General features: G+C 40.2%; 1 protein-coding gene, 1 non-coding gene and 1 pseudogene across 2 annotated transcripts; all 3 read right to left on the reverse strand.

Annotated features, from left to right (window-relative positions):
* Positions 1-7,943: 7,943 nt before the first annotated feature.
* LOC136221181 (small nucleolar RNA R71) lies at positions 7,944-8,050 on the reverse strand. Its single transcript, XR_010684964.1, has one exon. It is a non-coding gene; the product is annotated as a small nucleolar RNA R71 (small nucleolar RNA).
* Positions 8,051-37,876: 29,826 nt separating this feature from the next.
* LOC136216690 (probable aspartic proteinase GIP2) lies at positions 37,877-39,520 on the reverse strand. Its single transcript, XM_066003243.1, has one exon. The coding sequence runs from the start codon at positions 39,403-39,405 to the stop codon at positions 37,996-37,998; it is 1,410 nt and encodes a 469-aa protein (XP_065859315.1). The 5' UTR covers positions 39,406-39,520; the 3' UTR covers positions 37,877-37,995.
* A 5,346-nt stretch (positions 39,521-44,866) lies between these two features.
* LOC136216691 (probable aspartic proteinase GIP2) lies at positions 44,867-46,413 on the reverse strand (annotated as a pseudogene).
* Positions 46,414-72,089: the final 25,676 nt, after the last annotated feature.

The raw sequence follows: 72,089 nt of genomic DNA on the forward strand, positions 1-72,089 counted from the left end.
TCCATCTCCTCCATCTTCCCCAACCTCCATTGAAGCTCCTTCAAAGCTTTCTCTCGAGGAATTATCAAGGTCCGTCCTTAAGATCAAGTCGCCGGCTGCAGAGTAAACAGGTTCCCTGAAAGGGATTTTTGTATCTCCTTTTATCTTTCCTTGTTTGTACTCTTTGATACAGTTGCCGAACTTGACTTATTGTATCTTGTGACAATTATCTTCGCCTTTAATAATAATTTAGCTCTTGTTTTGTTCTATGATTATTTGTTTAATCTCTGTCTTACGCTTTATTCAATTGGTTTAACTCATTCAAAAGCCCCAAAATCTAGTAGGCACATATTGCGAGCTGAATCTGACCTAGTCAGAGCCTAGGAGATTGACAACCTCTTAGTTGATTAAGCACTAATTTACTGAGCCTTAGACCTAGTTTCGGCCTTAGGGAATCACGCGCTAGGAACCTCAGAAGGGTAAGTAGGGTTAATCGCCTTGAATACAAGTGACTCAGATTAGGTTTTTATTCAATAGACTTGATAATCTATCTTCATTATTATCGTTCATACCATGTTCCTTCGGATAATTGCATTAATGAAAGATCATTAGGGGTAGAGTAACTTAGTTAGGCATAGAATAACTTAGCTAGAATTAGATAACTTAGGTAGAATTAGATAACTTAGCTAGGATTAGTATAATTCAACCTAGGAGTAGATTAATTCAAACAAACCAACTCAAAACCCCCTAAGCCTAGATAACATCCGAGATCGAGTAGCTCAGTACTTGCAGAAATAAATCCTGTGGACGATAACCTAGACTTAAACCAGAAATTTATTACTTGATAACGACGGGGTACACTTATCCCAAAGATCGGCCTCGCTCCACAACCGCGCGAGGCCGCGTCAAGTTTTTGGCGCCGTTGCCGGGGAGAGTAGATTAATTCTATAAATCCCGACAACCGCCAATAATCAAGTTTTTGGCGCCGTTGCCGGGGATTTATTTCTTCTGCAATATCGAACCAAAGGTCGACTTGTTAGTTTAGGCATTCTTTGTGAATATATCCTTTGTTAATATCATATACACTTGTTTATAATAACCATACTTGTTTATAATCATGATTCTTTTTCATACGTATCTATGCCGTTTATACTTGTTTATATACACATGTTTATATATACTCATTTTTGATAACCATTCTTGTTTATACTTACGCTTGTTTATATTCGTTTGTACGAACATATAGTTATCAAATTCATCTATACGTATATGTGTTTGTTCATACCTTTCTTATACTTGTACAAAACTATATGATGTGTGTGATTTCCCTTCAGCCTTCATTTATTTCTGTATTTATCTTTTCTCAGCGTATGCCTACGAGATCAGCGAAAATACTGTGTGTCCCTCTTAACCCTGAACTTGAACGTACTCTTCGCAGGAGCAAACAGATCGGAAAGCTGAAGCAAGACGAGATCATCGAGCCTATCAAGCCTATCAAGATGACTGATAATGAACGGAACAATGAGCGGGATGCTGAGAACACCGGACCAGAAAATGACACTCGTCTGATGAGTGAGATCCTGGCACCGCACCGACACCAGCATCTGTCTAGCATTGCTGCTCCAAACATTCCGGCGAATACATACGAAATCAAGTCTGGCATAATTCACTTGATCCAACAGACCGGACTGTTTGGAGGAGAAGCACATGAGAGCCCGAATGATCATCTGGATCGCTTCCTAATGTGCGCAGACACCGCAAGGACCAATGGGGTCCCCCAAGATGCTGCTAGACTGAAACTGTTCCCATTCTCTCTGACTGGGCAAGCTTTGGAATGGCTAAGAACACTGGAGCCCGATTCAATCACGACATGGGCAGGGTTGGAGAAGGAATTCTTGTCCTACTACTTCCCTCCCTCGAAGACAGCAATGCTCAGGGGTGAGATCACATCCTTCCACCAACCTGAGCATGAGGCGCTCCACACATCTTGGACTCGATTCAGAAAAATGCTGCGCATGTGCCCTCATCATGACATACCCAAACATCAGTTAGTAAGCGTCTTCTATCATGGACTAACACCCACCAACAGAGCCATTGTAGACTCCACAGCGGGTGGTGATTTGTTTAGAAAGACAGCAACAGAGGCATATGACATGATTAACGAGCTGGCCAGAAAGAGTGTGCAATGGCAGGAACAGAAGCTCGCCGGCCCCACAAGGCAGCGAGTATTTGCTGTGGAAGAACAGGAGCAAAATCCAGTTGTTGCGGATTTAAGTAGGAAGATGGACGTACTGTTGGCTACACTTAGCCGACCTCCCACCTGTGTGCACTGTGGCGGCGACCACAATGGAAAGGATTGTCAAGCAGGTAGCCCTTTCACTGGAGATGGGGTGGAGATGGTCAACTATGTTGGGGGGCAGCCGAGATACAATCAGAACTATAACAACTCCAACCCCAACAACTACAACTCATACAACAACAACAACAATGGCAACTACAGGAGGCCTCAGCACCCGAACCTCTCTTACGGGAATTCAAATCAGAATGTGCTTCGACCTCCTAGCGGTTTTGTTCAAGAGCATAGAGAGCAGGGGCTTGGCATGCCCCCATACCAACAGCAGAACCAAGGGCCAATGCAACCTCCTAAAGAATCCGACGAGGTGATCACTCTTTTGAAGGAGATCTCGGCTAGGCTTGCCAACAACGAGGCCTTCTGCAAGGATTTGAGCAATCAGGTAGCTCAGATCAATAGGGACAGGCAGGAAAGGCCACAGGGTTCTCTCCCGAGCACAACGGAGAAGAATCCAAAGATCCTGAGAAAGGATTGAGTAAGGGGGGAGAAATCGGGTTCTCCTCGGTTTTTAATTCAAAGTTTGAACAATTTGATTATGCATTCCCTTTTCTTTTTGTTTTTAGTGTCTTTTATTGTTTTAGTTAATTGAATTTTAATCTCGTTTGTTTATTTACGCTGTCAAACTTTGTTCCCCCGCACTCTACTAAAAAAAAAAAAACGAATTTCGCCCAACCCGGGCGAGTTAGGTAATGCCCAGCTCGCCGGGCTGGTCGGCCGAGTCAACCGGCTCGGCCGACACGGGCTGTTCGGGATTTTAAAAATCCCAAACCAAAAAAAAAGAAAGAAAGAAGAAAGAATAAATAAAAGAAAAAGAAAAAAAAGAAAAGAATAAGAAAAAGAGGGGGGTGACTCACCACCACCTTCCCCACCTTCTTCTTCCCTTCTCTCTTCTTTCTTTTATTCCATTCTTTCTTTCTTCCCTTCTCCTTCTCCTTTTGCTTCTTCAAAAACCTAACCCCCCCAAATCCACCATTCTAACCCGAATTCAAGATATAAGGTATGAATCTTTACCTATTTTTGATTTCTAACATGTTTCTAGGCTTAGATTTTAGTTTAGGGTGATAATTTTTGAGATTTAAGAAAAAACTAAGTTTTAGGTTTCTCTCTCTTTTCTCAAATTAATCTCTTGTTTGCTCTTAAATTCTTGATTTCCTTGCAATTTATGTTGACATAATGATTAATTTATAGTTTGGGTGTAATTTCTATTATCAATTTATGGATATTTGGAGAAATTGCTTAATTTAGGCAAAATCCCCATTTTAGCTCAAAGTTTAACTATTCGAATTATAGTTTGAAACTTGTCAATAGAGTTGTGAATTGCATTCTTGCCATGTTTGAGTCATTGGGTATCTCCAATTTTGCATAAATTTGTGAATTACGGGTTAAACACTTAGGGACCAAATACTTATGGTTTTAGTCCCTAAGTTCCTAAAGCTATGGTTTATGCCTATGAATGGTTTGTTTGGGGGTTTATGTTGAAACTTGTAAATATGTCCTGACTTTTCCATTTTTGGTCTATTCCTCAGGAACTATGGGTCGGAAAGGCAAAGCTAAGGTCGTCGTCGAGAATGAAGCCGAATCTGAGGTCGAGTTTGACGAAAGCCTCCAAGCTAAGTATGATCCACCCTTTGGTCTTATTGATGAACGTGAGGGAATTTTGTACGATAGATTTTCCAAGCAAGATCTTGCTACACACGTAGTTGTTGTTCCAACTTATTTATCGAGTCTAGGCTTAAGGAAGGATTTCAATGAAATCCTCAAATTCCACGGCTGGTATAGACTAGCCACAAAACAGACTCCAGTTTATCACAACTTTACTATGGAATTCTTGACCACTTGGAGAAAAGAGCTACCCTTGGGCGGTGGGAAGCATTCTTTTAGGCTAAACGGTAAACCTTACCGTCTTGATGCTACCACACTAGCAGCCCTAATGGGAGTCCATAACCACCCAGAGGCGATCTCAGATTTTGAGAAACCTATAACAAAAGATATGGCGTGGGAACGATTGACAGGCATATCAGACTTTGACTCCCAGACTGCTAGCCCAGTCGCTCTCCGAGACCCACTTCTCAATCTTGTTCACAAATTTGTGGCCCATAACTTGTTGGGCAAAAACGAGAGCAATAAAGTCTCATAGACAGAATTGCTCATACTATGGTGTGTGGCCAACCATAAACACGTGAATAATGTTCATACCATATTTGAAGGCTTCTCAAGCCAAACGAGTAGGAAACGTGGTTCCCTAGGTCTTGGGCACTTAGTTACCAACCTGCTTGAGAGCCAATTCAAAAATTTGGACAATCCCGAAATTGCTATTTACCCCACTTTGCTTAACTCTAAGTTTTTGGGGAAATCTACTTTTCATGAAGTCTTAAACAGGAACCCAACCGGAGGAGCAAGCTCTAGCAGAGGGGGAAGGAAAAGAGCACGAGTTCCACAACAGCATAGGGACGAGGGACCTGAGGAAGAAGAACCTGCGACAGCAGGGGACCAAAGGGAACACCAAGCGCCGGGGACGGAGGCCCAGTTCCAAGCCATCAACACCATGATGGCAGAAATGCGAGATCTTAACCTATGGACCTTTAACACTGTTCAACAGATGGACCAACGGTTCACCAACTTTGAGCAGAATATGGACCGAAGGCTTTCGGGTCTTGAATACGTAGCGACAGATTACTGCGAGCGCTACAACATGCCTTGGCCATACCCCCCGGCCGATCAGTAAGTTGTCTTCTCCACCCTAACTCTTTACACTCGTACTTCATGATTTGTGATGCAATGTTGGAACTTATTGCATATTTTTAGTGTGAGGAGGAGGGGTAGACAAACTTACAAAAATTGTATAAATTTTTTATTTTTGTTGCGTCGTGTCTAGTTTAGTTTAGCGTTTTTGGGTTCTGTTTATGTTTTTTTTTGTGTTTAGGACCTAAAATCGTGAACCTCCTTCGAATCTAAACTTCGTTATTTGTCTTTGAGGGCTGAGAACCGAATCTAAAATTGCATGACAACTAGTTTAGGCGTAGGACACAACTCTTGTATCTGTAAAAGCATGAGCTAAGGTTTGCATTTAGACTCTACTTTTGAAGAAATGCTAAAATCATTACTTAGGTAGATAACTTAAGAATTGAAGGCATGTGACATTAAACTTGAGTTTGGGGAAAACTTGTGAACACAAAATTGAAACCCAAAGAATTGTGAGTTGAATTTGAGCCTAAGAGCGAACATCAAAAAGCTCTTTTTCTTGACATTTTTGTGTGAATGCTTTGACTTGTGGAAGATTACAGATTTTGCACCTAATACTGTGTTGAACCTACATGCAATGGTTTGAGGTGATTGTTAAGCCCAAAATATACCTAAAATATCATTAATATTTACATCATTTTTATTACAAATCTGTGTTGTTTATATCTGTTTAGATTACTTTTACTCTCGAATATCTTTCTTTCTTGCAAGGTACCTAAATATTTGGTAAAATCCAAATAGGAATGAAAAAGGATCAAAAACAGAAGAAAAACCCTACAAAAGGAGTCAAAAACGACGTAAATCAAAAGCGCCAAGTCAAGGACGCGAACGAGAGCAAAGAAGTGAAAAACGCACCGTGCCGCGACAGCGAATCCACCACCCGCGGCCGCGACACGCGTGGTTCAGCTTCTTCCTCCTTTCGTCCAAAGCTCAACTTAATGCTCCCCCATTCACGGCCGAGGATTCCCATTCTCGGTAAGTGCAGAAATTCTGCCAAAGTGCATTAAACACATGTTGAAATCCAAGAAACGCGTTCGTTCAAGTGGATAAAGACGTCCTTTCACAACGGACACGACTCTTAACCAACGGATACAATTTTTCACAAAAGACACATCACTTCAATCTCAACCCTTCAATCTCTATAAATAAAGAGTTGGTGTTGAAAGTAATGTAATGTTATGTAATATAGATATAGAATCAGAGCGTAGAACTAATGTCTAAGTTCTAAGTAAAAATAGTTCGAGAGTTAGAAATTAGATTCTGTACAAAAACAAGATGAGGTACACATATTGTTTATAGTTTAATTACAACACAGTAGCGTTTAGACATTGTTCCAGTTTTAGTTTGCATTTTGGTAGTGGCCGACCGAATCCCTATTACGAAGTTACAGCGAGAAGATTGAGTAGAGTGTTCGCCCCTGAGCCTGACAACCTCTAAGGAAACCCAAGGAAAGGACTGATCAGCCGTTCACTTGCACGCCCTCGAAGAACTCGATGCTCCATGTTCTCTGTAAACTTGTATCAATTTATATTTCATCTAATAAAGTCCGTTCTATTCGATAAATCGTTATGCAGCACTTATGGTAACCAATCCACTAAAGTGATTGCTGGTGTTTTCATTAAAACGTAGTTAAATTCAAAATCATTACAAGGAAACTTTGTTGAACACTTAGGCAAATTATTATCTCGGTAGAGTTTTAATTTGGTTAAGGGCATTATGCCGGCTAAAGGGTTTTGCCACGTTCGAAGCCAATTAATTAGAGGTTCCGTCATTTATTTCATCATCATAATTGATACAAAGTTTAAGTTGTTTTCTTTGCTTAATGCAAATGAATACATTCATTTGTTTTTCTAAAAGTTCTAAATGTTCCTGTTTTGTAAAATTCATCCCTAAATCAGAAGATCTTTCTAACAATCGATATATTCTAATATAAAATCTTATTCCAGCATTTTCAAATACGCAAAAGTCCACAAATTCAATTAAACAATTTCCTAAATTCAATTAGCAAATTTCACTTTTCATTTACATTCAATAGTAAATCTAACAAGTTCGAAATTAACAGATTCAAAAATAAGTTTTTCGTTAAAAAACGTATCCCTGTGGGATCGGTATTTTTATTACTACAAGCGAAACCGTGCACTTGCGGAAATCGCTCAACAAGTTTTTGGCGCCGTTGCCGGGGATACGCCAAAATTTTTGACAAAATTTTTATTTTTCGTATTTTATTTTCGAATCTAGGTTTACACATTATTTTTATACAACTTTTATATTTTATTTATTTTCAGTTTATATAACATATTTGTTTTCAATTTTGTTTTGAAGGTAGTTTGGCTCGTGTAACAATTTCAAGTTCATGCGCAGTTCGCGAAGTTCGGGCACGCCACTAGACCCTTTTGATCCAGAAATTGAAAGAACACTTAAGAAAAACAAGAAAAACAACAAAAACAAAGACAAAACACCCTTAAAAACCAAAGTAGTCCAGCCAGAAAATATGGCCGATCCACCGACACTTATGGATTATGCTAGGCCAAGAATGGCCGGTGTAACTAATAGTGTAGTTAAACCCCGTATAAATGCAAATCAATTTGAAATTAAGCCTGCTTTGCTTAATATGTTGCAAAACAACGTAACGTTTTACGGACTACCTAACGAAAACCCTAATGCCCATTTGACAAATTTCTTGGAAATTTGTGACACTTTTAAAATTACCGATGTAACAGCCGAAGCAATCAAACTTCGCCTCTTTCCTTTCACTTTGAAGGACAATGCAAAAATTTGGTTAACTTCTATGCCTGCTGCAACATTTGAAACTTGGGACCAATTAGCCCAAGCATTTTTATCAAAATATTTTCCCTTAGCAAAAACCGCAAGAGTCATCAAAGAATTGACATCTTTTACACAAAATGATAATGAAACTCTTTATGAAGCTTGTGAACGTTTTAAAGAACTTCAACGTTTATGCCCACACCACCAATTGCCAGATGCACTTTTAATGCAAACATTCTATAATGGATTAAATCCTACGACTAGAGGTTCATTAGATGCTATGTCTGGAGGGTTATTTATGAAGAAGACGTCCGTCCAAGCAAGAGAACTTTTGGAGGAAATGGCAATCAACAGCAGTATGTGGCCCGCAGAGCGTGGACATATACCAATGGCGAAACCATCATCTTCAGGTACATCATCGGTTAAAGGTATAATGAATCTTGATCCAGTTGCGATGTTACAAGCCCAATTTTCTGCCTTATCGCACAAAGTTGATAGGTTTATGGCACCGTGCGATCCTAATGATCCGATCCAGACAGACATTGATTACGAAGGTATGAATGAGATAGAACAGGTAAATTTTGTCCAAGGACAAAACCAAACTACTAATCCTTATTCTAATACTTATAATCCTGGATGGAGAAATCATCCTAACTTTAATTGGAAAGATGGTAATAATAATAATGCAAATGCTAATCAATATCGTGTAAATAATTATCAAAATCAAACAAGAGATACTATTAGCACTTTATCTTCAAAAATCGACAAATTTATAGATGCTATGAATGGAAAGGTAAGTAATCAAGACGATGGTTTTAAACGGATCGAAAGTAAATTCGATCATCTTATCAAAAACCAATCATCTAGCATCCATAATTTGGAGGTTCAAATTGGACAACTTGCTAAATCAATTCCATCCCGCAAAGAGGGAAGTCTTCCCAGCCAAACGGAAGAAAATCCGAAAGAGCATGTTAAGGCTATCACTCTTCGCTCAGGGAAAAACTACTTAGGTCCGGAAATGCCCGGAAATTCAACTTTACTTGGAAATGATTTACTAAAATCCAAAAAAGATACATTAAAACAAAAAGATACACCAATTGACTCTAGTACGAAACCTTTTGTACCAAAGCCACCTTTTCCACACAGGGTCCGAAATAAGGACCATGATAAACAACTTTTATCATTTTTAGATAAACTTAAGAATTTGCATATAAATTTAACATTCATGGATGCAATTACGCAAATTCCTAACTATGGAAAATTCTTGAAAGATTTAATTTCAAAAAAGATTAGTTGGGAAGGAATTTCATCCATTTCACTTTCTGAAGATTGTAGTTCGATAGTATCAAGCAAATTACCTACTAAACTCAAAGATCCCGGATGCTTTACCATTCCGTGTAAATTGGGAAATATGGAATTCCCAAGTTGTCTTTGTGATTTAGGAGCTAGTATAAACTTGATGCCATTGTCTATTTTTGAAAAATTAGGTTTAGAAGAAGACATCAAACGTACCAATATGGTTTTGCAATTAGCGGATCAATTCACTAAAAGACCATATGGTATAATTGAAGACGTTTTAGTAAAAGTTGACAAGTTTATTTTTCCTACAAATTTTGTTATCTTAGATTTTGCTTATGACGTTAACTGTCCGCTAATCTTTGGTAGACCGTTCATGAACACGGGACGTGCTCTAGTTGATGTGTCGGAAGGAAAAGTAGTTTTAAGAATAGGTGACGATAAGATCGAGTTCGATATGAATCAAGCAATGAAATATCCTATGGAGGATTTCGCCTGTATGAAACTTGATTTAGTTGAAGAATGTGTTAATGACATTGTTCAACGAGAAGAAATAATAGAACCTATAATGGGTGAAGAATTAGAAGATAAGGACCCAGAGCCTTTGATTCGAGAAGATGGACCAGTCCCGCCTTCAGTAGTAGTTCCACCTAAATTAGAACTTAAAGAATTACCAAACCATCTGAGATACACTTTCCTAGGCGGAAGTGATACTCTACCTATAATCATCTCTAACAAATTAACAAAAAATCAAGAAGAAAAATTGAAAGAAGTTGTTAGAAATAGAATAGGAAGTATGGGATGGCAGATTTCAGATTTAAAAGGAATTAATCCTAGTATTGTAATGCATAGGATTCACTTAGAAGAAGATAAGCCACCTAAAGCGGATAGACAAAGACGTTTAAATCCGAATATGAAAGAAGTAGTCAAAAATGAGATTACTAAACTTTTAGACAATGGAATCATTTATCCTATTTCGGATAGTGAATGGGTTAGTCCAATCCATTGTGTACCCAAAAAGGGAGGCATAACTGTAGTAAGGAATGATGAAGGTGAATTAATACCTATGCGAACCACCACTGGTTGGAGGGTTTGTATAGATTATAGGAACCTAAATAAGGCAACTAGGAAAGATCATTTTCCTTTACCTTTCATTGATCAAATGATCGAAAGGATTGCCGGTCATGCATTTTATTGTTTTCTTGATGGCTATTCCGGATTCTTTCAAATATATATTTACCCAGATGACCAAGATAAAACAACCTTCACATGTCCTTATGGAACATTTGCATATAGGAGAATGCCTTTTGGTCTATGTAATGCACCAACAACTTTTCAACGTTGTATGACTGCAATTTTTAATGATTTCATCGAAGATATCATGGAAGTATTTATGGATGATTTTTCAGTTTATGGAGATTCTTTTGATGCATGTTTAAAAAACTTAGATAAAGTTCTTTCTAGATGCGAAGAAACGAATTTAGTATTAAATTGGGAAAAATGTCATTTCATGGTTGACGAAGGAATTGTTTTAGGTCATAAAATATCTGAAAAAGGATTAGAAGTGGATAGAGAAAAAACTTCAGTAATAGAAAAATTACCCCCACCAACAACTGTCAAGGGAGTAAGATCATTTCTAGGACATGCAGGTTTTTACAGACGATTTATAAAAAACTTTTCTGTGATTTCCAAACCACTTACTAATTTGCTTATGAAGGATTCAACCTTCGATTTTAATGAAGATTGTATTAAAGCTTTCGAGACATTGAAAACAGCTTTAGTCAGTGCACCCATAATTGCTAAACCCGATTGGGATTTGCCTTTTGAAATCATGTGTGATGCAAGTGACCTAGCTGTAGGATGTGTTTTAGGTCAAAGAAAGGATAAAAAATTACATGTTATTTATTATGCGAGTCACACATTGTCCGGTGCACAGTTAAATTACACAACAACAGAAAAAGAGATGTTAGCCGTAGTATTTGCATGTGATAAGTTTAGGTCATACTTGTTAGGATCTAAAGTTATTATTTATACAGATCACGCAGCTTTACGTTATCTGTTTGCTAAGAAAGATGCAAAACCGCGTCTGATTAGATGGGTTTTGTTGTTACAAGAATTTGATATAGAAATTAAAGACAAAAAAGGAGTAGAAAACCTTGTCGCCGATCATCTATCAAGACTAGAAGATGAAAACGGTCCTATAGGTGAAACTATCGGTATACGAGATGATTTCCCCGATGAACATCTCTATCAAGTAGAAAGTATCATGTCACCATGGTATGCAGATATTGCTAATTATCTTGCAACCGATATTGTTCCGGAAGGATTATCTTTCCAACAAAGGAGGAAATTTTTCTTCGATATTAAACAGTATTTTTGGGAAGATCCCTTTCTATTCAAATCATGTGGTGACGGGATAATTAGGAGATGTGTTGGAGAAAATGAATATGAATCTATAATAACGGAATGTCATTCCAGCTCATATGGAGGACATAATGGAGTTAATAAAACGGTAGCTAAAATATTGGAATGTGGTTTCTTTTGGCCTACGATGTTTAAAGACGTTGGTTCATTTATTACTCGTTGTGATAAATGCCAAAGAACGGGAAATTTAGGAAGGAAAGATGAGATGCCCCTCACAAACATATTAGAAGTTGAAATCTTCGACATGTGGGGAATTGATTTCATGGGACCTTTTCCGCCTTCCAATGGTAAAACTTACATATTAGTAGCCGTTGATTATGTTTCGAAGTGGGTTGAAGCAATTGCAACCCCTACGAATGATTCCAAAGTAGTTGTTAATTTTCTTGACGATATATTTTGTAGATTTGGTTGTCCTAGATTCGTTGTTAGTGATGGCGGTACCCATTTCATAAATCGAAATTTTGATATGCTTAAGAAAAGGTATGGAGTACGCCACCGCGTGTCAACGCCATACCATCCTCAGTCAAATGGTCAGGCAGAGATCTCAAATAGAGAACTCAAATGGATTCTAGAGAAAACTGTTTCATCATCAAGAAAAGATTGGTCACAAAAACTCAATAATGCGCTATGGGCATACCGTACTGCATTTAAATCACCAATAGGAATGACTCCATACCGTTTGGTATATGGGAAGGCATGTCATTTGCCAGTAGAATTAGAACATAAAGCCTATTGGGCTATTAGAAAACTTAATTTTGATTTACAACAAGCAGGAAAGAAACGTTTGCTCAATTTAAATGCGTTAGATGAGTTACGTCATCTATCGTATGAAAATGCGAGGATTTATAAAGAAAGAGTGAAAAAATGGCACGATACCAAGATCAAAGTCAAACACTTTAATGTTGGAGATAAGGTGCTGTTATTTAATTCACGGCTTCGTATATTTCCAGGAAAACTTAAGTCCAGATGGACATGACCGTATTTAGTCGTCAAAACATTCGACTATGGTTCTTTAGAACTTGAGGAAACTAACGGCAATCGTTTCAAAGTTAATGGTAATCGATGTAAAATTTATTACGAAAATATTTCCGAAATAGGAATTGAATTCGTAACAAGATTACTTGACCTATAAATCATTTCGTTTTTCTACACATAGTTTTTATTATTATTATTTTTATTTAATTTTGTTTTAGATTATATCACTTTATGTTAGAATTTTAGGATTTAATGTGAGTTAGAAGAAATTTAGTGATTCTCAGTTGAGAATTTGGAATTCTCAGTTGAGAATTCACATATTTAGAATTCTTAAGAAGATAAGGAATTTTCTGAACTTATAGAGAATTTAAAATTCTCAGTTGAGAATTTGGGCATTTCTAGTTAGCTAGGGAATTTCTGCACTTACAGAGGATTTGGGATTCTCAGTTGAGAATTCTGACTTCAATTGACTTTCAAATAGACAGGAAAATTCTGAACTTACCGAGGATAGGGATTCTCGGTAGAGGATCAGAAAATAGAGGTTTTGACGCCTGATTTCCGCAAGGAAATCAGCGTGTCGCGACCGCGGGTCAGAATCCTCGGTCGCGACACGGTGAATTTCTGCAGAAATCCGACCCTTGTTCTTCATTTTCCAGCAGACACAACTTTTCAGAAACGAAAAATTGAGTTTCTTCATTTTTAAGAGGTCTGATTTCATGCCTTTTCACTTCAAAACAACACATCTTTTCATCCTAGGATTTTATAAATAGGTTCTAGAGGTTCAGTTTTCTGTCACATTCTTTTCATCTCTGTCAGAACAATTCTTTGATTTTCTTACAATTCATCTACCCAGAAATTAAGTTCAGAACCCTTTTGCTTCCTTACTCATTCCAAACACCATGACTTCTACAAACACACCATCTAAGCAAGTTGTTGCTTCACGCAATAAACATACTGATATATCAGAGCGCTATGGATGTAACTTTCCTATCTTCAATCATGATGAGGGAAGGCACTTCTTGAGGCTTCGATATACATTCTTTTTCAGAACAGCGTGTCGCGACCGCGGGTCAGAATCCTCGGTCGCGACACGGTGAATTTCTGCAGAAATCCGACCCTTGTTCTTCATTTTCCAGCAGACACAACTTTTCAGAAACGAAAAATTGAGTTTCTTCAGTTTTAAGAGGTCTGATTTCATGCCTTTTCACTTCAAAACAACACATCTTTTCATCCTAGGATTTTATAAATAGGTTCTAGAGGTTCAGTTTTCTGTCACATTCTTTTCATCTCTGTCAGAACAATTCTTTGATTTTCTTACAATTCATCTACCTAGAAATTAAGTTCAGAACCCTTTTGCTTCCTTACTCATTCCAAACACCATGACTTCTACAAACACACCATCTAAGCAAGTTGTTGCTTCACGCAATAAACATACTGATATATCAGAGCGCTATGGATGTAACTTTCCTATCTTCAATCATGATGAGGGAAGGCGCTTCTTGAGGCTTCGATATACATTCTTTGTCAGAATGCTATACATGGATGACTTTCTTAACGATCAACTAGGAATTAAAGACAATATGAGTCGCTACATGGAACGTTTAGGATGGACCACATAGACCGCTATAGGGCTAAGAACGAATGATATAGGGCTATAGGGCTAAGAAAATAGACCGCTATAGGGCTAAGAATATCCCGATTGAAAGGGACGAATTTCTAGCATAACTTTGTTTATTTCGATTGTATATATGTTGTACATATTTCCAATTAATAAAACTTTCTCTTTTGCTTTATATCCTGTTTTTGATTATATGGTTACACTAACATTAAATTTCATTATTCTACACTAATGAATCTATTAAATGCAAACTTAGTAAATTCATGACTAATTAACTGTTAATACCTAAGTTTTATTTCCTAAAATAATGATTCATTTAACATACATTAATTAAAGCATTTTCATTTATTTTTCCATTAATAAGGATAAACCTTTGGTTTTCCTTATCATTTAATGTTTTACATTTATGTTTTTAAGTACAGATTACTTTTTCAAGGAGTTCAGGATAGAATTTATCAAAGAACTTACACAAAATGGAGTTAATATGCAGAATTTGGGTGACCAGGGGGTGATCCGCGGCCGAGAATGGCAAGATTCTCGGTAACTTCAGCAAAAAGCACACAGCAAATCAGAGAAAAATTCTCTGAAAAACGCGTACCGCGGCCGCGGATGTGCGTCCTCGGTCGCGACACGCGTAGTTCAGGCACTTCTTAGTCCAGATTTTTGCCTCTTTTTCAACCTCTTCCTATTCCTACTCTACCTATTACTCTTCCTATTCAACCCTATATATCCCTATTACTTACACACACCTTACATCACCTCCAATTTTCACCAATCACCTACTCTACCCTCTTCCCAATACCTTACTTTTACTCTTCCCAATTTATTCATTACCCTTTTCAATCACCTACACCTTTCAAATTCAAGTCTCCATACAACTTCTACTTCAACTTCACCCTCAAGCTTTTCTCTTTTTCATCTTTTATTTTTCCAAACCCTAACCACCATAACCATGCCTAGAGCAAAGCGTGTTGGACACAAGCCGGCTGTCACCGAGGCTAATCGCCTTCGTATTAGTTGCGGGGCTTATTTCGATATTCATTCAGAAGAAGAAGTTGGACGTTTCAAGCATTTTTCACACGCCAATCGTAAGTTCGTGGACATGCAGTTTCTTGACTTTGATTCGGTAAGGAAGTTGAACTTCACTACTCAAATTGATGCTTTTATTGAAACTTTGGGGTGGGAAACTTTTGCTTCTATGCGTTTTCCCCAAATTATAGAATATGTGGTTGAGTTTTTGGTTACTTTGAAGATGAACAACAAGAAAACGGAAATTTCTTTTAGGAATAATGGTACTACCTATACCATAGATTATGAGGCTATGGGAAATATGTTTGGTTTCCCTACTAGCGATTTTTATGATAAGCCTAAGGAATTCGACAATAACTCTTTTTGGCAAACTCTTTCCGATCAAACTTCTTTCGACTCTAAAAACACTTCAAGCAAATTGCTTAAGGACAATTGTGTGTTCTTCTTTCACAAATATTTGCGTTTTTCACTATTTGGTCGTGTTGAGAGTTCGAAGATTCAAGTCCGGGATTTGTTTGTTTGGGATTGTTTATTCAAAGGTTTGAGGGTTGATAGCATTGGAATGATATTTGACAATTTGTATCGTGCTTCGACGGCTCATACCACTCAAGTCCCTCTCGGTAATTTAATCACCGCTATTGTTTTGGGAGCACGGGATGAATTGGCAACTTATGACATGTCCACCTACCATGGGTATGTTCCGGTTTCGGACATTGCAGCTCTTGAGCGGGCTCATTTGTTGGTTTCTGCGGCTCCTCCCGTTTTTATTTCTTATGCTTCCCGTATTGCACATCTTCGTGGCACTATGGGTGGAGGTGCTTCTAGTTCCCAAAATGTAGGTACCGAAGAAGGAGGTGCGGAGGAAGGAGCGGACGATGCACCACAAGCCCAAGCACCTCAAGATAATGATCCGGTGGATTTAAGGAGAATTTTGAACCAAATCAATGCCAATAATAGACAAATGAATTTACGAATTGATGATTTGGTGGAGAACAACATGATGATGAATGACAACCTCAATACTTTGAGGCGTGAGCATAGATCGACTCGGCATCGGATGCTTTCGTTTTTCCGTCGCCGAAATGTGGAGACTTCACCAACACCTCCGGATTCCCCGCCGAATGTTTAGGTTTTATCTTTCATTTTTCTCTTATCTTGTTTTCATTTCAGTTTCATACATTTCTATTTATTATGTTTAGTACAATTTCAATTTAATTTTATGTTGAATGTTTTTCTTTTCTAATCTTTCTTTTATTTTCGTATGTTTTATCTTTAATGTTTTATCTCACTTTTGCACCAATGAGGACATGGTCCAATTTCAGTGTGGGAGGAGATATACATATATCATTTTAGACATACGAATGAATGCAACAAAAAAACAAACAAAATACATATTTTTATAAATGCAACGTATAGTGCAACACTTTTATAAACTTAACATTTTTATACATTAATCATAAGTTAAAATTTTTATGATTATTTTTAGGTTATCATTATCGATAGAAATAATATTTCTATACGGGTAATATTTGTTTTTTTTTTCACAAATCTTCGACACGATTTTAAGTAAAAAGTTGTCTCGAGTAAATGTATTTAAGTAAAAATTCTTTATTTTCAATCTCTATTTCATATCATGAATTTCATGATACAATAAATCTTATTTTAAATTTTCAATTAGGTTTATAGGCATTAAATTGAACTAACAATTTTTTTTAGCTCGGTTTTGATTTTGTCTTACATTAACACCAATTGAAGTTTTTAAGGAAACTTTAGCCATAATACATGTTGAATTTTAAGTCAATATAGGATGAATGTGCTAACTTTCTTTTTTCCCAATTCATATTAATTAATCAATAAATCGTATTCTTAACTTTTGGCCACGATTAAGACCAACCTTATCACAGTCGAGGTATGAAAGGGACGAAATAAATAAGTGAAGCGTACTTTTGGCCACGGTTGCGACCACCCTTATCACAATCGAGGTATGGAAGGAACGTTTAAATAAGGAAAAAATTAAGCGTGTTTAAAGTTTAAAGTAACGATTGCGTCCACCCATGGCATGGTCGATACCTCTTAAGCGAACACAAATAAAATGCATATATAGTTACGATCGAGACCACCCTTATCACGGGCGTAACTAAGCAAATAAATTTAACTTAAAAATCATATAAAATAATTTAGGTTTGGGAAAGGAAATTTGGTGCTTTGAAATGCCTTGAGATGAAAGACTCAATAACATGCGTGCTTACATCGTCCCGAATACTTCAATTTAAACATTGAAATACAAGACGAATGATATATCATATTTATACTAAGTTAGTTTGATATTTTGCGTATAAATATGCCATGCGAAGTTAGTCTTTTCGGCTTAACTAATTTAAAAAGTAAACACAAAGATATATGTTTTATTTTTCATAAAGAGATTAGTTAAGGAATAAATTCAGTGAAATTTTGCTCCGGACTAGCAAAAGATTAAGTGTGGAGATTTGTTAAGCCCAAAATATACCTAAAATATCATTAATATTTACATCATTTTTATTACAAATCTGTGTTGTTTATATCTGTTTAGATTACTTTTACTCTCGAATATCTTTCTTTCTTGCAAGGTACCTAAATATTTGGTAAAATCCAAATAGGAACGAAAAAGGATCAAAAACAGAAGAAAAACCCTACAAAAGGAGTCAAAAACGACGTAAATCAAAAGCGCCAAGTCAAGGACACGAACGAGAGCAAAGAAGTGAAAAACGCACCGTGCCGCGACAGCGAATCCACCACCCATGGCCGCGACACTCGTGGTTCAGCTTCTTCCTCCCTTCGTCCAAAGCTCAACTTAATGCTCCCCCATTCACGGCCGAGGATTCGCATTCTCGGTAAGTGCAGAAATTCTTCCAAAGTGCATTAAACACATGTTGAAATCCAAGAAACGCGTTCGTTCAAGTGGATAAAGACGTCCTTTCACAACGGACACGACTCTTAACCAACGGATACAATTTTTCACAAAAGACACATCACTTCAATCTCAACCCTTCAATCTCTATAAATAAAGAGTTGGTGTTGAAAGTAATGTAATGTTATGTAATATAGATATAGAATCAGAGCGTAGAACTAATGTCTAAGTTCTAAGTAAAAATAGTTCGAGAGTTAGAAATTAGATTCTGTACAAAAACAAGATGAGGTACACATATTATTTATAGTTTAATTACAACACAGTAGCGTTTAGACATTGTTCCAGTTTTAGTTTGCATTTTGGTAGTGGCCGACCGAATCCCTATTACGAAGTTACAGCGAGAAGATTGAGTAGAGTGTTCGCCCCTGAGCCTGACAACCTCTAAGGAAACCCAAGGAAAGGACTGATCAGCCGTTCACTTGCACGCCCTCGAAGAACTCGATGCTCCATGTTCTCTGTAAACTTGTATCAATTTATATTTCATCTAATAAAGTCCGTTCTATTCGATAAATCGTTATGCAGCACTTATGGTAACCAATCCACTAAAGTGATTGCTGGTGTTTTCATTAAAACGTAGTTAAATTCAAAATCATTACAAGGAAACTTTGTTGAACACTTAGGCAAATTATTATCTCGATAGAGTTTTAATTTGGTTAAGGGCATTATGCCGGCTAAAGGGTTTTGCCACGTTCGAAGCCAATTAATTAGAGGTTCCGTCATTTATTTCATCATCATAATTGATACAAAGTTTAAGTTGTTTTCTTTGCTTAATGCAAATGAATACATTCATTTGTTTTTCTAAAAGTTCTAAATGTTCCTGTTTTGTAAAATTCATCCCTAAATCAGAAGATCTTTCTAACAATCGATATATTCTAATATAAAATCTTATTCCAGCATTTTCAAATACTCAAAAGTCCACAAATTCAATTAAACAATTTCCTAAATTCAATTAGACAAATTTCACTTTTCATTTACATTCAATAGTAAATCTAACAAGTTCGAAATTAACAGATTCAAAAATAAGTTTTTCGTTAAAAAACGTATCCCTGTGGGATCGGTATTTTTATTACTACAAGCGAAACCGTGCACTTGCGGAAATCGCTCAACAGTGATAAACGATGAATCAGCCTCATTAGAATTAACCCTTTTATTTACCTTATTTTTTCTTTTTCGTCCACTCTAGGAAGCCCCTTTGAGCCTGTATTTTTGTAGTTTATAGATTCTTCTTTCGTTCTAACCTGTTTTTGCAAACCACAACTTGGTTTGCTATTTAACCCAATTTCTTTTTGCAAAGCTCAATTAGAGCCTTTGTTTTCTTCTAGCGCTTTATCTTTGTTTATGGCATTTTAGTAGCAAGCCAAAAGGCTAAAAAGTGAATGAGCATCACTACCCCAAAAAAAAGGGGGGGGGGGGGGGAAAGAAAGAGAAAAACAGAAAAAGAAAAAGAAAAGAAAAGAGACGAACAAAAGGGAAGAATTCCATTCCCCAGTTCTTAGAAAAATCAAAAACGTCTCAAAGAAAACATCCCAAAAAGAAAATAATAAGGGATGAATAAAAAGCTCAGTCACTTTATATTTGCTAAAGCCATTTAAACTTTGTTTTTGTAGCGCTAGAACTAATAACCCTTGTTGTACCTTTAACCCTCTAACCACATTACAACCCCGATTAGGGGCTGTTTTTTATATCATCGGAATCATATAGCATAGTAGAGGAACGCGGATGAACGTGCAAAATCAACGTAATCCTAAGCAAGAACATAAGCCGAGAGTAAACACTTTAGCCACCCAAAATTGTGTGAAATGAGTGAACTACCTATGGTGAGGTGTTTTACTTAGCGATCCCCTTAAACTCGTTTAATTGAACATGTGTCCATTTGCTTAAAACTATGACCCATGATAATTGAAATGCGGCTTTTGGATATCGTGTCTCTACTTTGTATTTCCGAATGCATGTAATTACAGATGCTCGAAATTGTGTCAAGCACCTAGTCAAACCGGGAGGTTTTCTAGCTCGCTTGTGATGGCGGGTTTAGTTTTTAGTTTACTTGGGGACAAGTAAAGTTTTAAGTGCGAGGAGGTTTGATAGGGGTCAAAAACCCCTATCTTTGGGTACGGTTTTAGGACGGGTTTTAGGGTTATTTAGCTAATAAGCGAGCAATTCTCGCATTTAAATGCTTTTGTGTGAGTTAGTTAGAAATTGGAAACGTTCTATTTACTTTTCGTCGTTTGGGCTCGTTTTGTGATCAATTTAGGCAAATACGGCCGAAATAGCATGCATAGTATAATTCCGTTATCTTTTGAAGCTAATTGGTCCGTCAAAAGTCGCACCAAACGAAGCGTTTGCTCAAAATAAGCGATTGACGGATCAATTTAGCTTTCGGACTAATGTTATCTGGAGTTTCTATACGTGCGCATGTGTAAGTTCGGACGAAAAAGGACATCGAGGTTGTTCGGCACGCTTCGGGAGCATTCCGGGCGAAAACGCTCGACGAACAGGGCCCCGTGGGCCATTTCTGCTCGCCGAGCAGGCCCCTGGAGCCCTGCTCGCCGAGCAGGCCACCAGGCACCTGCTCGCCGAGCAGGGCGCCAGGCGCCTGCTCGCCGAGCAGGGCGCCAGGCGCCTGCTCGGCGAGCAGCCCTGCGGGAATTGGTCAAAAAGACCAATTCCGCCCCCACGAAGCCACGATTGGCCCCACGTCTTCCTACACCAACAAGGACACGAAAATAGGTCAAAAAGAGGCCCGAACCGCGTCTATAAATAGAGATTTTTCAATGTAATTTAGACATCTTTCGTTTTTGTAAATTATCTTAGCTTTCCCCTTGTAATTCCTCTCCATCTCCTCCATCTTCCCCAACCTCCATTGAAGCTCCTTCAAAGCTTTCTCTCGAGGAATTATCAAGGTCCGTCCTTAAGATCAAGTCGCCGGCTGCAGAGTAAACAGGTTCCCTGAAAGGGATTTTTGTATCTCCTTTTATCTTTCCTTGTTTGTACTCTTTGATACAGTTGCCGAACTTGACTTATTGTATCTTGTGACAATTATCTTCGCCTTTAATAATAATTTAGCTCTTGTTTTGTTCTATGATTATTTGTTTAATCTCTGTCTTACGCTTTATTCAATTGGTTTAACTCATTCAAAAGCCCCAAAATCTAATAGGCACATATTGCGAGCTGAATCTGACCTAGTCAGAGCCTAGGAGATTGACAACCTCTTAGTTGATTAAGCGCCAATTTACTGAGCCTTAGACCTAGTTTCGGCCTTAGGGAATCACGCGCTAGGAACCTCAAGAGGGTAAGTAGGGTTAATCGCCTTGAATACAAGTGACTCAGATTAGGTTTTTATTCAATAGACTTGATAATCTATCTTCATTATTATCGTTCATACCATGTTCCTTCGCATAATTGCATTAATGAAAGATCATTAGGGGTAGAGTAACTTAGTTAGGCATAGAATAACTTAGCTAGAATTAGATAACTTAGTTAGAATTAGATAACTTAGCTAGGATTAGTATAATTCAACCTAGGAGTAGATTAATTCAAACAAACCAACTCAAAACCCCCTAAGCCTAGATAACATCCGAGATCGAGTAGCTCGGTAGTTGCAGAAATAAATCCTGTGGATGATAACCTGGACTTAAACCAGAAATTTATTACTTGATAACGACGGGGTACACTTATCCCAAAGATCGGCCTCGCTCCACAACCGCGCGAGGCCGCGTCAGGATGTCTGACTTTTTCGACGGTACTCGGGCCCGGATGCCTGCGAGCGAGCCTTCCTATTATGCGGGTGAGTCCTCAGGCACCGCCCGGCCAGAGCGGCCCGACTTAGGCGTACCTATCCCTGACTTTGGGAGGGATTTCTCGGTAGTTCATTATGACGAGACATGAGTGGCCTATGCCGGCGTTGAGATAGCTCCTCCTGTTTTCACATCGAGGGTGCCGTTTGATCCCCCGGATGCCCTCCATACTTCGAGGGAGACATGCACTGATTACGTGGGGTTGTCTGGTTATCTCAGAGAGCGGCTCAGCCTGCGTTGTACCAGCCACCTGGTGAGTATTCTTATTTTATTTTAGTGTAGTGGAATGTATGCACATATGTATGTATGACTTCTGTTGTTGTCTGTTCTTCTTCTTTTCTTCCTTATATATATATATATATATATATATATATATATATTTTTTTTTTTACAGAGCGATCTCAATGCAAATGAGCTGAGGCGGAGCGAGTCACTGCGGGATGCCGATGCCAGGGTCGGCCAGGTCTATCGGGAGAGGAATGCCCATTGGTCGGGGATGATGCGAGCGGAGACCGAGGGGCGTCTTGCTGCCAAGGAGAGGACGCGAGTGGAGACCGCGGGGCGCCTTGCCGTCGAGGAGGGTCGTCGGGTTGCTGAGGAGGCCTTATCCGCGGAGCGGGCTTCTCGTCTGAGGGACTTTGAGGACGTCTGGGATTTTCCTCCTTATTAGGCTTATTATTTGTAGTTTTCTCATTAGTATTATCCCGATGTATAGCTTGTATATAGGGAGAGGGATGGATAGGATGTAGGCTTTTTACGTGAGAGAGGTAGGAAATGTATAACTCATGATTTATAATACAATGCATTCAGTAGATTGTAATGATTCCAATTATCCTCTTCGAATATATTCATGCCTTTATTTATTTACAAACAATAGAAATACTTAGCCGCTTATACATTATTCTCATAATTGCTCAAAATATAACTACTGTTACCAGGACCCACCTTTTTTCGGTTTTCAGATCCCAGCGATTTTTCATCTCTCATTTTACTATCCCGTAATTTTCAAATGAGTGCCCTTTCGGGTTTTCACCCATTGGGATGTCCCTTATTGTTGCATAGGTCGCCCTTTGCGGGTTTTCAACCTATCGAGAATTTTTTTTTCTTTTTTTTTTTTTTACGAAAAGTATTTCTTAAGCCTATCCAGATTGGTAGGTTCGGAGAACTCCATGCCATCTATAGTAGTAAGCTTAACCGCCCCTTTGCTTAGGATTTTCTTCACGAGGAATGGCCCTTCCCAGTTTGGCCTGAACTTGCCCCTAGGGTCGGTGTGCGTCACTCGGATCTGTTTCAGCACCAAATCCCCTTCTTTGATAGGGCTGACCTTGACCTTTTTGTTGAAGGCTCGGGCCATCCTTCTCTGATATAACTGCACATGGTAAAGAGAATCCATCCTCTTCTCGTCCACCAATGCCAACTGCTCACATCGCTTCTTCACCCATTCCGTCTCAGGAATCTCTGCTTCTACTGCGATTCTCAACGATCGCTTTTCAATCTCAATTGGGAGAACGGCTTCCGCACCATATACTAAGGAGAACGGTGTTGCCCCGGTAGATGTTCTAATGGTGGTGCGATAGGACCACAAAGCAAGTGGAAGCTGCTCGTGCGAATTCCGATGCGACTCCACTGTCTTTACAAGGATCCTCTTAAGGTTCTTATTTGCCGCTTCTACTGTCCCGTTAGCTTGCGGGCGATATGGAGAAGACCTATGATGCTCAATACCGTATTCTTGGAATAGACGTTTCACTTCTCCTTGAAACTGGACCCCATTATCCGTGATCATATGATGAGGCACTCCGAACCTGGTGATCAAGTGCTTTTCAATGAACTTCCTCATCTGTTTAGACCCCAATTTGCTAAATGATTCTGCCTCCACCCACTTGGTGAAGTAATCAATGGCGACTGCAATGAATTTGTGTCCGTTTGACGCATTAGGCCTCACTTCCCCGATGATATCAATGCCCCAAGCTGCAAACGGCCAAATGGGTGCTAACACGTGCAGTTCCATAGCTGGTAAGTGATTATAATCTCCATGGATTTGACAATCATGGCATTTCTTCGCATATTCGTTACAATCTCTTTCCATGGTGAGCCAATAGAAGCCTTGCCTTATGATTTTCTTTGCCAATACTGCTCCTCCCATATGGGCCCCACAAATTCCCGAGTGTACTGACTCCATTGCCTTATGGGCTTCTCCCGCATCCAAGCACCTCAGTTGTAAACCATCGGTGTGCCTTTTGTAAAGCAAGTCATTGTGGATGATGAACTGCTGAGCTAACCTTCTAATCACAGCCTGATCCCTAAGTTCTGATTCTGCCGGGTATGTTCCACTCTTCATGAAGTTTACGATATCGAAATACCAAGGCTTTTCATCTGCTCCCAACAACATTACATCTTCGTAGCATGGTTTGTGAGACCTCTTCAATACCAAAGGCTTCGAGGCAAGGTTCCGAGGGTTATCCCATACTGATACCAAAGTGGCCAAAGCATCCGCTGCCTGGTTCTGCGCTCGAGGAATGTGATAAAAACGACACTCGCTGAATCTCTGCGCCAATCCCTCCAACTGGTCTAGGTATGGACACAACCTTTCCTCCTTTACTTCCCAGTTTCCCTGCGCTTGTTCGATAATTAGTTTTGAGTCGCCCCAGATTTCAACATATGATGCTCCCAGTGCTGCTAACGACTCTAACCCATAGATGCACGCTTCATATTTGGCCATATTATTGGTGAGAGGGAAGGATAACTTCTTTGCCATTGGGACCCTTTCTCCTTCTGGTGAGATAAGTAGCACTCCGACTCCGGCTCCATTTGAGTTAACCGCTCCATCGAAGAACATTTTCCACGGTATAACTTCTATTGCGTTCAAGTGCTCATCGGGGAAATCATAGTTTATCTCTTCCTCTTCCGCATTTAGAGGCTGATTGGCCAGAAATTCCGTTACGGCTCTTCCCTTAATAACCTTTTTCGTTACATATTCGATGTCAAATTCGGACAAGAGCAATAACCATCGGGCTAGCTTCCCTATTAGAGACGGAGTTCGGTATAGATACTTCACGGGATCCATCCGAGAAATAATGATCACTTTGTAAGATTGAAAATAGTGCCGTAGTTTCTTTGTTAACCATACCACTGCCACGCACGTCTTTTCGATCATGTTATACTTAAGCTCGTATTCTAGGAACATCTTACTCAGATAATACACTGCGTGCTCCACACCAGTGTCCCCTTCCTGGGCCAGCATTGCCCCAATAGATCGCTCCTCGATCGCTACATAGAGGAGAAGCGGTTTTCCAAGTTTAGGCGGTCTCAGAACCGGTGGATTAGACAAATAGTTCCAGATACTCTCTAATGCTTGCTGGCACTTATCATTCCAAACCGTGGGTTGATCTTTCCGTAGCAACTTAAAGATCGGCTCGCAGATCGCAGTGAGTCGTGCTATGAACCGACTGATATACTGAACCTGCCCCAGAAATCCTCTCACTTCTTTCTCATTCTTGGGTGCTGGCATTTCCTGTATGGCCTTTACCTTGTCGGGATCCACCTCAATCCCCTTGTTACTGATCACATAGCCTAAGATTTTCCCCGATGAAACGCCAAAGAAGCACTTCTTCGGGTTCAACCTTAGCTTGAACTCTGCAATTCGGGCCAAAATTTTTTCAAGTGCCGTGAAATGCCCCTCTCTTGTCTCCGACTTGACCATCATGTCGTCCACATAAACTTCTACCTCTTTGTGTATCATATCATGGAACAGTGCTGTAGCCATTCGTTGATAAGTTGCCCCGACATTCTTTAAACCAAACGGCATTACCCTATAGCAGTATGTTCCCCACTCAGTTGTGAACGAGGTCTTTTCCTTGTGCTTTAATACCATCTGAACTTGCATGTAGCCCATGAAGCCGTCCAAATTTGTGTGCAAGACGCTCGATGTTGCACTGTCGATTAATACGTCGATGTGAGGCAATGCGAATTCATCTTTGGGGCACGCCTTGTTAAGATCTCTATAATCGACGCACATTCTCACTTTGCCGTCCTTCTTCGCGATGGGCACTACATTTGCGACCCAAGGGGGATAGTCGATTATTCGATGAACCCCGCTTCTAACTGTTTCTTTACTTCTTCTCTGATCTTATCTGCCCATTCCGGCCTCATGCGTCGGAGTTTCTGTTTCACAGGCTTAGCATCGGGGTATGTCGGAATACGGTGAGTTACGATTGATTGATCGATCCCTGGCATGTCTTCGTATGTCCAAGCAAACACTATTTCGTATTTTTTAATTATTCTCTCAAATTCTTTCCTCTCTTCAGTAGTTAATTCTTGAGCAATTTGTATAAGTTTAGGATTTTCATCCGTGCCAAGATTGAAAGTTGACATTTCTATTGTATTGATTTCAAATGTAGGCATGTTATATGAATGAGAATTCATGGAATGATCAGAATCAACATCAAGCAAGTAAGCAAAATCAGAATTCATTTCATTGATAGTGTTGGCGAGTACATCATCGGATTCAAATAAAGCAGTAATACAATTTTCATCATCGGGGTTCTCGGGTTTCTCATAAGCCTTGGAGGTATTGGGCTCGTCCACCGCTCCCACAGTTGCTTCAATAGTGATGACCTGCTCCTCAGCATTCAGATCTAACATCATGATCTCCTCGACGAAGCAGCTCGCCTCTCCTTTGCCCCAACTGGTAACATCATTGAAGATCTCAAAACCTGGCAGGATCTTTCCTTCGGTGCTAGTCCATGACTCGGGAGTCCCCAAATAAACCTTTCCGTACCCCTCATTCACAAAATACTTTTTTAGGCCCACCTTTCCTTCACCACCTGTGTTGGATGGACCTCCCAGCTCATATCCCAAACCCCTCCGGGTTTTCTGACTCTTGAAGTCTGGAAACTCTGGCAACCCTTGATAGTGTGATCCCAAGCCCATACCAGGGATGAAGCCTCCTTTCATCATCTTCACCACATCGGTGGTCATGCTAGACTCGTAGATCCCAGAAACTTGGAATCCGGAGAAAAGCTGAGGCTCAATTCCCAATGCCGCCACTGAACTCAATTTCTCAGCTCTGATCGTCACTATCTCCTCCCCGACGGGGAATTTGATCATTTGGTGGAGCATGGAGGGCACACCTCCCAACTTGTAGAACCAGGGACTTCCCAACAACACGACAAACATCACCGGTATATCCAGCACAGTGAATTCAGTATCCTCTTCATGCGGCCCTACTTTCAGCTTAGCCTTGAAGACTCCTTCGATGTGCCTATGGCTATCATCATAAGCCCTGATCACGGTTTCCGAGGCCATCACATCTCCTCTTTCTACTCCCAACTTGGACAAGAGTTTCAACGGGCAAACATTAATGGTCGATCCATCATCAACCATCACACAGCTAGTCTTCTTCCCGTTAATTTCAGCTCGGATGTACAAAGGCTTGTTGTGAGCCTTACCCTTCTCCGGGAGATCTTTTTCGGTAAAAGTGATTTCAGTCTTCTTCCGGGCCATAATTGCCCCTACTAACGCTGCCGGCTCAGTGTCGGTAGAAATGACCAAATTTTGCAGCTCCTTCATCAGATTCTCACGTTGGTACTTAGAATGGCATAGGACTTCCCACACCGTAGACTTAGCTTGTGTTTTCTTCAACTGCTCGAGGACTTGGTCATCTGGCTTGGGAGACGATCCTTCCCCTATTTCTGTCTCAACCATAGGCGCCTTCCCTTCGGCCACTCGACCTGATCTTGTCATAACGGCAATTTCCGGCTCATCATCAGATTCATCCCAAATATTGATAGGAATTCTCCGATCAGCGTCCTCCTCGTCCGAGGAACTTTCCCAAATGTCCACAACCATTAGGTCCATCACGTGAGGGACATTTGGATTTAAATACAAGGGATCTGCCGATCCATACATAGCCCAACCTATCAATTCATCATAGTTCCGGAGAAACACCCTGTTCATTCTTCTTGCCGCTAACGGAATAGCGCCTCTTTGTATGCACATGAGCTGCACCTTATCGCTCATCGTTTCATGACATAACTCGTAGCGGTACCTCCACCTCCTAACGTAATCCACGAATGGTTCCTCGGGGAATTGCCTGATCCTATTCAGATCTTCCAGGGATCCCGTCCATGGAACATACATCTCATATCTCGACACAAAAGCATCCCTAAGAGGTATCCAATGACCCATTTCTTCCTCTGATAGGCCTTGGTGCCACAACAAGGCTTCTCCCATGAGAATTTCCGAGAAATGTTCATGTAATTCACATTGAGGGAACCCAGCGTCATACATATGGTTGCGGAACAACCTTGCGTGCTCAACAGGATCCCGGTATCCACCATACCGGGGCATTGCCAACACCACTTCGGGTGTTTCATAAGAGGGTGAGTCCGGGGTTTGCTCCGCAAGCATCCATACTGTATATTCCTTAATGAACCTTTTGGTCATCGCGGCCCAATCACACTTAATACGCATCGGGAGAGACATATACCACATCAGCGGCTCCCCCATCAGTTAATTGCAAGACAGACTGGTGATCTCTTCTTCCTTAAAACCCAAAGGCCCCATGGCTGATAAGTAGAAGTGAAGGTGTTCCATTGGATCCTTGTTGCCATTATACTTACTGACCATCGGCAACGGGCGTTTGATAGGCCCAATCTGCAACGCGAAGTGCTCTGACATCCTGTTCTTGGTGTTCTTGTACTTTTCAAGGAATAGATCGAACAATTGTTCCCAATCATGCTTGCAAGAGTCGGGTAATGAGTGGAACCACCCCAAAGGCTCGCCTATTAGCGAATGGTGGAACCACTGAGCAATCTCGTCCACCCCGAAGGATTCAGCAAACATATCATGCATATACTCGCGCAAGTGCACATCGGGATTCTCTCCTCCACTAAATAGGCTCAATTCTGGCACAATAGTTCGAGACGACCCTTCCCCGGTCTCTTCAGCACTATCTTCATCATACGGTGCTCCACCGTCTAACCCTTCATCCATCGGTTCACCCTCCTGCTCCTTGCCAAGGAAGGACACATATAAACCATTTCCCACATTGCTCTTCTCATCGGAGTCCAACAACTCCTCTTCATTTTCCTCGAAGGATTCCATAACCACGCTTTCTTTCACCCCAAATCCGATCATGCTCACCCTATGGTTAGGCAATGGATTATGCCTAGTGGAAGGTTCGCTGACGAAGGATCAGCTATCTTCTTTTCCTCAATCAAATCCTGAATCTCGTGTTTCAGTCTCTCGCAGTTCTCAATAGTATGCCCGTAATTACTGTGGAACTCGCAGTATCCCCTAGCTTGTATATACGGGGCAGGCGACGCCTTGTTATAATGAGTGAGGGCTTTTAATAATCCCTTTTTCTACAATCGTTCGAAAACTTTTACGTAGGTCTGATCAAACTTGGCGAACTGCCTTTTCTCGATAGCATTAAGATCAAGCACTTTCACTGCGGCCGATTCTGTACTCGCGCTTGGCCCTCCGGCACCATATCCAGAATTTGTCCACTTGGTATAAGCTTTCTTCGGCTCTCCGTCCCCCTCGACTGTCAAGGCGCATCTATACATCTGACTGAAATCGGTAAAAGGCATATATCGCAGCTCATTCTTAATATACGGCAACGTGTTGCCAATTACCATTCGGATCTGATCCTGCTCGAGCGGCTTTTGCTTCATAACCACTGCCTTGGCTCTCCACCTCCTCACAAAGTCGGAAAAAGACTCACCAGTTTGTTGCTTAGTGCTTTCCAGTTCCTTTAGAGTAACCTCAAGCATAGTGTTGAAACTATACTGAGCGATGAATGATTTTGCCAACTCCTTCCAATCTCTCTTCGTCACCATCGGTAACGCATGAAACCATACAAGGGCAGCTCCCTCCAGATAGGTATTAAACAGTCCCAGGACTTGATCCTCAGTCAGGATTGTGTGCTTCATCACTGCAATATACTAATTCATGTGAGCCGTGGGATCCCCAGTTCCATCGAACTTCTTCATGTCAGGGAGCCGAAACTTCAAAGGCAAAGCAGTTGCCGACAAACAATTCTTCAAATTATAAAAGTTTTGACTCCCAGAACTTCCCCCACGCAGATCCTGCACTTCCTGAGTGATGTGCTGCTTCCACTCCTCTTCCTTAGCTTTCTCTTTCTCAAGCTGTTTCTGGATATAATCCTGATAGTCATCCTCGTTCCCGAAGCGGGGACCGATGTTCACTTCATTCTCAACGCGTTTGCTACCACTCTTGTTATCTTTCAACGCTAGCTCAGCGAGCTGGGCCAAAATTGCGGCGAATTGATCATTAATGTTATTCACAGAGGTTTCTAATTCGGCCACTTTTTCATCGGTCGCAGACATACTGGCAGAAGACTGAGTATACTCGGACGAAGGTGATTCAGAAGCCACAATTGCTGATTCGGAACTGTCAATCTGTAGCTGATCAAACTGCCTCACTAGCCGGTTACTCTCACGGAACCACAACCGCTTAATGATGACGTCTGCGCGAACAGTATCCATTAGTATGTATGCATGATTTTATATGCATGATTCGTGGTGTGTGCGTTTATTTATTTATGGATATATAAGATAAGAAGAACAAACGTCAGTCTAATTACACGTATCACAGCATCTCTCTTCCACCCTTATTCCTCCACACACTCGATGGTCCAAGTCTCTTTCCTAGGATTTTGGTTTGGGGCTCACATTGCGGTCCAGGGGACGCGTGATGCCGTCGATTATTGCGGAAAAGTAAATCATTCATCAGACAATACAGTTCGTTTTAACGTATCAGCGTTCAGTGACTAAGATATCGACCAAATGGATTGCCCTTTTGAATAACTCGTCTTTTGTTATTTCACGAGATGCATCAGTTCTGGTTCTGACACCCTTTGAACGCATCTCGGATTTTAAACGTCGTACGAGTTATTCCTCTGGTTCAATCGTTCGGTATTGACAATGACTCGTTCCCTTTTGTTCGCGTGGGTTCATGTCTCGATTTTTGGATTACGACGGGATCTTTTGGATCTATCGAGAGACGTAACCACGTGTTTATTTAGTGCTGAAATCACTTTTTATTTTTTAGGGAACAGATTCATCGCATAACGTGTTTTTTTTAGCGTCAAGAATCTGTTTGCTCGTTTTGGCTACGTAAAAAGACGTCGAGTCTTATTTGAGCGCACGGTAATCTTTCGGCTAGCAACAAGTTTTTATTCCTTCCAATCTACGGGATATATCACCCTAGCGTGGTTATAGAAAATCAACTTTTCATTGAATCGCGTGCTTATTCGAAGCAGGGATATTACCGTTCTTTTTCGTTTAGGCACGAGTCAAGCAAACACGCAGATCGGGCCATACTTCTTGTAGTTTTGGTAACGGTCAAAATGATCGAGCCATTAGTCAAACCCACAGTCTCGTCCATATGGCGCAATTATGCAGTTTAGCTTAATTCGGCTTTATGATTTTAAACGGCGTACATACCGGCTCGAGGCACGTATTTAACGGCATTGGTTCATTTTCTTTAACTACCCTCGGGATGGATATACATCGTAGATACAGAATGACTTGAGTCGTTTGTTTATTTTTGCTTTTCTTTTATTTTCTTAGTCACTTTTGCGGACACGTCCATTTCTCTTAAGAACAACACAAGGCATAATGTAAGAGCTCGTCTTTTATTCGGAAGGGACGGGCCACGTTTGCAAAACTCTTTACGTTACAACGGGGTCATTCGAAACAGAAATGTTCTTTGTTTTCGTTTTGTCATAATCTCGTTTTATCCCAACCTATTTAAAGAATGTGAATAACGGCTACTGTTAATATAGGCTTTTGAATCGAGATATAACTATCCTTAATACCAAACCAATTCATACTAATACATGCTTACGTCATAGCGCATTTCCTGAACATATGCCTTCTTCGGGACACGGAAAGGGACCAGGCAGGTCGCACAAGTTCATTCATACGAGATGACTAAGTCGTCTTTAGTTCGAATCGTTTTGATGTTTTGGGGTAGTTTGTATATCGGTTTAAGAGTATATATTAACGTATCGTTTCATTTTCTTTACATATTTTAGGATTAGACACGTATCATGGCAATTTGAAAACACGAACTGATTCATTTATCACATCAAAAATGGTAACGGGTAATCCTATGGCAACTTCTAAGGCTACTATATGCTGACACGGCTGATCGCGGGACCTCACAGGACCGCACAAATTCGCCCCTAACGAATGGATGGGGACCCTTTGGCGCCTTACTGTAAGGGGGAACTTACACTAGCCTCTTTCGAGCGACGAATGGACTCTCGCTAGAGGTTTCGCAGAAATTACCCAAAAGGTTTGCAATAATGCTTATGAATGCATACGAAAAGAAATAATATGATCCGTCCCCGTTAAGGGCTAAATACACGCCTTTCGGAATCAAATTTCTCGCTTCCCCAGCAGAGTCGCCACTTGTTAGACAAGGTGCCGAACGGCCTCGCCCGGGCGGACCAGGGGGTGGACACCTCATGGCGACGTAAGCGGTGATTGGACCGTGGAATCAAGCTGCTCGGTAGGACCGGAGCTCGGAGTATGGAAGAGTCGCCACCCACGAATGGGAAAATGAACACCGATCCCTTACGGGAGACCGGTGAGGGTTCGGGAAACTTAGGTACGAGCCGAGAAGGCTAGCTCCTTTCCGAAGAAAGGCTACTAGGCACCCCGACATCGCCCGGTTATGAACCACCGGCCTCCTACTCAGCGTGTTAGGTGATAACGGACTAATCACATATTTCTTTAAGTTTAAAATTCATTTGAAACCTTTTCTTTCTCGCTTTGAAAACCGTTTTGAGCATGTCATTAAAAGCCACTTTAGTAAAGAATCACCCATTTAGCATAAATTGAAAATACATAGGAGAGAGAGGGGGAGAAGAAAGAGTTGATTTATTCACGGTGTGATTTTATGCCTTAGTTTGTACACTAGTTCTAAGCTAATCTCATTCCCCAAAACGAGTTTATTTACATGGTTCGTGCCTTAATCGCCGTTGGAACGATTTAGGTACGTTTCAAAAACCCCGCCAATGACGTTCACTCGAATCGCCGTTGGAACGACTCGAGCGTTTGAAAACGTTGAGCAAACATTCTTAATCTAAAAAAACGTGATTAAGCATACAAGTCAATTTATTTTGTACAAAACCATTTAGTTAGGAAAACAATTCAAAACTTCATTATTTATAATGAAAACGATTTTTAATTACAAGGTTCGCTTAATCCGTCGTTGCAACGAATTAAGGTTTCAACACGTGATATTTTAGAAACGATTTAAAAACAACAAGAAAACATTATTTACACTTTGAGAATATCTAGAAAAACTTTTAGTTTAAATAAGCAAATTAAACTCTCTTTTTGTGGTTTGTTTTCCCTTTTTCACTCAATTAACCTCTAATCACAACAATTAAGAAATTTAGTCTAAATCAACCCAAATATATTTATAGAATATATACATATAGAAAACCTAAAAGGAAAATAAATACACATATTTATACATATATACAAGAATGGTAAAAATAGTAATAATATATGTAGGTTAAATATATGGTAAGAAACAAAATAATAGTACATATATATAAGTGAAAATAGAGATAATACTAATTAAAATACCCTTTGATTTTGATTTAAGAAACAAAAAAATAGAGAATAAAATCCATAAATAAGAAAGTTAAATTCATCCCAAAATAGTTTTACATAATAAATATATAGAAAATAACCCCACCCTAAATAATGGCTAATATAACTCAAATAAACCAAAAAACTATATATATGTACAAATATGTTACTTTACAAAACTAAATTGATGTAAATTAAGTTTAAAATATAAAGTAGATAGATAAATAATATGTAATTAATAGTTATATAACCCAAAATGATTTTCATAAATACATTACATAATTATACACATATATATACAAAGACCAAAAGTCTAAAAGTTGAGAAAGAAGGACCAAAACCGCATTTTTTACATTTCAGCAGCTTTACCGACGGAAAATCCGTCGTAAACAGCCTTTAGTGACAGAAAACGGAAAATTACAGAACTGCTCCAACAGTTTTCAGATTTATTCAAAAGCTTTAGATTAGATCTATTCTATCATTTTGGGTCCACGAACTACCAAAATTGGATCATAGTCTATAACGGGGACTCCTAAAACGATGTTTTATTTTAAAACGTTATTTAGAAATATTTTCAAAACTTATAATTGCAATGTTTTTTTTTAATCCCGAACTACCTTTGAATCGGATCACGGTTCGTATTGGGATATTAAAACGAGGTTTTTATTTTAAACAAAAATGGAACGTTTATTTAATACGAGACAAAAATAAATAAATACGGGAAATTAAATAAGACGTGATAAATAAATAACTAAATAAACAAAAACTATATTCTATAAAAATAAAATAAGAAAATAAATTAAACGAATAAATAAATGAGTCTAGTGCTCGGATAATACCTCAAGATCGGTATCTGACAGTCGAAGTCGGTTGATTCCGCGAATCGTGATTTTCCGGTGTTTTTAGTAAAAATTTAACTTTTAGGAAATTCGGACATTTTGAGAAAAAAAAATATTTTTCTCAAAAAAATTCACTTTCTCTCTCTAAAAATGTCTAGAGTGAGAAAGCTCTCTCAAATCCTCCCTCTCAAATGCATGGGGATCCGTGCCTTTTATAGGCACGGATCCTAAAAAATTTTGGGCGTAGCCCGACGGGCGTCCGGCTACGCCCAAAATCTTTTGGGCCTATGCCCAAAATCAGTTGGGCGAACGCCCAACTGATGTTGGGCGAACGCCCAACTGATGTTGGGCGCACGCCCAACGACCGTTGGGCGTCCGCCCAACGATGTTGGGCGTTCGCCCCACGTCGTTGGGTGTTCGCCCAACGGCTGTCGGGCGTGCGCCCCGCGTTGTCGAACGCGCGTCCAACTTTCGTTAGGCGCGCGCCGACTGCCGCTAGGCGCTCGCACCACGTCGCCGAGCACTCGCGAGCCGTCCACTCGACGACCGCAACTCTTACTGACCTCTCATTTTTTATTATATTTTTTTTTGCTTTAAAACTCCCGGAACCAACCGCTTCAACCGTGTTGTTACAGGTTTTCGTCACAGATCTTCCGACTCGGTGTCTACACCAGCCACAACTTCGACAGGTACAAATGGACCTTGGACTATGGATAGCCAGGCACTCATATTTGTAGCCTGAATGAAATTTTTCATCCTATTCTTCCAGAAGGTATAGTTAGACCCGAAGAATAGGGGAGGCCGAGTAATGGACAGCCCCTCAAGTAAGATCTGAGTTGTTTGGTTTCCTAGGAGAAACCGAGTGCTGTTTTCGCCCATAGTGGGGATCAGCTCAAGGTGATTAAACCTTTAACAGTGAGCTTTTAAGCTCTGATACCACTTGTTGGTCCCTTATAATATTACAAGTATAGTTCCAAGGGGGGTTAGGAACTATTTAAAAAAATTTAAGTTAGGGCAGACGTCTTTTTCGTGAGAAAAAGGTTTTAACAGCGGCGCTGAGTGAATAGCAAGATACTGGCTTAGTCAACTAGTGACTAGGTCAGTTTCTTTACTTGAGTCAGGAGATAGCACTTAGAGTCTATTCCTGAGCTCAGATATTCAATGCGCACAACTCAGCTTGACCTCTTTACTTGGTCAGTTTTTGTTTAAGCAAGCAATAAATATATAAAGGAGTTTAAGGTTAGAGATGTGTTACTCAGCAGATTTATCCAGGTTCGGCCTCCAAGCCTACGTCCTGTCCCCGGAACACGTTCCGAGATTTCGAATTCTCTACTGAGCTCTTTAACGGTAGAGCATCAAATCTTTTACAATCTTAGCAACTGAGTATAACAAGAGTTCCTTCCTCTATACATCTACTCAATCCTAATCTCTCGCTGAGTACTATAACCGAGTACTCAGCCTCTCCTTTCTAATCTCTAGAAATGATAAGTGTTTTGTCCTAAACAACGATTGCTAAGACACCTTAGATGATTGAATAATCACTCTAGACTTTTACACAAAAGATATGAAATTTAGTGTAAGATTGCTTTGCTTTTTCCTGTAGAACTTTGCGTAGAGATTTGGTCAGCGTAATGGCTTGATCAAGTTCTGTATTTTATGAAGCAACTGAAGGGCTCTATTTATAGAGACGTCTGAGGCATCGGTCATTTCGAATTTCGAAATAACCGTTGGAGGGAAACGGCTTCCTGTCGTTGTCATCCTGTCTTGCTCAGAGCTCTCGGCCAATCAGATTTGAGTATCTTCTGTCCTCGGTCAGCTTTTGGTCAGCTCGGCAGAATGTCTCTTCATTTATGGTAAGGTCAACTAGACAACATTCTGTGTCGTCTGAACTTTACCCAAAGTGGAAACACTTTGTCTGGAAGTTGTTCTTAGCCAGCTGCTATCTTGTACTCTTTGTCGAATCAACTCAGCAGCTTCGTCCCGAAGTTGTTCCTCGAAGGTCTTCTAGATCCTTCTTCCGCTGAGTTGCGTTTTGTATATAACGACAGCGTTTTGACATACGAGGGCCGAGTTGCCTTATACTGTTTGACTTGGGCTTTGACTTCCGTATTGGGCTTTGGGCCTTTTAATCTTTGTGTCTTATAAACAATTTAACTCAACATTGAACAAACACATTAGTAGAATAAATCAAAGCATTTAAACTTAGTGTGTTTAGAATATGTTTTTAATTATACTTAAACAATTTTGTCAAATCAAAATTATGTGGAAAGGTGTTTCAACATCCCGCCTTTCACTCAAGAACAAAGCACATAGAGTTGAAGCATCACTACATACGGCATCTCTTGGACAGGAAGATATTGCAGTTGATGAAGATTCCAGGCACAGAGAATCCTGCAGACATGTTGACTAAGGTTGTAACCTTAGAGAAGCTGAAGCTATGTATGGCTTCAGCTGACCTTGGTAATTAAGTTAAAGGCATGGCACTACCATCAGATGACAGATTTAGTCTCCAGGTGGGAGATTGTTGGGCTTATGGAGACTAATATATATAGGTCCAACTGAAGCGATGGGCCCAAATGCAGCGATCCAACTGCAGTAAATATCCTGGCTTGGTAGTGCCCCCAGACGTAGTCATTCATATTGAGTGGCGAACTGGGTAAACAATTCTTGTGTGTTTGCTTATTTTCGTTTATCGTAATTTCAATTATTCTTAACAGCCATGTAGGCATTACACTGAAAAAATATCGTTAGCAATGGAATAAGCCCGCCTTGCCATTATATGTGCGGCCCTATTCGCTAAACGATGATTAAAACATAATTTGAAACCAGAGTGACAGTTGATGATAACCCTGCAATCTTGAACAATCAAACCGAACTCCGGATTATCTTGTCGGTGAGAATTAACCACATCAATAACTAATTTGGCATCCGATTCAAAGATAACATTTGTGAAATGTTGGCTAGCAAGCCAACTCAAGCTCGTACGTATCGTAAATACTTCAATGATCTTTGGCTCCTTTACCGTATTAATTAAGCAACTGCTTCCAAACAGAAAACGGTCTACCTCTTCTAACTCCCGCAAAGATCGCTCCCAATCTTAATTGTTAATAAACTGATTTTTTATCAAGGGATAATCACCTATAAGTGCTACATAAATTGAGTCATATATGATTCAAAAAAAAAAAAAAATTGAGTCATATATAATAATATTATCCAATAAGTTGCTAATAAAACAAGTAGACTAGATGGTTTCCTGTATTCTTCCACATTAAAATGTATAAAAGTACAATGATTTGTAGCAATAATGGCTATTTGGAAAAAGATTCGTTTCAACATGTTCCGAGCCCATTAAAGTACCATGCACTTGAGAAGTATCATACAACTTCCATAAATATGAGTGTGATGCACTTTTCTCCACATGTATTAATGTATTTATTATTTTAATATATAATGCTGCAAATCCAAGTGCCAATCTAAGTGATTGTAATATATAATTTATTTTTGAACTGTAAAATCATTTATTCAAAACTTATTATTATGATCATGGATATTAGAAAATACAAGTTCATGAGAAGCATCTGAAAATGAAAATATTAGCTAGGCATTAGAAGTAAAGTTAAAGTTAGCACAGTTAGTTTGTCTAAACAAAAGTGAAGAGCTGAAGCCAAGCTTTGAAGCAGCAAGATCAAACTGTAGCAGATTATCCTCCAATTGATGTCCTCCAATCTCAATAGAAGTTTTTGAATTTACACCTCCATCAACAAATCCAAGACAAACCACATCTTCTTTCACATTTACTATTGAATTTGCACCAAAAATACTCCAAATAACTCTGCTGCTCTGCAACACCAGATCAATCTGAGGAACTGCCGGCCCAACTCGAGTGCTGCCTATGAAGGTTGAATTAAAACAAGCACCAAAAGGAGCCACAGCTGAAACTCTAGGCACTTGAGCTAACTCTTTGATGAAACTTTTCACAACCGCTTTGTAAATTGAGGTTTCCATTACAGTGTAAGGATTTACTGTACTAATCTTGGTTCCTCCAGATCCTTGTTTATCAATTTTGAGCAATGTTGTATTTAATGGAACTTTATTTCCATTAATCTTAATAGAAGTAACCCCAATGAAATAATCAGAAGAAGATTCACCTTCAAAAGAGGTTGTTCGGACGCTCACCGGGTTAACAACTAATGGAGTGTAAATCAAAGATTTAGAGACATCAATGTTTGGAAGCAAAACATAAGGACCATCACCAAAGAAAACGACACCGTTGTTTCCATTAGTTGAAGAAGATAAGCAAATAGCAAACTTCCTATCAAAACTAAAAGCTGAAGAAAACTGAGAAGGAAGTGAAATCCGGGTCCTTCCGAGTCCAGCCATGCCTTTAACACCATTAGCAAGACCTTGAAGCATAGAGGTTATAGCAACAGTAGAAGTGAACTTAGGAACAGAAACGGCTCTACCAGGATTAGAGCCATCGGTTGATTGAATTGAAACAACATCCTGACCAACCTCAGCATTAACAAAAGCAGACTGCAAGATTGGATTATCAGCAACATAACCACATGTGTTATTGTTGCAACCTGGCCTTGGGGGGCTAGTATAGCATTCTGGGACACAACCTGTTGATATGGAAAATGCACATTGGGCTGTGGCGCAACGCACATGTTTATAGGTTGAAGAAACATAATCTTGCTCGTCAACCCATAGGCATTGGCCACCAAGATCAAGTGTCAATTTGATTGGGACTAGAGGGGTTCTTTGCTTGATCTCAGTTAAGTATTGGTTAGTGGATGGATCTTTTGATACAGGAAGGACTAGTGCTTTGGGTCTGAAAGATGTTCCAGCAGCTAAAGGGGTTCTTTGTTTGATTAGAGTTATGGATTGATCTTTTGATGTGGGGAGAACAATAGCTTTGGGTTTGAAAGATAATTTGGCAGCTATGGAATATGGATGAACCAACAAGACAAGAGCAGTCAAGAAGAAACCAAGCAAGGGAGAAACCATTTCAATTTGATAAGTGTTATGTTCTGGGATTGCTCAACAATTTCTCGTCTTAGATTCAAATATTGAGATGATAGGAAATTGTCAAATTGAGATGATGGGAAATTGGCAATAAACAATTAAAAGATATTGTTGTCATATATCTTTAGTGAAAAGAAATAGTAATTATATATCTTAAAAGTAAATTATTGCAGCCCAGCCCAACAATATCTTTTCAGGAATTTGCATAAATAAAATCACATTATTTGCCTTTACTCGATTTGTTGAAACAAGTTGATGGATTTTGCATAAATAATTAGTTGAAGGTACTTGAAATCCTTTGTATAAATAAAATAATATATAAATATGTTAAAAGTAAATTATTGCAGCCCAGCCCAACTATCTTGACTGATGTATAAATCGATTAAAGGCAATTCTCAATGACTTGCATCACATGCAAATTCCTAAGGAGATTTTATTTATGCAAAGGATTTCAAGTACCTTCAACTAATTATTTATGCAAAATCCATCAACTTGTCCAACAAAAAACAGTTGATTGCCTGCTTCAATTTTCTAAGTGTTTCAAAATATTCCGACCGCTCCTTTAACTTACTTAAAATTTAATTAATTAATTAATTGGTCGTTAAAAAGTAAAATGTATAAGTAGACGTGTTACATATACCTTAAAATGTGATTACATAATTCACATATCAAACTAAAACATTTTAAACATGAAGTTATTCCTTGTTTAATTGTAAAACTTGTTTTTTTATAATATTAGAACTCTATTCCCCCAATTTTCATCATTTTACATTTTTAACACGCGTGCAACATATTTTTTTATATGTAACTTACTTTTTTATAACCGAGTAATTAATCATTATATTTTATACAAGTGAAAGAATTATTTTAATATTTTATATAAGTTGAGGGGCTATTAAAACATTTTGAAAGTTCAAACAAAGTCTAATCAAATTTCAACAAGTTGCAAAGATAAATAATATATTAAGCCAATTATTTAATTGCATAACATTTTTTTATTAGTTTAAAATAAAATTTTCTACGAACGAAATGAGGATCCCAATACATAAAGTATAAATAATAAATAAAGTGTGAAATTTAATTGTGCAAAAGAGCCCAAAGAATGAAACTCAACGAGAGCAAAGCACCGTAGCGTACGTTCAGGACAAAGGGGTCAAAACAGGACAGATGCAAAATTCAAGGATGGGATGGTAAAAGACCCATGAATGATCAAGTAAAAAGGCCAATGTCCGTAGAAATAGGAGATGTGGCAGATAAGGCAACGAACATCTATCGTGGACAGTTGGGGATTTCAGTAGGAGCCAAATGGATCTAGCAGAGAAACCGTTATAGAACTTACTACACGAAGGAACTTGCTCAAGATGAGGACAGTTGGCAAGGAAGTAGTGGGAGTCCGGTGTGGAAAGTATTTAAAGGTGGAAATCAAAGAGAACAACATCCAACTCAAACCAATCAACAAAATCAATTCTCTTCCAATTATAAACTTCTTGATTTATCAAATCATAAAATTATTGTTTCAAGGGATGTTTTATTTCATGAGCATGCTTTTCCTTTTGCTTCTACTTCTATTACTTCTGTCCCTTTTTCACATTCTCATGTAACAAATATAAATGCAAAGCAGTAAGAATGAAGCAAAGAAGATATGATTTCATTATTCTCAACTTGAAAAAGAAGCACCGAACAACAGTCATATATAAAAGAAAAAAAAGGTAACAATCCGTAAAAATAGCGAAGAGGAGGACAGGTGGAAAAACAGAAAAATAAAGAGCTATACTGTAGTAAAAAACAGGATAAAAGATACACTGTAATAAGTAGCCTTACAACTTTTCTACTATATAGCTGTTACACTCCATATTCTTCCTAACACAAAAGCTAAGTGAAAGAACTGGACTAATGTACACCACTCAAAAACTAATTAACTTCAAAAGGCAAACTAATAAGTTAAAACCGACCTAATTGATATTTACCACATATCACACATGCATCCGTACCTGTATCCGTCTTGGTGCTTTATAGCATGAGAAGAACTTTCATCGATCTTGATCCTTGACTATAATTTGGTCGAGTATGTGGGTAACAAAAGCTATAGAACATTTGCTGCAAGGAAACAGGGAGATTCAGGATTATCTTCACCTCTTAGAGAAATTCTCACCATTGTTAAAGCTTATAAATTTTTAGAATTTTTCAGCAGATAGATATGCTTTGATATCATCATAAGAAATTGAAATTACAATCAATGAAAATTTGCATCATGTTATTGAACAAAAACGATATACAAAGTAAATATTTATACAGAGAAAAGCTTAATTGAAATTGACAGCCAAAAATGAAAATACAAAAAACTAGCTCATGCTAATTACACTAGAAAACAAGATCTAACTTGCAGCAGGTTTGAACAAATCTTAAAACGCTCAATCATTTAAACAAATCTTAATTGTTACTAGACTGAATTTTCATCAAGAGATAATCACATATAAATGTTGCATAAATTGAGTCAAATATAATACATTAAGGAGACAATAAGATAGATAATATTATCCAATTAATAAGTTTTTTTTTCTAAGTAAAGGCTGACATCAGAGTAGTGTGGCATCCGACAACCCAACTAGGTTAGCACCCCGATAACCACACGAACCCAGTGTCAATATTATTAGAAGAGGAAAAATAAAATAAGGTTACAAAAGAAGAATAAAAGAATGAAAGAAACATGAGAATCGAAAAACAGTACGACCCCATGAGTTACACATAAAAGCATCTAAACAAAAATCTGGGACGGAAGTCCACCATGTTAACGAAGCTGCTGTCCTGCCGTAATTATTGGAGAGAATGTCCGCCACCTGGTTGCCCTCTCTGTAAATATGGGAGACTGCAAATGACATAGAGTTCAAGTAGCCGAGGCACTGAATCCAATCCTGACGTACCGTCCAATGTACGGATGTAGACCGAGAGCGGAACAGCTGAACCACGTAGGTGGAATCACTCTCAAGCCATAAGCGTGTCCAGCCATTCTCAAAGGCAGTCTGAACCGCGAAAATGTCTGCTTTAATTTCAGCCTCGAAAGAGAAAGTCGAGGGAATGGGAAAAGCAAAAGCGCGCAGAAATTCCCCCTTAAAGTTCCTGAAAATTCCTCCAATTAATAAGTTCAGTAATATATGATGCAGCTGGGCTACACCAGGAGCCCATATGATTATTGTGTCTATTACAATAAATTGGAAGATGAGTCTTTTATCTATCTGGTGTTGTATGTAGATGACATGTTGATAGCTGCAAGGAAGAAGCATGACATTCAGAAGTTGAAGGGTCTTCTCAGCGCAGAGTTCGAGATAAAGGATTTAGGTGCAGCTCGGAAAATTCTGGGAATAGAGATTTACAGGACAGAAGCAAAATGAAACTTTTTCTGTCACAGAAGGACTATATTCAAAAGATCTTGTCAAGATTTGGCATGTCTACCGCAAAGCCCATAAATACTCCTAGTGCTGCAAGTGCACATCTGTCTATTGCTTTTGCACCTAAGTCTGCTGAAGAGAAGGAGTACATGTCTCGAGTTCCCTATGCTAGTGCAGTAGGAAGCTTGATGTATGCAATGGTCTGCACTAGACCTGATCTTGCACAATCTGTTAGTGTTGTTAGCAGGTTTATGGGTGAACCTGGCAAGGAGCATTGGCAAGCTGTGAAGAAGATCTTTCGGTACCTAACAGGTACATCTGACGTTGGTCTCATTTATGGAGGTGATACAGAGTGTTTGGTGACAGGTTTTTCAGACTCTGATTATGCTGGAGATGTTGACACTAGAAGATCTATGACTGGTTATGTTTTCACTCTTGGCGGTTCAGTTGTCAGTTGGAAAGCTACTTTGCAGCCTACAGTGACTTTGTCTACTACAGAAGCAGAGTATATGGCACTGACTGAAGCTGCTAAGGAGGGGATTTGGCTTAAAGGACTGGTTAGTGATCTTGGTTTACATCATGATCATGCTACAGTGTATTGTGACAGCTTGAGTGCAATCTGTTTAGCCAAGGATCAGGTTCATCATGAGAGGACCAAGCATATAGACGTGAGGTATCATTTTCTGAGAAGTGAGAAGAGGGTCAAGGTGAAGAAGGTAGGCACTGCTGACAATCCGGCTGACATGTTTACCAAGCCTGTTCCACATAGCAAGTTTCAACACTGTTTGGACTTGCTAAACGTCAGAGATTACTAGTCGCCCTGTGGGGGCAACTCTGAGGCAGAGGGAGAAGTCTGTTCATTTGGCACTGTCATGTGTGCATCTGTTATGTTTTCAGGAGGATTCAAGTCAAGGTGGAGATTTGTCGTAATGCCTTGAATCAGTATATCCCGTTTCCTATTCGGAGTAGGATTTGGGTTTCGGATTCCTAGTTGGATTAGGATCATGGGTTCCTAGTTGGATTGGGATCATGGGTTCCTAGTTGGATTGGGATTGGGATCATGGGTTCCTAGTGGGATTAGGATCATTGGTTCCTAGTGGGATTAGGTTAGATTGGGTCTTATAAATACCCCATTATGTAACCTAATCATTGTAATCTGATTTTTTTGCCTCCTAATAATACTACTCTCCTTCTGCGCGTGGACTAGCCAACACAACGTTGGTGAACCACGTAAATCTGTGTTTTTCGATTGTTTATTATTTTATCTTTCATTAATTCCGCACAACAAACTGGTATCAGAGCTTTCGGTTTCCGATTGGGGTTTTGTTTTCTGGAGAGAAAGATGTCTGCGATGAACGTGAAGATCGAAAATTCTGGGAATAGAGATTATTAGTTGCCCTGTGGGGGCGAATCTGAGGCAGAGGGAGAAGTCTGTTCATCTGGCACTGTCATGAGTGCATCTGTTATGTTTTCAGGAGGATTCAAGTCAAGGTGGAGATTTGTCGTAATGCCTTGAATCAGTATATCTTATTTCCTATTCGGAGTAGTATTGGGTTTCAGATTCCTAGTTGGATTAGGATCATGGGTTCCTAGTTGGATTGGGATCATGAGTTCCTAGTTGGATTGGGATCATGATCCTAGTGAGATTAGGATCGTGGGTTCCTAGTGAGATTAGGTTAAATTGAGTATTATAAATACCTCATTATGTAACCTAATCATTGTAATCTGATTTTTCGCCTCCTAATAATACTATTCTCCTTATGTCCGTGGACTAGCCAACACAACGTTAGTGAACCACGTAAATCTGTGTTTTTCGATTGCTTGTTTATTTATCTTTCATTAATTCCGCACAACAAAAAGTACACTGATTTATAGCAATAATATATGCCTGTTTGGAAAAAGAATCATTTCAACATGTTCTGAGCTCATTAAAGTATCATGCACTTGAGAAGTACTCCACATGTAGCATACAACTTTCATGATTATATATGAGTGTGATGCACTTTTCTCCACATGTATTAATGTATTTATTATTTTAATATATAATGCTGCAAATCCAAGTGCCATCTAAGTGATTGTAACATATAATTTCATTTTTGAACTGTAAAATCATTTATTCAAAACTTATTATTATGAGAAAATAAAGTTCATGAGAAGCATCTGAAAATGAAACTATTAGCTAGGCATTAGAAGTAAAATTAAAGTTGGCACAAGTAGTTTTTCTAAACAGAACTGAAGAGCTGAAGCTGAGCTTTGAAGCAGCAAGATCAAACTGTAGCAGATTATTCTCCAATTGATGCCCACCAATTACAATTGAAGTTGTTGGATTTACACCTCCATCAACAAAACCAAGACATAACACATCTTCTTTAACTTGTACCATTGAATTTGCACCAAAAATCCTCCAGAAAACACTGCTACTCTGCAACACCAGATCAATCTGAGGAACTGCCGGCCCGACTCGAGTGCTGCCTATGTAGGTTGAATTAAAACAAGCACCAAAAGGTGCCAGAGCTGAAACTCTAGGCACATGAGCTAACTCTTTGACGAACACTTCTATAACAGCTTGGTAAATTGAGGTTTCCATGACAGTGTAAGGATTAACAGTACTAATCTTGGTCCCTCCTAGTCCTTCTTTGTTAATTTTCAACAACGTCTTGTTTAACGGAACATTAATATTTCCATTAATCTTAATAGATTTAAGCCCGATGAAATAATCAGAAGAAGCATCACCTGGGAAATAAGCTGGGCAGTGCTTACTGGGTTAAGAATTAATGGAGTATTACTCAAAGATTTAGAGACATCAATGTTTGGAAGCAAAACATAAGGACCATCACCAAAGAAAACGACACCGTTATCTCCTGATAAGCAAATAGCGAACTTCCTATGAAAACTAAAAGCAGAAGAAAACCGAGAAGGAAGTGAAATCTGAGTCCTTCCAAGTCCAGCCATACCTTTGACACCATTAGCAAGACCTTCAAGAAGAAAGGTTGAACCACAAGTGAAGATCAATTTAGGAACCGAGACAACCCGGCCTGGGTTCGAGCCATCAGTTGATTGAATTGAGACAACATCTTGACCAATCTCCCACTAGTACCAGTAAGTGTGACTGTATTATCTGGATGTGAATTACATGTATTGTTGTTGCAACCTGGTCTTGGGCCAGGGTAACATTCTGCGGTACAACTCTGTGATTTAGCTAATGAACACTGAGCTGACCTGCAACGTACAGGCTTATAAGTGGAAGAAACATAGCCTTTGTCACAATCAACCCATAGGCATTCCCCACCAAGATCAAGTATCAATTTGGTTGGGACTAGAGGGGTTCTTTGCTTGATTACAGTTACATATTGCTTTGTGGATGGATCTTTTGATACAGGAAGGACTAGTGCTTTGGGTCTGAAAGATGTTTGGGTGGATGGATTAACAAGAAAGAGAAGAGTAGAGCAGAAAAGAATCAAGTGAAAAGAGGGAAAAGCCATTCCAATTTGAAATCTGATTGTTGCAGAAGAACGGGGTTCCGGACTTTATAGTGAAAATAATGAATATTTTAGTTAGCTTTTAGTCACAAATATTGAGATTCTGAAAACACCAATCCTCCTCGACCAGGACTGTCCAATTTAGGTAGAGTGTATTGGATTGGTAAATGAGATGATGGGGTGATTGGCAATAAACATGTAAAAAGATACGGGTTCCGTTTGTCTAACTAATCGTGTAAAATTGTTTGGTAAAACTTAGCCGATAATAACTGTTTGTAAAATGACATATAAGAATATAATAAGCTTTTTATTTAAAATTAAAAGGTAGTAATTAAAGATAAAAATATGCTTCAAAAAAGAGAAAGCAATAAAAAATCTTTTCAAAATTAGCTTTTTGTATAATCTCTTTTAATCACATACAGTTGTTTTGAATCAAAACCTTTAAAATAATTTTAGATCCAAAAAGCTGTTTGGGCATATTTGCCATATTTCTCAGTGAAAAGTGAAAAGAAAATAATATAAATATATAATCTTAAATGTTAATTATTGCAGCCCAAATATCTTGACTGGTGTATAAATATATCTAGTAAAGGCAATTCATAATGACTTGCATCACATGCAAATTCCGGAGAAGATTTTATTTATGCAGAGGGATTTCAAGTACCTTCAACTAATAATTTATGCAAAAGTTGTTCAACTTGTCAATTGATTCCTTTAATTTTCAAATTATTCCTATATTGTATTAACTTGTTTAAAATGTTCCGACAGCTCATTCAACTTGTTTAAAATGTAATTAGTTAATTACTTGATAGTCTAAAAATAAGATGCATACCGTCACGGGGTCAGAGTTTTCACGCAGAGGCAACTCCCGTGCGGCACCTCAAGTTGGGCCAAAGTCCTTGAGGTAAGCCTTGTCGTCTCCGTGCTCACTGGTTTTCGCCCTCCCATGAGCTCATCAGGGGAGCGGGATCAGCTCCCGAACCAGTTTAGTGCCTAGATGAACACCCTTCCGAGGATGGGATGCCATCTAAATAGCACGTACTCTTCCTTAATGCTAATCCCGTACCCGACATTTCAAATTCAACCAGCAAGCATCCGCTTTGTCTGCGTGTCACGAATCCAGGTCGTGACAATACGCATAGAGATGTATGAGGATTTGCAGGTAGTTGAGGCAAACTACATATGCAGTGAAAAAAAATTATACAAATACATAAACATAGAAAACGTTAAATTGTATTACATAAAAATGGCTAAATTACAGTTGAAATATCTGAAATCTTGTTTTGTGGATGGATCTTTTGACAGGAAGGACTAGTGCTTTGGGTCTGAAAGATTTTGCAGCTATGAAATGTGGATATAAACCAACAACACAAGAGTAGTAAAAAGAAATTAAGCCTGTAAACCAGTTTGATTGGATATGGGTTATGGTCTACAATTGATGAACAATTTATTGTGTTATTCATTACTGCTTGTTTTATTTTCCTAATTATATAATAATGTTATAAGTACACATGGAATTCTTGATTTTTTTGGTTTGCAAGTGTATCCACCGCCGACAGCAATGACTATTCACTTTCGTAGATGGTTTGCACCTCTATGGGAATAACAGGTGCAACCGACTTGATTTTATTATTCTAGAAAAACTCTCCTGGACTGCTAATGAGATATTGGAAAATTGACAGTAAACAATTGGAAACTAGTGAAAAGAAAATAATATGTTAAAAGCAAATTGCAGCCAAACCTTATTGACTCGTGTATGAAACGAGTCAAGGCAATTGCCAATGATTTTTATCACGGACACAGCCTCTTGACTATCTGTCGACCGTGCGGCACTAGCAATTTCACCCTTATTACTAGTTCAGTCTTAACCTCGTATGCTTAGCTTGAACGCTAGGCAACGTTATGCAGCGGAAAATTAGGATCTTTCTCAAATGCTAAATGAGGAAAACACTCTTTATTAAGAAAGAATGCTTTACAAAGGTTAGATCACAATAAGCACTCATACTTGCTCACACTTTTGTGTCTTATGATGTTGTTATTTACAAATGAGACTCTTCCTCCTATTTATAGGCAACCTAGGAAGGTTCTAGAAACATTCATACATAAAAATCCTAGAATAATCTAGAATAAATACAAATAAGAAACATAAAGAAAGGTCCGGACATTTCTCCATTGTCCCTAGAAGTTTCTTGGGCCATCCTAGCTCCTTCCCGTGCTTTTCGGAATATTCCGGCACGTTTCGGCACCTTCCGCACGAATCTGGCACGTCCCGGATGATTCTGGCCCGTTCTGGCACGCTCCGGGCCCGTCTGGAATTTTCCGAGCCCGTAGCTCCGCAACTTGAGGTTCTGTGGGGGAAGTCTCTCGCAGCTCCTTGCAGTCCCTGGGCCTGCTGCCTGCTTGCCCCGCACAAACAGAGGCTAAATGTGCCTGCTGGCACGCACACGGGCCCGACGGCTCCAGCTTGGGCCCGCAACACTCCACCATGGCAATTTTTGCCATACTTAATCTTTGTCCCGCACTTCCTTGTGCACATAGCTCCATAAAGATCCCAAGGAATCACATACCAAATATGGAAGCATTTGGAATCATCTAGACACACCTTTGGAAAACTTGTGGTGTGTGGAGCTTGGCAATGTCCACCGATAGTGTGACCCAAGTTGGTATAAGACACACTATAGGGGGGACCTTCTCTTGGCCAAATTGGCCCCCGGCAGGCACGAGCCCGCTACCCGGCTGCCTTGTGCACCACTGCACATATGATTGGCCCGATGTCCACCGGCATGTCCCGCAATGTCCCGATGAACAGTAATATAGCCGTTTTTCCCCTGAACTGCTTCTCTTAGCCCTTTGGGCATTTCGTTCGGGGCTTCCTTCGGATGACTTTAGGCGGGCCGTGACATCCTCCCCCACTCCATTTGGCAACGTCCTCGTTGCCTTCCTTGGGTGTGTCACGCCTCCTTGCCCACCATATTGCTTCTTGGCCTTGCTTGGACGTCTCCTCCTCACTCGGCCCTTCGGTTCGGTCGGTGCCCCTTCGGTATGAGCAGCTTCCTTCATTGGTTGTTGCTCCGTCACAACATGTCGTTCTCCCAACGACTTGTCCACACGTTGGCCAACCCCTTGGCCTACAACTTGGGAGATTTGGCCCTCAATAGCCGTAATCTTCTATCTCCCATTGGCAACTGTCCTTCCACAAGCCCCGATTGGCAAGTCTTCCCTCGCTTGGCCAACCTTCTCCCGTTGGTTCTCGGACCACGCACCTTTCTCCCATTGGTGCTCGCTGCCGTAGAAATCTTCGGTTGGGTGATGGCTCCTTGCTCACCCTTATTGCTTGCATCCTTGGCCACCCATTTGGCCTTGGATTTTCTTTGCTCCACCGCTCCTTTGGGTGAAGTCTTGCCTGGTTGGTGCACCGCCTTGCCCTCTGACGGCAACACCTTGTTGGTTGCGTCCTTGGTCATCCTCTTGGCCTCGGACTTCATCTCCTTCACCGCTCCCTTGGGTGAATTCTTGGTAGGTTGGTGTTCCTCTTTGCCCTCTGACGGCAACACCTTACAAACTTTTGTTGGCTTGAGCTCCACCTTGCCCTCTGATGGCAGCTCAATCAGCATCTTTGGTGGCTGAATGTCCTTTCTCCCTCGGACATCCATAGCTTGTTCGGGCTCGACGCTTGAACTTTCTCCCGCTCCACGGGGAGATCTTGGTGTCGAGGGGCTTGATGTCTCGTCATCGCTCCGTCCCTCGATTCTCATTGCTCCCAAACGACGTAGGGACCCCATGTGCATCTCGGCTGGTCGCTCTTGCACGTTGTCGTCGTCTCGCAATAGACGCTCCCGTTCCTCGATGAGTGCATTCAACTTCTTCCTCATCGGGCACTCCCTTGTCATATGTTGGCCGGTACACAAGTAGCACTTGAGCGGCCTTTCTATATTGTTGCCTTTAAACGGCTTGGCCTCTTGTGGTTTTGGGACGTTCTTGCTTCGATTGTGGGCGTCTCCCCCACTCTTGCCACTGGTTCCTCCATCTTGGCCATTCCTATCCTTGTCATGCCTGAAACTTTGTCTCCCCGACTTGTCGAGCTCCATTAACGAGTCGGCTACGGCAATTGCGGTAGAAAGTTCTTTCACATTTCTGCATTGAACTTCTAGCCTAGCCCATGGCTGTAATCCCTCCAAGAAAAGATAGAAGGCCTCCTCTTGCGGATAGTTGGGCAGCTCTAGGAGAATCTCGGAGAAGTCCTTGATGTACTCCCGCAAACCACCGCGTTGCTTCAAATGCCTCAACTTAGCCCTCTTCTCAAGCTCACCCGCCTCCGGATACAATTGGGCTTTAAGCTCTCTTTTAAAATCGTCCCAAGTAGCGATTGAGCACGTACCTCGTCGGATCTCTTGCTCCTTTAATCGCCACCACACCATGGCCGTATCTTGCAAGTAGAGTGGCACGGCGTCGATCATCTTGGCATCACTTGCAATGCCAAGTGCCCTGAAATACTTCTCCAAACTCCAAAGAAAATTGTCGATCTCCTTGGAATTCCTCGAACCACCATATGCCTTCGGTTTCGGCACTTCTAGTCGCTACGGACTAAATGCACCTGAAGTTGACGCATCGCCATGTGCAATGGCCCTCTTACACAAGGCTAATTCCTCCTTTGTCGTGACTAACTCGGCAAGAGCTCTCTCTATTTCTTGCCTAAGAGAAGCAATTTGAGCTTCCAAGGCCTTGTCCCGTTCTTCACTATCACCGGCGACCCTGTTCACCATGGCAAGCACCTCCTGCTGGAACTCGTCTCCTTCGAGTACTTCCAAGCGTTGCTCTATTGCCTCGAACTTATCTCGGTCTTCGACTATGGAAAACTCCACTTTTTCCAGCCTACCGTTGATGTCTACTAGGACGTCTCGCGACCTTGATCTTCCCCTCTCGCTCGTCCTTTGCTCCTCCTGGATGCTAGTCGCTTCCGCCTCACTTCTCTTCGGCATCATGCAATCCATTGGCAAATTAGAAATTCGTCAGTAACCTTGGTTCCTTTCCCGTAGGTAACCTTGGTTTTCAAATTCGAACCTTTGGCTTTCAACCTTGGGCTCTGATACCACTTGTCACGGACACAGCCTCTTGACTATCTGCCGACCGTGCGGCACTAGTAATTTCACCCCTATTACTAGTTCAGCCTTAACCTCGTATGCTTAGCTTGAACGCTAGGCAACGTTATGCAGCGGAAAATTAGGATCTTGCACAAATGCTAAGTTAGGAAAACACTCTTTATTAAGAAAGAATGCTTTAGAAAGGTTAGATCACAATAAGCATTCGCACTTGCTCACACTTTTGTGTCTTATGATGTTGTTATTTACAAATGAGACTCTTCCTCCTATTTATAGGCAACCTAGGAAGGTTCTAGAAACATTCACACATAAAAATCCTAGAATAATCTAGAATAAATACAAATAAGAAACATAAAGAAAGGTTCGGAAATTTCTCCATTGTCCCTAGAAGTTTCTTGGGCCATCCTAGCTCCTTCCCGTGCTTTTCGGAATATTCCGGCACGTTTCGGCACCTTCCGCACGAATCTGGCACATCCCGGACGATTCTGGCCCGTTCTGGCACGCTCCGGGCCCGTCTGGAATTTTCCGAGCCCGTAGCTCCGCAACTTGAGGTTCTGTGGGGGAAGTCTCTCGCAGCTCCTTGCAGTCCCTAGGCCTGCTGCCTACTTGCCCCGCACAAACAGAGGCTAAATGTGCCTGCTGGCACGCACACGGGCCCGACGGCTCCAGCTCGGGCCCGCAACACTCCACCATGGCAATTTTTGCCATACTTAATCTTTGTCCCGCACTTCCTTGTGCACATAGCTCCATAAAGATCCCAAGGAATCACATACCAAATATGGAAGCATTTGGAACCATCTAGACACACCTTTGGAAAACTTGTGGTGTGTGGAGCTTGGCAATGTCCACCGATAGTGTGACCCAAGTTGGTATAAGACACACTATAGGGGGGACCTTCTCTTGGCCAAATTGGCCCCCGGCAGGCACGAGCCCGCTACCCGGCTGCCTTGTGCACCACTGCACATATGATTGGCCCGATGTCCACCGGCATGTCCCGCAATGTCCCGATGAACAGTAATATGGCCGTTTTGCCCCTGAACTGCTTCTCTTAGCCCTTTGGGCATTTCTTTCGGGGCTTCCTTCGGATGACTTTAGGCGGGACGTGACATCCTCCCCCACTCCATTTGGCAACGTCCTCGTTGCCTTCCTTAGGTGTGTCACGCCTCCTTGCCCACCATATTGCTTCTTGGCCTTGCTTGGACGTCTCCTCCTCACTCGGCCCTTCGGTTCGGTCGGTGCCCCTTCGGTATGAGCAGCTTCCTTCATTGGTTGTTGCTCCGTCACAACATGTCGTTCTCCCAACGACTTGTCCACACGTTGGCCAACCCCTTGGCCTACAACTTGGGAGATTTGGCCCTCAATAGCCGTAATCTTCTTCGACCGCTGCCTCCTTGGCTTCTGGTCATGCTTATCTCCCATTGGCAACTGTCCTTCCACAAGCCCCGATTGGCAAGTCTTCCCTCGCTTGGCCAACCTTCTCCTGTTGGTTCTCGGACCACGCACCTTTCTCCCATTGGTGCTCGCTGCCGTAGAAATCTTCGGTTGGGTGATGGCTCCTTGCTCACCCTTGTTGCTTGCATCCTTGGCCACCCATTTGGCCTTGGATTTTTTTTGCTCCACCACTCCTTTGGGTGAAGTCTTGCCTGGTTGGTGCACCGCCTTGCCCTCTGACGGCAACACCTTGTTGGTTGCGTCCTTGGTCATCCTCTTGGCCTCGGACTTCATCTCCTTCACCGCTCCCTTGGGTGAATTCTTGGTAGGTTGGTGTTCCGCTTTGCCCTCTGACGGCAACACCTTACAAACTTTTGTTGGCTTGAGCTCCACCTTGCCCTCTGATGGCAGCTCAATCAGCATCTTTGGTGGCTGAATGTCCTTTCTCCCTCGGACATCCATAGCTTGTTCGGGCTCGACGCTTGAACTTTCTCCCGCTCCACGGGGAGATCTTGGTGTCGAGGGGCTTGATGTCTCGTCATCGCTCCGTCCCTCGATTCTCATTGCTCCCAAACGACGTAGGGACCCCATGTGCATCTCAGCTGGTCGCTCTTGCACGTTGTCGTCGTCTCGCAATAGACGCTCCCGTTCCTCGATGAGTGCATTCAACTTCTTCCTCATCGGGCACTCCCTTGTCATATGTTGGTCGGTACACAAGTAGCACTTGAGCGGCCTTTCTACATTGTTGCCTTTAAACGGCTTGGCCTCTTGTGGTTTTGGGACGTTCTTGCTTCGATTGTGGGCGTCTCCCCCACTCTTGCCACTGGTTCCTCCATCTTGGCCATTCCTATCCTTGTCATGCCCGAAACTTTGTCTCCCCGACTTGTCGAGCTCCACTAACGAGTCGGCTACGGCAATTGCGGCAGAAAGTTCTTTCACATTTCTGCATTGAACTTCTAGCCTAGCCCATGGCTGTAATCCCTCCAAGAAAAGATAGAAGGCCTCCTCTTGCGGATAGTTGGGCAGCTCTAGGAGAATCTCGGAGAACACCTTGATGTACTCCCGTAAACCACCGCGTTGCTTCAAATGCCTCAACTTAGCCCTCTTCTCGAGCTCACCCGCCTCTGGATAGAATTGGGCTTTAAGCTCTCTTTTAAAATCGTCCCAAGTAGCGATTGAGCACGTACCTCGTCGGATCTCTTGCTCCTTCAATCGCCACCACACCATGGCCGTATCTTGCAAGTAGAGTGGCACGGCGTCGATCATCTTGGCATCACTCGCAATGCCAAGTGCCCTGAAATACTTCTCCAAACTCCAAAGAAAATTATCGATCTCCTTGGAATTCCTCGAACCACCATACGCCTTCGGTTTCGGCACTTCTAGTCGCTACGGACTAAACGCACCTGAAGTTGACGCATCGCCATGTGCAATGGCCCTCTTACACAAGGCTAATTCCTCCTTTGTCGTGACTAACTCGGCAAGAGCTCTCTCTATTTCTTGCCTAAGAGAAGCAATTTGAGCTTCCAAGGCCTTGTCCCGTTCTTCACTATCACCGGCGACCCTGTTCACCATGGCAAGCACCTCCTGCTGGAACTCGTCTCCTTCGAGTACTTCCAAGCGTTGCTCTATTGCCTCGAACTTATCTCGGTCTTCGACTATGGAAAACTCCACTTTTTCCAGCCTACCGTTGATGTCTACTAGGACGTCTCGCGACCTTGATCTTCCCCTCTCGCTCGTCCTTTGCTCCTCCTGGATGCTAGTCGCTTCCGCCTCACTTCTCTTCGGCATCATGCAATCCATTGGCAAATCAGAAATTCGTCAGTAACCTTGGTTCCTTTCCTTTAGGTAACCTTGGTTTTCAAATTCGAACCTTTGGCTTTCAACCTTGGGCTCTGATACCACTTGTCACGGACACAGCCTCTTGACTATCTGCCGACCGTGCGGCACTAGTAATTTCACCCCTATTACTAGTTCAGCCTTAACCTCGTATGCTTAGCTTGAACGCTAGGCAACGTTATGCAGCGGAAAATTAGGATCTTGCACAAATGCTAAGTTAGGAAAACACTCTTTATTAAGAAAGAATGCTTTACAAAGGTTAGATCACAATAAGCATTCGCACTTGCTCACACTTTTGTGTCTTATGATGTTGTTATTTACAAATGAGACTCTTCCTCCTATTTATAGGCAACCTAGGAAGGTTCTAGAAACATTCATACATAAAAATCCTAGAATAATCTAGAATAAATACAAATAAGAAACATAAAAAAAGGTTGGGACATTTCTCCATTGTCCCTAGAAGTTTCTTGGGCCATCCTAGCTCCTTCCCGTGCTTTTCGGAATATTCCGGCACGTTTCGGCACCTTCCGCACGAATCTGGCACGTCCCGGACGATTCTGGCCCGTTCTGGCACGCTCCGGGCCCGTCTGGAATTTTCCGAGCCCGTAGCTCCGCAACTTGAGGTTCTGTGGGGGAAGTCTCTCGCAGCTCCTTGCAGTCCCTGGGCCTGCTGCCTGCTTGCCCCGCACAAACAGAGGCTAAATGTGCCTGCTGGCACGCACACGGGCCCGACGGCTCCAGCTCGGGCCCGCAACATTCCACCATGGCAATTTTTGCCATACTTAATCGTTGTCCCGCACTTCCTTGTGCACATAGCTCCATAAAGATCCCAAGGAATCACATACCAAATATGGAAACATTAAGAATCATCTAGACACACCTTTGGAAAACTTGTGGTGTGTGGAGCTTGGCAATGTCCACCGATAGTGTGACCCAAGTTAGTATAAGACACACTATAGTGGCGACCTTCTCTTGGCCAAATTGGCCCCCTGCAGGCACGGGCCCGCTGCCCGGCTGCCTTGTGCACCACTGCACATATGATTGGCCCGATGTCCATCGGCATGTCCCGCAATGTCCCGATGAACAGTAATATGGTCGTTTTGCCCCTGAACTGCTTCTCTTAGCCCTTTGGGCATTTCCTTCGGATGACTTTATGCGGGCCGTGACATTTTATCCACAGATTTTGTTCAGATAGAGGAGAGAGTGATAACGAGAGACAAAAAAATAATAATAAATAAATTTAAAGGTTTACTTTCGGCTTAATACATGATTTGTCCCTGAACTTGTACAAAATGGTTGATTGCCCCTTGAACTTTCAAAGTGTCTCGATAGCTCCCTGAACTTACATAAAATGTTTAGTTATTCCCCTGAACTTGCATAAAACATAATCAATTGATCACTCGGTTGCAAAAAGTAAGTTAAATACGGAAGATGTATTGCACGCGTCTTAAAAAAAAGTAAAACAATCAAGATCGGGGTATTGCGGTTGTAATATTATAGAATACAAGGTTTATAGTTGAGCAATTAATAACTTCATTTTTACTCTATTCTTGAATTATGTAATAACATTCTAATACACGTGGAATACATATTCCGCATTTAACTTACTTTTTTTGCAACCGAGTGATCAATTGATTACGTTTTACGCAAGTTCAGAGGGCTAACTAAACATTTTATGCAAGTTCAAGGGGCTATCGAAACACTTTGAAAGTTCAGGGAGCCAATCAACCATTTTGGACAAGTTCAATGGGCAAATGATGTATTAAGCCTTTACTTTCGGATGGGTCATTGTTTTAATTTGATGGGTGAAATAAGCAACTTCAAAAATTGTAAAAATTTAAGAGATTATTTTAAAATATATTATTTTATTCTCTTTAATTCGTATTACTTTTGGTAATTTCTTTTTTAGAAAATTCTCTCATACTAAATAATTCTAAAAGTTATTATTATGGTATCATAAATCATTATTTTATATCTAATTTATTTAATTATAAATATTATCATAAAAATACATCAATAGTAGATAACTAAATCATTTTTTATATTAAAAAGGATAAAATATGGGTGTCAAAAAAATTGTAACATTGCCATAAAAACTAAGCAATATTGGTTACTCAAATGAAATACAATATTCCAAGCAATATCTACCTCATCAAGCACCAAGTAGGAATAAATTGACCAGGTGGTGGAGATGACCCTAAACAATGATGACCCATAGATGACCCATAGCCTGGAGTGCTGCAATGACATATGTTTTCCAGAGACGGTAGTTCTTCGAAGTAAGCTTAATCAAGAATTGAGGAATATTGGTAGAGGATGATGGGATATGATATGTGCTTGGTAAAGTGCCGGTGAATTATACAATGGGAGACACAAAAAAAATTAGGGCGTGGGTATGGGTTTTGGAAGCTAGGGTGACGGGTTGAGTCGATGGAGGAAGAGATGGGAGGGGCTAGTCGCTGATGAAAGGAGGTCGAAAACGGATTCTGAGAGCATCCGATTCGACGAGTCTCATTGATAAGAGGCGGTGGCGGTGTCCAACCGGTCGAGAAGGGGTTATGGACCGAGTAAGGGTTCCACGGGGAGAATAAGCTATAACGGAATTAGGAAAAGACGAAAACAGATGTGGTCTGGGGAGGTAATGGATTAAGAGCGGCTGTGTTTTGGATAGGTGATTGAATACCCGAAATCGAAGCTTGGGTTCATATTAATGGAGGCATGGGAGACTGGGAATCGATGATCATTGTATACAGAGATGCATTGAAGTTAGAATCTGTGTATTCACAATGAGAAGAGGCAGCCATGGTCAAAATTACTATGGATCCTAGATGAGATGTAGTATACTTTGAGATAGTGGATAAATGAGTATCAAATATGGGTAGAATTGGATATGATATGAATCATGTTGAGGATCATTAGTAAAGCGAGGGAATTGCTACTCTCTTTAGAAGAAAACATATATCATCGATCACTTGATTAGAGAGATTGTGTAGTGTGTGGCCACATCCAAACAAAGTAATAAAAGTTATTATTCATTTATCTAATCAGTTCATATAGAGATCAAGGGACGCCCGAGCACTGAATGACGGTGACTGTAATATGCCTCATGCTAGACTCGATATCGGAAAGCAAATGATAATGTAAAATTACAATTAGGTAGATATTAAAGTATACGTGACATTCATCTAACTTGGATAATCATAATGGCTTGCTAGAGTCCGCATATAACTTACGGAATGAAAACCTATTTCGGGCCTATTGCCCACATTAGATGAACGTACAAGATCGCACATAAAAAAAAAGTTTGCTTAGATTAATTCAGAATTAATTAATATTTCAGGAAGCTTTGTATATATAGTTATATATGAATTCAAGCGGACAAAGTTTGTCCAAGCTAACTGAATGGATTTCATTAGATTAAATTCAAACGCAGTAGTAAGGGATTTCGGGTAGTATAGATTTCGGCTAGTACATGTTTGGCATGTAGGAAGTTTACTTTAATAGTTAAATTAAATTTGCAAATGTAACTTATAATTATATTGAATATAATTATAAAGAATAGTTGATATATAATTATATTAGACATTATTATATATAATTATTTAGAGGGATAATATGAATTTAATTTAATTAGGAATTGATCATATTGATTTATCCTAATTAAACTAAATAGAGTTTGAAATAGTAAAACACCTCTAACCCTAGTTATGTGTATGTCGTCCCCTATGCAGTGGTTTAGGTTTGGAATTGTTCCATTCAAGCCAATTACAACTTACAGTAAATAGATAGAGAGAAAAGAAAATTAATTTTTCTCTCTAAGATTATGTTTCGGGATCTTCTGCGGTTTGAATCTGGAGTTCTCCTATTCGGGGAGGGTCGTTTTTTTTCTCTTATCTTGTTCGACCTCAAGGAAGATTGATCTATGGCGTATTACCGAGGATCCCTCTCTTCCCCTTAACTGGCCACCTAAGCCTCTTGGTCGATGCACTGGTGATCCGTCTCGATGGCAACGACTTCGGAATGTGTGGTGTTTGATAGAGCAAGATGTGTACTTGGATCTATTGATGTATCTAATAGTTTCTTCGGCTATCTCGAGTTTTTCCTTGAGCTCCGCTATTTCGATGACATGTTCTTGTCGCATTGTGTTGACGTTGAGGCCCGAAGTTTTCCGCCAATCGTTTAGAAACTACGCCTAAGAGTCTATGTTGATGTGGCTCTAAAGTGTCAGCATCTTCCTCCATTTCCGAGGCTAGATTGTTATTAATCTGTTGGAGTTGGGTTGTTTCTTCTTCCGCTGTTTCTTGGACTCCAGATGTGGGGAGTGTACTGGAGGAAGGGAAGTAAATTGAACTATTTAAACGACTCATGGCTATGTTTGTGCACTACACCAATTTAATGTGGACAAATCCTATAGGTCCTCAATTAAGCCTGTGTTAATACAAAAGTAAAGTCAAATGAGGGACTGGAGTCCGACTAGCCCGCTCCGATGCCTAAGTAAGCTCTCAAGGACGATATAAAGATGAGCAAAATAGTAAATAAATGCTAGAGAGTATAAGCTTAATTAAAATAAGTAAATGTGTAGCTTGCAGGAGACCGTTTTACTCTATTTATAGAGTGCTTAGAACAGAAGGGGGGCGGTTATAAACCTTCGAGGGTGATGTGTTATATGTGGTCTGTTGATAGACGAATATGTACCCATAGATCGACGTTCGGTACCCCTCAAGTCCACTAGGTCCGTGATTGATGGGATTGGATGTGATTACTCTGTAATAAGTTGATCTTTGACTGGGTCGATATGGATCTCCCGGATCGAGACCGTCCGACTGAGTCGTTTTGGAACTCTAAGTCGGTACGGATTATTTGTTAAGGAATTCGAGTTCTAACGCGGATAGAAGCTTATACTTAGGAAGGAACTCTATGTCGAGCTAACGGACTATAAAAGTAGCGCTTCTTGGGAGGCAACCCAAGTTTGAATACAACTTTTCAAGTTTTTACTTTTTAATAAATTTTATAGATATTCTTTTAGGTTGGCTTAGTTCTTTTACGTTTTTATTTTCAGTGCTCGGGTAAAAAAAATGCGTAATTTTTCCCCGGGCGGCCCAGCCCGCTGGCACTGCCGCCCAGCTCGCCGAGCTGCTCGGCCGAGATAAGCAACAGTTCGGGATTTTTAAATCCCGAACGGAGCTGAAAAAAAAAATTGGCTCCGCAAATCATCAAGTTTTTGGTGATTGCGATAAAATCAATAAGTTGTCTTCTCCACCCTAACTTTTTGCACATGCGCTTGATGGTTTTAGATGCAATGTTGGAACTTATTGCATATTTTAAGTGTGAGGAGGAGGGGTAGACAAACTTACAAAAATTTGTATATTTTTTAAATTTTTGTGGCGTCGTGTCTAGTTGAGTTTAAACGTTTTCGGGTTTTATTTATGTTTTTGCATGTTTAGGACCTAAAACCGTGAGCCTCCTTCGAATCTAAACTTCGTTATTTTTCCTTGAGGGCTAAGAACCGAATCTAAGATTGCTTGACAACTAGTTTAGGTGTAGGACACAATCCTTGTATCTGTAAAAGCATGAGCTAAAGTTTTCATTTAGACCCTACTTTTGAAGAAATGCTAAAATCGTTACTTAGGTAGATAACTTAAGAATTGAAGGCATGTGATGTTAAACTTGAGTTTGGGGAGAACTAGTAAGCACAAATTTGAAACCCAAGAACTGTGAGTTGAATTTGAGCCCAAGAGCGAACATCAAAAAGCTCTTTTTCTTGACATTTTTGTGTGAATGCTTTGACTTGTGGAAAGATTACAGATTTTGCACCTAATACTGAGTTGAACCTACATGCGATGATTTGAGATGTTAAACGATGAATCAGCCTCACTAGAATTAACCCTTTTCTTTACCTTATTTTCTCTTTTTCATCCACTTTAGGAAGCCCCCTTAAGCCTGTATTTTGTATCTTGTAGATTTTTCTTTCGTTCTAACCCAATTTTTGCAAACCATCACTTGGTTTGTTACTTAACCCGAGTTTTTGCAAAGCTCACATTGAGCCTTTGTTTTCTTCTAGCGCTTTATCTTTGTCTATGGCATCATAGTAGCAAGCCAAAAGGCTAAGAAGCGAATGAGCATTACTATCTAAAAGAAAAAAAAAACACAGAAAAGCAAAAGAGACGAACAGAAAAAAAAAAAGGGAGAACTCTATCTCCCAGTTCTTAAAATTAGAACGTCTCAGAAAAAAAAAATATATGAATAAAAAGCTCAATCACTTCACAATTTGTTAAAGCCATTTTAAACTTTGTTTTTCTAGCGCTAGAACTTCTAACCCTTGTTGTACCTTTAAACCCTCTAACCACATTACAACCCCAATTCGAGGTTGTTTTTGATATCATCGGAGTCATATAGCATAGTAGAGGAACTCGGATGAACGTGCAAAATCAACGTAATCCTAAGCAAGAACATAAGCCGAGAGTAAACACTTTAGCCACCAAAATTGTGTTAATTGAGTGAACTACCTATGGTGAGGTGTTTTATTTAGCTATCCCCTTAAGCTCGTTTAATTGAACATGTGTCCTTTTTCTTAAACATATGACCTGTGATAATTGAAATGCGGCTTTTGGATATCGTGTCTCTACTTTGTATTTCCGAATGCATGTAATTACAGATGCTCGAAATTGTGTCAAGCACCTAGTCAAACCAGGAGGTTTTCTAGCTTGCTTGTGATTGCGGGTTTAGTTTTTTAGTTTACATGGGGACAAGTAAATTTTTAAGTGCGAGGAGGTTTGATAGGGGTCAAAAACCCCTATCTTTGGGTACGGTTTTAGGACGGTTTTTAGCGTTATTTCATGAATAAGCGAGCAATTCTCGCATTTATATGCTTTTGTGTGAGTTAGTTAGAAATTGGAAATGTTTTATTTACTTTTCGTTGTTTAGACTGGTTTTCTGTTTATTTTAGGCAAATATGGCCAAAATAGCATGTATGTTCAAATTCCATTATCTTTTATAGCTAATTGATCCGCCAAGAGTCGCACCAAACAGAGTGTCTACTCAAAATGAGCGATTAGCGGGTCAATTTAGCCTCGAAACTAATGTTATTTGGAGTTTTCGTGCATGTGCAGGCTAAAGCAGGAATGAGTTCGGGTGAAAGTCGCGTCTCGGGGACCCCCGGCAGTCGCTCGGCGAATTAGGCATTGGCGAGCAGCCCAGGCGCTGCTTGGGCGAGCTGGCCCCTGGAGGCCTGCTCGGGCGAGCTGACCTGCGGGAATCAGTCAAAAGACTGATTCTCGGTCCCCACGAAGCCACGATTGACCCCACGACTTCCCACCTGCAAAAGGATACGAATTAGGTCAGAAAGATGGCCCGAACCGCATCTATAAATAGGACTTTTCAATTGTAAATTAGACATCTTTCATTCTTGTAATTACTTTAGCCTTCACCCTTGAAGATTCCTCTCCACCTCCTCCATCTCCTTCAACCTCCATTGAAGCACCTTCGAAGCTCCGCTCACCAAGGAATATTCAAGGTCCGTCCTTAAGACCTAGGAAGCTGGCTGCAGAGTAGACAGGTTCCCTGAAAGGGATTTTTGTATCACCTTTTATCTTTCCTTGTTTGTACTCTTTGATACAGTCTATGAATCCTAGGCTAATTGTATCCCGTGACAATATTCTTCGCCTTTAATAATATCTTAGCTCTTATTTTGTTCTATGATTATTTGTTTAATCTTTGTCTTACGCTTTATTCAATTGGTTTAACTCATTCAAAAGCCCCAAAATCTAGTAGGAACATATTGTGAGCTGAATCTGACCTAGCCAGAGCCTAGGAGATTGACGACCTCTTAGTTGATTAAGCCCAAATTGCTGAGCCTTAGACCTAGTTTTGGCCTTACAAGGGAATCACGCACTAGAGACTTCAGGAGGGTAAGTAGGGTTAATCGCCTTGAATACAAGTGACTTAGATTAGGTTTTTAATGGGTAAATTTCATGAATGGTGTACAACCTTTACCCCATTTCACACTTTGGTGTACAACCTTCAATTTGTCTCAATAATATGTATGAACTTATAGGTGACCTCTCATTTTAGTGTATAGCAGGTAAAAATGACCGGTCAACGCCTAGTCAACGCGCCACCTTAGCATTTTTTATCTACTCATTTAAAAAAGTGGGACCCCTTCTTATACAATTACTAAAATACCCTTATTCCTTTTGAAATTACTTAAATACCCTTATTCCTCATCCACACCATCCTCTCCATCTTTCCCTTTCTCTCTCTAAGTCCTCTCTCTAAAAAAACTTTCAATCTCTCTAAATTATTTGGAAGGGCAAGAACAACAATATCAATTTGTGAGAGTGAGTCAAATTGTTCATTAATAGGGAATTGAGGTGAAACACCTATGGCAGCACTGCCTGATTGGTATAAGGCTGTGGCGATATAAAAGGTCTTGATTCGGTATAACTCATTTCGTTAAAGTTTCTAGACTAGAAACTGAACTCGATTGAAGAATTTACTGAAATAATAAAGGCTTATCAACCAACCTAACGATTAATCAAAGAATATGTAGATTATAATCAAAGAATACGCAGATTATAATTTCTATAACAGCAACCTGATCAATCTATAACAGCAACCTAATTTAATCAAAGAATACACAGTTTATGATTTCTAGCAAAGAGATAGAAAAAAGAAAAAGAATATCAAAATTTCTTCACCCTGTCTCTTTCCTACAGATCAACAAATCCATCCAAATAACGATTAATAACAATAACAGAAAAGTATTTGGGGTAAATAGAACTTATTTGGCTAAAGTAATGATAGATTAAGAAGAGAATATATGTCCAGGTGGTTTTGATCGCAGATGAAAGAGAAGAAAAAATTATAATTAAACCTTTAATGATAATTATCAAAGTTTAGAGCTTAATATATACAACCCTTCTATCTACGCCTAATCCCCTATTTCTATCTCTATTGATTTTTTTTAGAGAGAGAAGTTAGAGAGAGAGGACTTAGAGAGAGAGAGAAAGGGAAAGATGGAGAGAGGAGTTGTAAGGAAGGGGATAAGGGTATTTTAGTAATTTCAAAAGGAAGAAGAGTATTTTAGTAATTGTATAAAAAGTGGGTCCCACTTTTTAAATGTGTAGATAAAAAATACTGAGGTGGCGTGTTGACCAGGCGTTGACCGGTCATTTTTACCTGCTATACACCAAAGTGGGAGGTCACCTATAAGTTCGTACATATTACTGAGACAAATTGAAGGTTGTACACCAAAGTGTGAAATGGGGCAAAGGTTGTACACCATTCATGAAATTTACCCGGTTTTTAATCTATTGACCTAATAATTTATCTTCATTATTATCGTTCATACCATGTTCCTTTGGGTAATTGCATTAGTGAAAGATCACCTAGGAGTAGTTTAACTTAATTAGGAGTAGAATAACTTAGTTAGGAGTAGAATAACTTAGTTCGAATTAGTATAACTTAGCTAGGAGTAGCATAATTCAACTAGGAGTAGATTAACTTAAACAAAACCAACTCAAAACCCACACAGCCTAGATAACACCTGAGACCAAGTAGCTCGATACTTATAGTAAATAAATCCTGTGGATTCGATATTCATCTCCTGATGCAACCGGAGTGCCAAGACTTTTTGACAACGTGGGAGTGGTACTCATAGGTGTCGTGATTGGTTTGGCATCCGCTATGTTTACACGATCAAGGATGTCGGCTGCATATTTTTCTTGACACATGTGAATACCATCTTTTGAATACTGAATCTGAATGCCCAAGAAATATTCCGCACGTCCCAAATTGCGAATGGGAAATTCAGTTTCAATTGAAGAGATTACACTAACAATGTGAGCCGGTGAGTTAGCTGTGATAAGGATGTCATCCACATAACATAAGATGTATGTCTGAAGTTTTCCATTTGTGTGAACAAATAGGGAGTTATCAGCTAGTGACATGCGGAATCCAAGAGAAATTAGAAAATTTTGTAGGCGAGTGAACCATTCCCGCGGAGCCTGCTTTAGCCCATACAGACTCTTCTAGAGTAGACACACATGATCAGCTTTATCTGGATCACAAAACCCTTGTGGTTGTTCCATGTAAATTGTTTCAGTGAGGTTTCCATGGAGAAATGCATTCGAGACGTCAAGCTGATTGATGAACCACCTGTTTGCTGCAGCAATAGCCATAAATGTTCGTATAGTGGTTGCTTTTACCACTGGACTGAACGTTTCTTTGTAATCAATGCCCGATTTTTAAGTGAATCCACGTGCCACAAGCCGAGCTTTGTATCGATCAATTGATCCATCCGACTTTCGTTTTGTGCGAAAAAGCCAGCGAGAAGTAATAACATTGTAGGTGCCGCGGCCTCGCCCAGGGGGACCGGGGGTTGGACACCGTTGACGACAGATGCTGTGATTGGCGCTGAAAGCAACCAATCATGGAATCAAGCTGCTCGGCAGGGCCGGAGCTCGGAGTATGGAAGAGTCGCCACCCACGAATGGGAAAATGAGCATTGATCCCTTGCGGGAGACTGGTGTGGGTTCGGGAAACTTAGGTACGAGCCGAGAAGGCTAGCTCCTTTCCGGAGAAAGGCTACTAGGCACCCCGACATCGCCCGGTTATGAACCACCGGCCTCCTACTTAGCGTGTTAGGCGATAACGGACTAATCGCATATTTCTTTAAGTTTAAAATTCATTTGAAACCTTTTCTTTCTCGCTTTGAAAACCGTTTTGAGCATGTTATTTGAAAGCCATTTTAATAAAGAATCACCCATTTTGCATAAATTTAAAGTATATAGGAGAGAGAGGGAGAAGAAAGAATTGGTTTATTCACAGTGTGATTTTATGCTTTAAACTATACACTAACTCGAAGCTAATCTCATTCCCCCAAAAACGAGTTTATTTACATGGTTCGTACCTTAATCGCCGTTGGAACGATTTAGGTACGTTTCAAAACCCCGTTAATTTACATGATATCGACTCGAATCGCCGTTGGAACGACTCGAGCATTCGAAAACGTGAGATAAGAAGCTTTAACAAAAACGTGATTAAGCATACAAGTCCATTTATTTTTGTACAAAACTGTTTAATTAGGAAAACGATTCAAAACTCGGTTATTTACAATGAAAACGGTTTTAATTACAAGGTTCGCTTAATCCGTCGTTGGAACGAATTAAGGTTTCAAAACGTGACATTTTAGAAACCCACTTGGAACCAAAAAAGAAGTCAAAAACTCTTATTTACATTTTGAAAGTCTCCAAATGCCTTTAATTTACCCAATTAAATTGAGATCCTTTTGTGGCTTATTTTTCCTATTTTCACTCTCTTTAATCTTCATAATCACAACAATTAACAAATTTAATCTAAATCCCCCCCAATTCAAATACGTTTAAAGAATATATACATATAGAAAATCCAAAAAGAGGATAAATATACATATTTATACATATATACAAAAATAGTAAAATAATACATATAGATCCAAAAGTGAGATAAGAAAAATACTAATGATATATATATATAAGTTATTAATAAGTGAAAACGGTAATATATATAATACTAGATACGATACACTTTTATTCCAATTCAAAACATGTAAAAATAATGGATAAAATTCATAAAATAAAAAAAATTATGTTTAAGCCAAAATAGTTTTTATACATAATAGATATATAAAGAGTAAACCACTCAAAACAATAAAAGGAAAAAACATATATATATACATATAGTTTTATAAAACCAAATTAATATAAATTATACCCAAATGCACAAAACGCATAAATAATCCTTAGTTAGACACCCTAAAAATAATTTTAATCAATATATTACATAGTTATATACATATATATACAAGTATAAATATCAAAAAGTTGAGAAAAGAGGGTTAAAAGAGGAATTTTCAGATTCCAGCAGATTACCGACGGAACATCCGTCGCTAATCTGCTGTTAGTGACAGAAATGGCAGAATATCAGAAACAGTCCCTATACTTTCCAGATTTATTAAAAGGCTTTAAATCTAATCTATTCTATCGTTTTGGATCTCCGAACTACCAAAATTGGATCATAGTCAATGACGGATGTTCCTAAAACGATGTTTTATTTTAAAACGTTAATTAAAAAAGTTTTTCTAAAATCTATATATATACAACATTTTAATCCCGAACTACCCTCAAACGGGATCACGGTTCGTATTGGGACTTAAGACGAGGTTTTTTTATTTCAAAACAAAATCAAACGTTTATTTGACGTGTGACGGAATTTAAATAAATAAACGTGAAAAATAAATAACTAAATAAATAAATAAAACTATATCCTAAAAATAAATAAATGAAGAAAATAAATAAAAGAAATGAAATGAAACGAGTCTAGTCCTCGGATAATACCTCAAGATCGGTATTGACAGCTGAACTCGGTTGATTCCACGAATTATGATTTTTCGGTGTTTTTGGTGTTTTGGTAAAATATTTCACTTTTAGGAAATTTGGATTTTTTAGGCAAAAAAAAGTTTTCTCCCAAAAAAATTAGCTTTCTCTCTCTAAAAATGTTTAGAGTGAGAAGCTCCCAAAAATCCCTCCTCCCCTCTCAAATGCATGGGGATCCGTGCCTTTTATAGGCACGGATCCTAAGAAGTTTTGGGCGTCGCCCGACGGGAATTGGGCAATGTCCAAAACAGGTTGGGCGGACGCCCAACATCAGTTGGGCGAACGCCCAACTCATGTTGGGCGATCGCCCAACGACCGTTAGGCGTCCGCCCAACGAGCGTTGGGCGTTCTCCCAACGACCGTTTGGCGTCCGCCCAACGAGCGTTGGGCGTCCGCCCGACGTCGTCGGGCATCACCCGACGACGGCCAGGCGATGCCCGACACGGCCGGACGGTCGTTGAACAGCTGTCGAGCGACATCGACCGTGCATCGAGCCACGCCCGACGCTCGATGGGCGACGCCCACTCTCCGACGGGCGACGGGCAACGTCCGATGCTCGGCATGTCGGGCGGGCGCCCGATGTGCCGCGCACCGTTGTTTACGGAGCGACGATCGCTGCTGAGAGCGTCATTCGTCACTCACCGACCGACGCTCGGCCTCCAGGGCCTTATCGCTCACTGTCGTAACAGTGAACGTGCCCGACCTCACTCAGGAGACGCCGAATTTGTTAGCGGGGCTTTCAAGTGTCGGCTCTCCAAGCTTTTCTGTTTATTTTTAAATTTTCTAATTAATGGAATCAACCGACTTGGTCGTTTATCGTGGGTTTTCGTCACAGGTTCTCCGACTCGGTGTCTACAGTTGCCCCTACTTTTGTATTTTGACAGTGATGTGTGTGTTTTTTAAGACATTTTCCATGAACGCAACACATGCAATGGAAATATATTAAAGTAAAAGACACATATAGAGTTGGAGGAGGAATACCTGATCTCCGCGCCGTACGCTCCTGCCTTGTCTCCGATCTCTGCCTTGTTCATCCTGTCCTTGCCATTCCTCTTACCCATCAAATACTAAGAAAAACATCCTTGGTACGGTTGAGGTACTTCAGGATTGCCTTGACTATCTTCCAGTGTTCCTTATCGGGATCTGACTGGCACCGACTAGTCATGTTTGGTGCAACACACAACATCTGGCCTTGTACATAACATAGAGTACATGATGGATTCTTGTCTATGTACGATGCCTGACTCAAGCCTAGAAGTCGGTTGGATCTAACCTTATAGATCTTGATCGGCTTCTCCTAAGTCTTTCATTGTGAAGCATTTACTCAACCACTGCTTGATCTTGCAGCGTTAATATATTGCCTCCAATGAGCAGTATGTCATCGACATATAATATTAGGAAAGTGGATATGCTCCCACTGAATTTCATATACACACAGGGTTCATCAGAATTCTATACGAATCTACTTGAAACACCACCTGTATAACCGGTTTTGCCTCCTCAATGTTTTGAGGATCTATATCGGTTCCCAAAGCATCCTCAGCATAAGCTGCAGGAGTTTGTGAGTCTTGAATCTCAACGAGATCAATATCACTCCCACTGTCTACTTTGGAAAGGAATTCCTTTTCCAAAAAGATTGCAAACCTAGCCATAAATGTTTTATTCTCAGCTGGGTTGTAGAAGTAATAACCCTTAGTTTCCTTAGGGTAACCCACGAACTGGCATTTAACAGATATGGGCTCTAGTTTGCCACTTATCAATTTCTTGACATGTGCATCAAAGCCCCAAATCTTCATGAAGGAAACGTTGGGCTTTCGGCCCGTCCATAATTTATATGGTTTTCCTACAACTGCCTTGCTCGGTGTATTGTTAATTATATGAGTAGCAGTTTCCAAAGCAAATCCCCAAAAGGAGATAGGGAGATGAGCTTGACTCATCATTGAGCGGACCATGTCGAGCAGGGTCCTTTTCCTCCTTTCTGACACTCCATTCCATTGGGGTGTACCAGGAGGAGTGAGTTGGGATACAATCCCACACTCTCTCAAGAATGAGACAAACTCTTGGCTCAAATATTCGCCCCCTCTATCAGACCGGAGCGCTTTTACTTTCTTGGAAAGTTGATTTTCTACTTCATTTTTAAAATCTTTGAATCTCAGAAGAGTTTCAGATTTATATTTCATCAAATACACATACCCATACCGGCTCTAGTCATCTGTGAAGGTAACAAAGTATAGAAAAACAGATCTAGCACTTGTGCTCATTGGACCGCATACATCTGAGTATATCAACTCCAACAACTCTGTGGCCCTTACACCAGTTTTGGTGAAAGGCGCCTTTATCATCTTCCCTCTTAAACAAGATTCACACGTGTCATAAGACTGCATGTCGAATGACCCTAGCGCTCCACTATAGTAAAGCCTAGTTATTTGTTTCTCATTTATGTGTCCAGGACGAAAGTGCCAGATATATGTAGGATTTAGTTCATTCGTCTTAATCCTTTTAGCGTTTATGTTATAGATTGATTCACTACGTTTTAGATCAAGGATATACAAACCATTTTCTAGAAATACGGTTCCATAAACAATATTGCCACGATGTATAGAAATCATACCACATCCAATATTAAAATTAAAACCATAAATATCCAACATAGAAACTGAAATAATATTCCTGCACATTGCAGGTACAAGATAGCAATTTCTAATTTCTAAAACTAATCCACTAGGTATCTCTAAGAATGATCTTCGATCTTTAAGGCCTCTACATGAGCACCATTGTCGACTCGAAGATCCACTTCACCAGATCCCAGCAATCTCCTATTTCTTTGTCCCTGCACATTTGAACAAATGTGAGTACCACATCTAGTGTTTACAACCCAAGATGCAGAAATAGCCAGATTAATTTAAAGAACATAAATACCTGAACCAGAAGCTTCGTTCTTCTGTTTCTCCCTTAGCTTTGGACACACATTTTTCCAGTGTCCCTTCTCATTACAGTCATGGCAGATATCATCTGCTGAGGCCAACCTACCTTTAGAAGCTGCCACCTTCCTAGCCTTGGGCTTGGCCTTTTGGGCCTTCGCTTTGGACTTGGACTTGGCCTTTCCCTTAGGCACGTTCCCTTTGTTAACCAGCAACACTTCTGGAGTCCTCTTGCAGGATTGCTCAGCAAGTTTCAACATGCCATGCAATTCTACTACAGACTTATCAACGCCCTGCATGTGGTAGTGCATGATAAACTGATTGTAGGATGCCGGAAGTGATCCAAGAATGATGTCGACTGCTAGTTGTGCAGGCACTGGTGAGCCAAGCCTTGACAATGTGTCAATAAAACCCTTCAACTTTAGCACATGTGTGCTAACAGAAGTCCCAACTTGCATCGTAGTGCTGCATAGCGCCTTTGTTGTCAAGTATATTTCCTGACGAGCTTGATCTTGGAACATCCTTTTGAGTTGATCCATGATCTCAAAGGCGTGCTGCTCCATGAACTGTTTCTGAAGATCAGGAACCATGGTACCCAGCATAATGCATGACACATCTCTGTCATCCTTAACATGTCGGTCGTAATCTGCCATTTGATCAGCGGTTACGCCCCGACCTGTAGGACGAGCTGCTGGTAAGGCAGCAGTCAGCACATATTCCTTCAACTCGTGTCTAAGAACTATCTGCAAGTTCCTGGACCAGTCAAGGAAATTAGTCCCTGAAAGCTTTTCCTTTTCCAGGAGTGGTCTGAGTGAGTTGTTGCTTGTTGCAGCCATTTCATTTTCTTTTCGTGTAATTCTGATGTGGAGTTTAATCTACGTGGAAAAATTACATTAGAGTTAGAATAAAGGGCTTAAGCCAAAGATCAAATTAATAATCCATTTTAATTCGTTATTGGTGATATTTATTTGGCTGTCTTGACCAAGATCCACAATCCATCAACAATTGACCGAGCTAGGGCTCCACCACCGACCATTGAGGATTTGGTAGGATAAACTATCCAATACTCCGCAAGGACTCTTGGTTTGATGTGCTTTGTGACACTTAGCCTATCTGTGCTTAGGGCCCGCTCTGAGCTAATGCTACCCACGTTGAGTCCAACCACCATACACGCGTTAGCCATACCGAAGTATCCTAACCCTTGACGGCCCACTAATTACTACAGCATACCTGCTAGGGCACGTCATACATTGTAGCACTACCTGGGAGGAAGAGGTGTGAATCTGAAAAGCACTTTTAAACGACTCAATATTTCATTATCCGGATTAATTAAGTGATACGGCTTTAACATATAATTATCGCGGGTGATGATCTGGTGATTGTTGCTACTTATATTTCATGTTATACTAAGCAATTGTATAATTAAAATAAACATAGAGACTCTATGGGCCTTATAATATATCCTAGTGAAACTAGATAAACTATCTAATCTTCACGGGCTTGCTTCAAGTCTCCTTGGGCTCCCACCATGGGCTTGGACCATCTAGGCTTCTTCACGACCAATTACAATTTTTTATGAATAGAACATATTCTAAAATTACATTAATAAAAGAATGGCACGCGGGCCATATTTTTCAAAATAAATTAAATTACAGACCGACTTTAATTTAGGGCCCATAGAACTCTATAACACATTGTTGTACGGTAAGACATATAAATATAATGCATGATCACGGCATTCCAAAATCATCTAATAAAGTCAAGCCGAGTTACTTAGGGTGAAATCGCCAATTTTACCATATGTGACTAAGGCCCATAAAGGCCCAAATGGTTAACATCCATTTGTATGCAAAATTATAATTTCGCTCCCACTGAATTTTAGGGTCGTCACATATCTAAAATTTAGCCCTCCCAATTTAAACTGGTGTCACGGTCTATTGGGCCAATTTCACAGATTAACCATATTCAATTTTACACAAATTATCAATTCGATTAAAATTAAATATGCATGCCAATCAAAAACGTTTTAATACCAATTAATTTTCATTCAAAACACGTTTAATAAATTAACGGTATTAGGGCCCTGATTTTATTAAAAAAT

This window comes from Euphorbia lathyris, chromosome 2 (genome assembly GCF_963576675.1).
Source record: "Euphorbia lathyris chromosome 2, ddEupLath1.1, whole genome shotgun sequence".
NCBI lineage: Eukaryota > Viridiplantae > Streptophyta > Magnoliopsida > Malpighiales > Euphorbiaceae > Euphorbia > Euphorbia lathyris.

Coding starts and splice junctions, on each gene's coding strand:
- LOC136216690 (XM_066003243.1), bottom strand. CDS start 39,405: ATGGTTTCTCCCTTGCTTGGTTTCTTCTTGACTGCTCTTGTCTTGTTG.